Source organism: Helianthus annuus, chromosome 14 (assembly GCF_002127325.2).
Source record: "Helianthus annuus cultivar XRQ/B chromosome 14, HanXRQr2.0-SUNRISE, whole genome shotgun sequence".
NCBI classification, from domain to species: Eukaryota; Viridiplantae; Streptophyta; class Magnoliopsida; order Asterales; family Asteraceae; genus Helianthus; species Helianthus annuus.
Genome location: NC_035446.2, coordinates 53,693,752 through 53,765,840, shown reverse-complemented (window position 1 = coordinate 53,765,840; position 72,089 = coordinate 53,693,752). Strand labels below are relative to the sequence as shown.

Below are 72,089 nucleotides of genomic sequence, written 5' to 3'. Positions count from 1 at the left end.
ATTGTTGCAAAGTTATTCAACTTCTGATTATTTGATTGATAGAATTTATCCAACTGTTGCAGGTTTTGAAGCATTTCAAGATGAGAAGCCAAAAGAGAAGGATATTGGTAAGAAACAAAGTGTTAGTTATAACAAATGTCCGCCTCCGATCTGGGAAGGTTATTCTCCCAGAAAACCAAATGAGGAACAAGTAAAAAAGGCAGTCAATATAAAGTTAAAGTCTGAAACAACTGATGATTTACCAGACAATATTGACGTCACATTCACATCGTCTGACACTGATCATGAGTCTGAGTTAATAAAGAAAGTGGTCGATCAGGTGTTGGATAAAGATGAGGAGTCAGAGTCAAAATCCGAATCCGAGAGTTCCAGTTCATCAGTTGACAGTCCAAAGTCGTCGGTCATACGGGTTTACAATAAAGAATTTCTGTTATCAAAATCTAATTTGAGTGATGAATCAATCAAAATGGTATATACTTTGAATGATTCAGACAAATTATATTCTGATGATGAATTTCCAATAAGAAGTGTTCAAGTTGAAAAGATTAAAAAGGTTTTCAAATTAACAGAAATTAATATTTCTGAAATAAAAGATGTAAATCTTACTGAAAAACCTAAAAAATACACTTCAAGAGTTCAACAAAGATTGAACAAGAAAAAAGGTTACAGTTCTGATTCTGGTTTTCAAAAGAAATCAAACCATAACAGTAATTTCAAAAAGAAAGGTTTAGGTTTTACTTCACCCGAAAATCATAAAAATGAGAAAATTTCTAAAACAAAAACAATATTTGTTTCAGGGTCAAGTTCTGAAGAAGAGAAGAAAAGCTCATTCTGGAAGCAGTCGAACAAAGCATTTCATGCAAAAAAACAGAAGTTTGAAAGGAATGGAGCTAATTACAAAAAGGAAACAAGAACCTGTTACCGATGTCAAGAAGTTGGTCACATCGCCTGGAATTGTCCAAAGGCAACCAACACAAAACAGGAAGTTGTTTCTAAACTCAAAGAAAAAATCGTTGACAAAACTGAACCACCAACTGAAAAATTCAAAGTATTCAAAAATTCAAAATTTGAAGTTGGTGAATGTTCAAAAAGATTTTACAAAAGAAGGGTGAATCTTAACAACCAAACACGGGTTGTTAAGAAATCAGATGTGAAATCTGGTGATGAATCTGACTCGTCAAAGTCAGAGGAGCCACAAGTTGAGGTTAAAAAAGAAAATTCAGTGCCGCCAATGGATGATGTCAACTTTCCACCATTGCGGGCTGAAAATTTAAAATCGAAGGTTGGTAAAGTGGAGATCTCGAATCAATTCTATTCTGAAAAGAAAGAATTTGATGTCGAAAAGGTTTTTAATGGCAAAGTAAAAAATATTTTTGGGAAAATGGTCGAGGGTAACGCCAAAGGGGTGAAAGATTTTTATGAAGAAAAAAGGAATGCTCAAACCCCGAGTGAAACTGAGAAGGTCACACCCAAAGCTGGTTAGGCTTGGGTGTCTGTATTCTTTGCTTAAAATCCTGACTTGCCGGAGCTCCCAAGTTGGTAATCGTGTAGCAGGAATCAGCATCATTCTTGAAATATGTTTGTTTGAAAAGCCTGCAAGTGGTAAAACTTTAAATTGTCATATTTTAATCTATAAGTCGTTTGGTCGTTTGGTTGGCAAGAGTTCCTACAAGTGGTTAATCAAGGTCATTAAGTTGAACTTGATTTAACTTTCATGCAAGTGGTTGAAAAAGGGGTTTCATTCATTGTAATGAGAAACGAAACAAAGTGATGAACATATCCCCGACCCCTAACCTACAAGTGGTTTGTGAAAATCAACAAAACTTATTTTTCCGGAAAAACCATTTTGATTAAAACAAACTTAAGTGTTTTGAAATCATAATGGGGAAATAGTTTGTTGTCAGGGGGAGTTCTGATTGTTTATGCCAAGAGGATGGCGAATTGAAGCAATTCACAACAGTTGTCATTTTATTTGTACAGTTTGTTTTCAAATTTTCCTTGAAAGTCAAAAACTGAAACATATTTTTGATTTTAGGGGGAGTAAAATTTTTTAGAAATTTCGAAAATTTGAAAAATCCAAAAACATGATAAAACCAGAAAAAGCCAAAAACATAGAAAAAGTGCAGAAATGAGTTTTGGTGTGAAGAAGAGGAAATGATAGTACATCAGTGGACTATCACAGCACGCTAAAGAATTGGAAAGTCGATAGAAATAAACGATCTAACTGCGGATATGACAGTAGGTTTTTACTCATTCAGTAGATTGTTTTCGAGATATAAACCTAAATATCATAACTTACTTATTTCGTGGGGAACATCTCTCGGATATATGGGTAACCCCCGAAATCTTGTTTGAAAGACTTTCTATTTCTGACATACTATGTCACACCCCCAAAATCCACCTGCGGAGTATCACCGCTTGGGAGCGTGACTGACCAGGATCAAGCCACCAATCATATAGAACATTGTATAAAGTAAAAGTAATTGCAATATAATCCAAACCAAATCCATATGAAAGGTGTTTCCAAAACATAAGTAAGTTATCATTGTTTAGCGGAAGCGTATAATCCAAAACCCAACATAATTAAGTACGAAATGTCAATAGTGTTTAATAAGATAATCACGATCCAAGCCCACAACGACCCGCTCCTCCATGTGCAAGCTCCATAAACCTAACGACCTGCAAGGCATGTAACAAAGGATCAACAACTAGTTGAGCGAGTTCACAGAAAGTAGATGCGTAATAGTAAGTTCGTTTGTAACAGGTGGCTCTACTGGGCCGTTAGTACGTTCTATTGGTGGGGGCTTCCCATGTTGTATAACCACTAGACTACTCGTAAACATAAGTATCCTTCACATCCGAGGATAGTAATAAGCATAAGTATCCTTCACATCCGAGGATAGTAATAAGTATAGGTATCCTTCACAACCGAGGATAGTAATAAGTATAGGTATCCTTCACAACCGAGGATAGTAATAAGTATAGGTATCCTTCACAACCGAGGATAGTAATAAGTATAAATCTACGTAGAGGGTAAGTATGTGTCCTGCACAACCGAGGACAGTGAATAGCATAAGTATGTGTCCTGCACAACCGAGGAGAGTGGTATGGTAGTCTAGTAATAGTATAAGTACAGTTCTAATCAATCTCAATCCTTCAATCCCAATTCCCGTGCCCTGGGAATCCCATGCCTTAGTAAGGGTGTGAACTCACCTTGGTTTGCTCGGTATGCTATGCTCTAGGGTTTAACAATTGTCTAAGTCCGTTACACACGACCTAGGATACATTGTACATATTTGACGTAAGTATATAAACTCAATTAGGGTTGACAACTCTTCGTTGATCAGACAATCATATACAATATTGTATCACACAGTACAAGCAGTATCTTAACATGTAGAACCAAGTACAAGTATCAGTCAACACGTTCTTCATCCAGAGTTTTGATTTAGTATTAACAGAAGGCTTAGATCATGTATCACCTTAAACTCAGGAGTATATGTAAGCATCCAACATATCACGTACCAAACTCAGACAAGGACCTCCTTAGCATTTAAAGTTGGATATATATGTTACTACCTAAAGTCGGACTAGCATCCCCCTCTACTTAATAATCAGACAAGCACATCACAAGCAAAACTCGGTCCAGATAAGGTGGGCATGAAGCTCGGGCCATTAAAGGTCGGGCAAGAGAGTGGGGGGGGCTGCCCTTGTCAAACTCGGACCAAAGGGGATCTTGTCTAAACTCGGACATTACACAATTATGTTAATAATTCGGACATATATCATACAATAAACTCGGCCCATCATGTTACACACACAAACTCGGACCCTTGTGTCTAAACTCGGTCCATCATGCTTGACACACACAAACTCAGACTTACAATTAACAATAAACTCGGACAAGCATTTAAAGATTAAACTCGGACAAGCATTTAAAGTCGGACCATGTGAGTTTTCTTAAACTCGGTCCATGCATGTGTGGGGTTAAACTCGGGTAGTATTCAGAACCAAAAACTCGGTCCATATTTATTTCAATAAACTCGGACCATGGAGACTTAGAAAGTCGGACAACACAACATCATTAAACTCGGTCCTCAAGTGCTCCATTAAACTCGGTCCAAAGTGATCCATTAAACTCGGACATGTAATAAGCATTCAAACTCATACCATCTTATATGTATATAAAGTCGGGCTAGGTGTCTTATAAAATAAACTCGGACATATGTAGATCATTAAACTCAGACATATGTTAATCGTTAAACTCAGACTATCTCATGACTAACATATATTATCAAAAACTCAGACAATCAAATGGCGATTGAAACAGTTACACGTGAACATTCAACAGTTACGCATACGAACAAACCCTAGTTCTATTCATATTGACGGCATCATCATAATAATCCACCTGTGATCATCAATTAATCATTACAAGAACAATATAATCAAGCATACAACTATTCATATTCGTTTCTCAACAATCGGAAATCCTTAAACGCAGAAACATCACATGTGAAACTAGGGTTTTTCATGCATACATAATCAAGAATCAAGAATTGATATCAATCCAATAACCAACGAACAATCATTAACAATTACCTTGTGTTGATTCTAGAGAAAGAGAGTAATCAAACTTGTGATGCCTTGCAAATGATTTGGTGATGATTGCTAGGAGGATTAGAGAGTTACAAGTACGTGTTTTGATTTTTGAGAGAGTGATTAGTGAAAAGGGGATTAGGGTTAAGTATAATTAAGTTTTCACTAATAACTCTTCACACCCTCAATTATTCTATTTTACAAAGGTACACCATCTCAATCAATTTCACAGTTTCACCACCAAGTTTATGCATTTGACAAGTTTATCACAATTAACACATAATCATGCATAATCACATAATCACACAACACACTTCATTGTATCAAAACATATACCAATTCCATAACAACTAATTGTGATATCAATCGACTAAATAATACAAGAACGTGCATTAAATGCGAAATAGAAATCTTGAAATTTCGAGTTGTCACATTATCCCCAACTTAAAAGAAATTTCGTCCCGAAATTTGGTACGCACTCACTGAGGAAGCTAGGTAAGCTGTATTGTTCACTGGTTTTCCTGGGGTGTCACATCATCCCCCCGTTGATTTGGAATTTCGTCCCGAAATTCCGCAGTAGTAGCTTCAGTCTCAGTAGTGGATGCATTGGTTTCGAATAACTGGGGGTACTTTTCTTTCATTTGGTCTTCGCGTTCCCAGGTGTACTCTGGGCCACGTCGGGAGTTCCAACGAACTCGAACAAGAGGGATTCTCTTGTGTTTGAGGACCTTAACATCCCGGTCCGTGATTTCAACTGGCTCCTCGACGAACTGCAACCGCTCGTCGATAGTGAGTTCCTTAAAAGGAACTATGAGGGTCTCATCTGATAGGCATTTCTTCAGATTCGACACGTGAAATACATTGTGAACTGCACCGAGTTCAGCTGGTAGGTTCAGTCTGTAGGCCACTTTGCCAATTTTCTCAATGATCTCGAACGGTCCGACATACCGCGGATTTAATTTGCCCCGTTTGCCAAAACGAACCACACCCTTCCAGGGTGAGACTTTTAGTAAAACCCGGTCCCCGACCTGAAATTCCAATGGTCTCTTACGCTTATCCGCGTAGGCTTTCTGACGGTCGCGTGCTGCCGCCATGCGTTGTCGTATCTGTGCAATCTTTTCTGTGGCGTCCACTACAATCTCTGGACCCGTAATCTGACTATCCCCCACCTCTGCCCAACAGAGAGGTGACCGGCATTTACGTCCGTACAATGCCTCGAATGGAGCGGCTTGTATGCTGGTGTGGTAACTGTTATTATACGAAAACTCCACTAACGGGAGATGCTTTTCCCAGCCGTTGCCGAAATCGATAACACATGCCCGAAGCATGTCTTCAAGCGTTTGGATCGTTCACTCAGACTGCCCATCCGTCTGAGGATGATACGCTGTGCTCATGTCTAATCGTGAGCCAAAGGATTTGTGCATCGCTTGCCATAATTCTGACGTGAATCGTGCATCCCGATCCGAAATGATGGATGTGGGCACCCCGTGCCTCGAAACAACTTCTTTAAGATAAATGTCTGCGAGAGTGGAGAACTTATCCGTTTCCTTTATAGCTAGGAAGTGTGCAGACTTGGTGAGTCGATCCACGATTACCCATATTGTATCGTTCCCACGCTGAGATCTCGGTAGGCCTGTAACGAAATCCATGGAAATTTCTTCCCATTTCCATTGAGGTATCTTAGGCTGTTGAAGTAGGCCTGCGGGTTTCTGATATTCAACCTTGACTCTCGCACAGGTCAAGCACTTGCCAACATAGGTGGCGATGTGGGCTTTCATACTTGGCCACCAGTATGTTGTTTTGATGTCGTGATACATTTTATCTGCCCCTGGGTGTACCGAGTAGCGAGACTTGTGCGCTTCGTCCATCACAAGCTCTCGTAAACCGCCATAAAGTGGGACCCAAATACGCCCCGTTACATAGTAGGCGCCGTCTTCCTTTTGTTCCATTTGTTGCCTTGAACCGCGTAAGGCTTCAGCTATGACGTTTTCGGGCTTTAAAGCTTCCATCTGAGCAGCTCGTATCTGTGCAGGAAGACTGGACTGAATAGTAAGCTGTAGCGCTCGCACGCGCTTAGGTAGGGTGTCTTTCCGACTGAGGGCGTCAGCCACAACATTGGCCTTGCCTGGATGATACTTGATGGCGCATTCGTAATCATTAAGCAGTTCAACCCATCGTCGTTGACGCATATTCAATTCCTTCTGCTTGAAGATATGCTCGAGACTCCTGTGATCGGTGTAAATTGTGCACTTGGTACCGTACAGGTAGTGTTGCCATATCTTAAGCGCAAAAACAACAGCTCCCAGCTCTAAATCGTGCGTCGTGTAGTTCCGTTCATGAACCTTGAGTTGACGAGAGGCGTAGGCAATAACTTTATCCCGCTGCATCAATACACAACCAAGCCCCTGTATCGATGCGTCACAATAAACCACGAAGTCATCCGTGCCCTCGGGCAGTGAGAGGATAGGTGCGCTGCATAGTCTATCCTTCAGGTACTAAAAAGCAGTTTCCTGCGTATTACCCCATCTGTAAACGACACCTTTCTGTGTCAGCATAGTGAGCGGCTGCGCGATCTTGGAGAAGTCTTTGATAAACCGTCTGTAATACCCCGCCAAACCCAAGAATTGGCGTATTTCTGTCGGTGTACGCGGTGCTGGCCAGTTCCTGATCGAATCTACCTTGGATGGATCGACATGAATCCCATCCTTGTTCACCACATGGCCTAAGAAGTGGACTTCACGAAGCCAGAAGTCACATTTAGAAAACTTGGCGTACAATTGTTCCTTTCGAAGAAGTTCCAAGATAAGACGTAAGTGCTGCTCATGTTCCTCCTGACTCTTGGAGTAGATCAGAATGTCGTCGATGAAGACAATGACGAACTTGTCAAGATAAGGTTTGCACACCCTGTTCATAAGATCCATGAAGACTGCAGGCGCGTTCGTAAGTCCGAATGGCATGACCAGAAACTCGTAATGGCCGTAGCGAGTTCTGAATGCTGTCTTGGAGACGTCCTCATCCCGGACTCTCAGCTGATGGTAACCTGACCTTAGATCAATCTTAGAGTAGTAACTCGACCCTTGCAACTGGTCGAATAAGTCGTCAATACGAGGAAGAGGATAGCGGTTCTTCACTGTGACCTTGTTCAGCTCGCGATAATCAATGCACATTCTGAAAGTGCCATCCTTCTTCTTCACGAATAGTACTGGAGCTCCCCAAGGCGAAGAGCTTGGACGAATGAAGCCTTTATCCAAGAGCTCTTGTAGTTGCTTTGACAGTTCTTCCAATTCCGTTGGAGCTAAACGATACGGTGCACGAGCTATAGGTGCTGCTCCTGGAGCTAGCTCGACTTGAAATTCGACCTGACGATGAGGCGGTAGGCCAGGTAAATCTTCGGGAAACACCTGAGGAAATTCGCGTACAACAGGAATATCCTCAATTCTTTTCTCTTTCGAAGCTGCATCAGTAACCAGTGCCAAGATAGCAGTATGACCCTTTCGTAAACATTTCTGAGCCTTTAGGAAAGAGATGATGCCAACCACAGCACCACTCTTGTCGCCTTGAACTTCGAGAGGTTCCTTTCCCGAGCGAGGAATACGAATGATCTTCTCCTTACATAGAATCTCTGCCTGCTGCTTAGATAACCAATCCATGCCGATGACGATGTCGAAACTACCCAGAACTATAGGAATGAGGTCGATGGAGAAGGTCTGACCAGCTAAAACAATGTTACAACCCTTAACTATCTGTGTGGCTTCTACACTTTTACCGTTTGCTAGTTCTACGACATGCTTGGTGTTTAGGGGTGTTGGTGCACGTTTTAACAATTTACTCATTTTCAAAGACATATAACTCGTATCCGCACCCGAATCAAATAAAACAGTAACATAAATGTCGTCGAGAAGAAACTTACCCATAACGACGTTGGGATCATTTCTGGCATCACCCTGCCCCAACACAAACACACGGCCCCTTGCATCATTTCCATTGTTGTTCCCACCGTTGTTGTTGTTGTTGTTCCCGTTGCCCTGGTTGTTATTATGGTTGTTGTTGTTGTTCTGGTTCCTGTTCAGCTGAGGGCAGTGCCGTTTGAAGTGACCCTCTGCACCGCAATGAAAACACCCTTTGTTACCCTGCTGCTGATTCTGCTGTGCTTGAGGCTGCTGCTGATTCTGGTTCGCAGGTCGAGGGCTTCTACAATCTTTGGCCTCGTGACCCTTCTTGAGGCATCTTTGACAGCGACCCTTATTACACTGGCCACTGTGGTGCTTGTTGCAGGTGTTACACTTCGGGAGGTTTCCTCGATATCCCCCCTGTCTGTGGCTGCCTGAGGAGTGCTGACTGGGACTCTGGTAACTGTCTGTCTTTCGTTGTTGAGCTTGTGACTGCACTGAAGCCGATCCCTTGCTAGAATCCCCTTCCCATTTTTGCTTGCTTTCACTGGGAGTAGCAAGGGTAGTAGAAGCAGTAGCGGTAGCAGTAGCGCTGATACGCTTTGGCAGTCTGTTCTGATCCACTGCCTGATCTGTGATGCGGTGAGCGAGGCGCTGAATGGCCTGAATGTTGTCAAGATTAGCCGATGTTACGTGGCTCTGGATTTCTGGCACCAAACCCTTGAGATACAATTCAATACGCTTGTATGGAGGGTCTACCATGGTTGGACACAACACAGCCAACTCGTTCGATCTCTTGGTATAAGCCTCGATCTCTGACCCAGTCATCTTCAAATGATAAAACTCATCCTCCAGCTTGTGGATGTCTTCCCGAGTGCAGTATTCACGCTTAATCAATTCCTTGAAGTCATTCCAAGGGGTGGCGTTAGCAGCTGCCAACCCTAGGATCTGCACCTGCGCGTTCCACCAAGTCAACGCGATCCCTTCCAAAGTACCAGTGGCAAACTTAACCCTGCGTGCCTCAGGGCATTCACACATCTCGAACACAGACTCGAGCTTTTCAAACCAGTGGAGGAGTCCAACCGCTCCTTCAGTGCCACTGAACGTGCTAGGGCGACAATCCATGAAATTCTTGAAAGTGCACACTGGCTGCTGCGCGTGTTGACCTATTGTGTACGAATAGGACAAAGTTAAATACGAGAATTTATGTAGGATCTAAAGATCCTAGTGTGTGTCTATACTGCAGGGTATACTACCTGCTTGAGCAGCTGCAAGTGCCGCAGCAACTTGAGCCTGAACAAGAGCCTCTAGCTGGGCTTGAGTCATGTTGATTCTTCCGGCCATTGATCTTCACATCAAAGGCAACATAAGTGAGAAAGGTTCACGAATAGTGCGATGACAGAAGAGTGTAAGCACATAGATGTTCTTAAGCAATAACAAGTTGTGAGCAAAGTAATGTAAGCATACTACGAGCAAAGTTCTATGCAGTTCTAGCAAACGGGTAATAAACATAAACCTTATTACCTAGGATGTCGAGTCTTGCACGTGGAGCGAAGCGTCGTTGTGGATCGTTGAGAGCACTGTTCTGGTTATAGTCTGGTTTTAATAAAAAAAATGTTTTCCCATATTAAAACCAAGTTCTCTATAACCAATGGCTCTGATACCAATCTGTCACACCCCCAAAATCCACCTGCGGAGTATCACCGCTTGGGAGCGTGACTGACCAGGATCAAGCCACCAATCATATAGAACATTGTATAAAGTAAAAGTAATTGCAATATAATCCAAACCAAATCCATATGAAAGGTGTTTCCAAAACATAAGTAAGTTATCATTGTTTAGCGGAAGCGTACAATCCAAAACCCAACATAATTAAGTACGAAATGTCAATAGTGTTTAATAAGATAATCACGATCCAAGCCCACAGCGACCCGCTCCTCCATGTGCAAGCTCCATAAACCTAACGACCTGCAAGGCATGTAACAAAGGATCAACAACTAGTTGAGCGAGTTCACAGAAAGTAGATGCGTAATAGTAAGTTCGTTTGTAACAGGTGGCTCTACTGGGCCGTTAGTACGTTCTATTGGTGGGGGCTTCCCATGTTGTATAACCACTAGACTACTCGTAAACATAAGTATCCTTCACATCCGAGGATAGTAATAAGCATAAGTATCCTTCACATCCGAGGATAGTAATAAGTATAGGTATCCTTCACAACCGAGGATAGTAATAAGTATAGGTATCCTTCACAACCGAGGATAGTAATAAGTATAGGTATCCTTCACAACCGAGGATAGTAATAAGTATAAGTCTACGTAGAGGGTAAGTATGTGTCCTGCACAACCGAGGATAGTGAATAGCATAAGTATGTGTCCTGCACAACCGAGGACAGTGGTATGGTAGTCTAGTAATAGTATAAGTACAGTTCTAATCAATCTCAATCCTTCAATCCCAATTCCCGTGCCCTGGGAATCCCATGCCTTAGTAAGGGTGTGAACTCACCTTGGTTTGCTCGGTATGCTATGCTCTAGGGTTTAACAATTGTCTAAGTCCGTTACACACGACCTAGGATACATTGTACATATTTGACGTAAGTATATAAACTCAATTAGGGTTGACAACTCTTCGTTGATCAGACAATCATATACAATATTGTATCACACAGTACAAGCAGTATCTTAACATGTAGAACCAAGTACAAGTATCAGTCAACACGTTCTTCATCCAGAGTTTTGATTTAGTATTAACAGAAGGCTTAGATCATGTATCACCTTAAACTCAGGAGTATATGTAAGCATCCAACATATCACGTATCAAACTCAGACAAGGACCTCCTTAGCATTTAAAGTTGGATATATATGTTACTACCTAAAGTCGGACTAGCATCCCCCTCTACTTAATAATCAGACAAGCACATCACAAGCAAAACTCGGTCCAGATAAGGTGGGCATGAAGCTCGGGCCATTAAAGGTCGGGCAAGAGAGTGGGGGGGGCTGCCCTTGTCAAACTCGGACCAAAGGGGATCTTGTCTAAACTCGGACATTACACAATTATGTTAATAATTCGGACATATATCATACAATAAACTCGGCCCATCATGTTACACACACAAACTCGGACCCTTGTGTCTAAACTCGGTCCATCATGCTTGACACACACAAACTCAGACTTACAATTAACAATAAACTCGGACAAGCATTTAAAGATTAAACTCGGACAAGCATTTAAAGTCGGACCATGTGAGTTTTCTTAAACTCGGTCCATGCATGTGTGGGGTTAAACTCGGGTAGTATTCAGAACCAAAAACTCGGTCCATATTTATTTCAATAAACTCGGACCATGGAGACTTAGAAAGTCGGACAACACAACATCATTAAACTCGGTCCTCAAGTGCTCCATTAAACTCGGTCCAAAGTGATCCATTAAACTCGGACATGTAATAAGCATTCAAACTCGGACCATCTTATATGTATATAAAGTTGGGCTAGGTGTCTTATAAAATAAACTCGGACATATGTAGATCATTAAACTCAGACATATGTTAATCGTTAAACTCAGACTATCTCATGACTAACATATATTATCAAAAACTCAGACAATCAAATGGCGATTGAAACAGTTACACGTGAACATTCAACAGTTACGCATACGAACAAACCCTAGTTCTATTCATATTGACGGCATCATCATAATAATCCACCTATGATCATCAATTAATCATTACAAGAACAATATAATCAAGCATACAACTATTCATATTCGTTTCTCAACAATCGGAAATCCTTAAACGCAGAAACATCACATGTGAAACTAGGGTTTTTCATGCATACATAATCAAGAATCAAGAATTGATATCAATCCAATAACCAACGAACAATCATTAACAATTACCTTGTGTTGATTCTAGAGAAAGAGAGTAATCAAACTTGTGATGCCTTGCAAATGATTTGGTGATGATTGCTAGGAGGATTAGAGAGTTACAAGTACGTGTTTTGATTTTTGAGAGAGTGATTAGTGAAAAGGGGATTAGGGTTAAGTATAATTAAGTTTTCACTAATAACTCTTCACACCCTCAATTATTCTATTTTACAAAGGTACACCATCTCAATCAATTTCACAGTTTCACCACCAAGTTTATGCATTTGACAAGTTTATCACAATTAACACATAATCATGCATAATCACATAATCACACAACACACTTCATTGTATCAAAACATATACCAATTCCATAACAACTAATTGTGATATCAATCGACTAAATAATACAAGAACGTGCATTAAATGCGAAATAGAAATCTTGAAATTTCGAGTTGTCACATTATCCCCAACTTAAAAGAAATTTCGTCCCGAAATTTGGTACGCACTCACTGAGGAAGCTAGGTATGCTGTATTGTTCACTGGTTTTCCTGGGGTGTCACATACTAGGTCTTTGTGCGTGATGATATCTGGGGTATTATACTTGGACTTCTGATTTTGCGGAAGCAATAGCCTAGTCCTCGTATAATGCTCTGCACTGCTTTATTCTTAAAGCCCACCCTCAGCATAAAAATGATGAAACATTGAAAAATGCTAATCATGTGCTGTTGAAGAAAAGATCCCCAAACGAGACACACCGAAAGACGAGCCATCATCTCTTTGTCTGAACGGAAGTTCTAACCTGAGCTCTCATGGTCTCGCATTACCCATTTACAGATATCATTAGTGTACATTCACCTGTAAGACTGAATATAGAAGTCTGGATACAGGAGTATATTCTGAGGTGGGACATGCGAATAAGTTTAAGTCCATTAAATCACTAATTTCGTATCTCGAAACAGTTGAACTTTGTATGAAAATTTAAGTGGATCATTATACTGACAATCTAAGTGAATCGTTTAGAACTTAAAATGTTTAAAGCTTAACGGTGTTAGTGATTTGTCTCGTAAACTGATATGATCCTCTTACACAAACTCACAAATGTTTGTAAATATTTCTTTACTGCTTTTCAAAATCCAAAAAGATTTTAAGTGTATTTTAGCATAAAATTTTGAAAAATCAAAAAGATTTTATTTCATTTTATTTTCGACAACTGATGTTGAAAAGCTGATTTTCAAAATTCCAAGTGCTAATCATGATGAACAACAACAGGTTGGGTGAGTTTGTTTAAAGAAATAAGAAAAATGATGTTTTTACAATAGGTCATCAAAATTTATAAATGTTAAATCATTTGGATCGATATCTACAAGTTGGTTTCTAAATTTGTTAAATCCTAAATATTGTGAATCTTATTGCTGGGTTGAGATTTATGTAGGTCCCCATATCTAAATCTGAGCAGAGTTTGAGCCAGGTTTCGATCTTAGAACGAGAGCTAAGACAGATTGCGATCCCGAAACAACTTAAGGGGAGTCTGCTAGCAAAGGGGAGTTTGAATAGTAATAAGCCAGGTTCTGATCCCGGAACTGCGAGTTACGCAAACTGCTAATGCTGATGAACTTAAGGAATCAAGAGATCTGATCAAGAGAAGATAAAGTCAGGTTGAGATTCAGGAAGAAAGAGAGAAAGAGAAAGAGATTGAGGATGCTTACAATGGAGAATACTTTCGAAAGAGCAAGAAGACTGATAAAGACTGAAGATTGTGAAGACTCGACACTGAAGACTTCGTCAACATCCAAGGGGGAGTCTGTTGGTGCATATGTCTGTCGACTTCGTCTTGTATCGAGTCTTGTAATAGATTAGATAGTTCAGGGCACGTTTTACGAGAAAAACGAAATACATATAGGAAGAAGCCATTTCGCACGAAATGGAAAGTATCCATTTCGTACGAAATGGAGTTGGTCATCTCGCATGAGCCATTCCGCACGAAATGCCATTTCGTGTGAAGCCTGTTCCGTGCGAAATGGTCTGCCTATAAATACGTGCCTTGTTCATTTCATTTGTAACTTTCTGATTCCGGTGCCGAGGTGCTGTCGAAGTGTCTCCAGGCTGTAAAACGTTGTTATATCAATAAACAAGACAGTTAAAGTGTATATTAAGCTGATTCAGCTCTGATATGTCTGTTTCCGCCTTTCGTATTGGACAAAAACTCTTCTGAACGACTCATTTGGTCGTGCAAACGATCCTACACATACGACGAAACAACGAAAGCAAATTTTCGATACAAAAAATTCAACAGAAACATGGAAACTGTTCTGAAAAATGCCCGTTTCAAAGGAGATCAGAAAGATAAAAAATCAAAGATTATGAACTGGTCTTCGTGCCAATAATATGGGCAAGACATTTCTATGTTGTCTGCTTCAACATAAAACACGAAAGAGTTGATGTATTGGATAACAGCGGTGCAGGGGATGACCTCAGCATTAAAGACAAGTATGATGGATGGGTGGGAAAGTTGGTAAGTATCTTAAAAACTTTGTATATAGGAACTATGTTGACAAAATGCCAAACTAATATATGCAAAAAAAAAAAAAAAGTGAAACTGAAGCACGGTGCTTTTGCAAACTACTCGCGTCTTAAAAAACACCCAAAGCATAAGATCATGAAGAAGGCGGAGATTGTCAGACAAAAGATGGATTGGAGGACAACGTCTAACGTGGTCGACTATGGGGTTTTTGCAATGAGGCATATGGAAACATACATGGGGGATATAGCTGGTTGGATAATATTTATGCAAATCAATGAAAACGTCATGATTAGAATAATTAACAAATAGCAACCATTTAAACATAAACAACATTAAAAAAGGGTTAAAAAACTAAATTAAAACATGGAAAAAACACAAAAACGCCATATCTGTTGGATATCAATAGAACACCATTCAAACATAAACGCCATTCGGAAAAAAAAATACTTTAAAAAAATGCCATGTAAAACTAGCATAACGATGAAAACGCCATTTCTATTTAGATTTTTTTTTGGAACGGAATCATAACACCATTATTTAGCGGGACGTGGATGATGACAATCGTACCCCTGCACATAATTTAGAGCGCTATACCACGTGGCCGGCTAGGATGCGTTCTCACACTTTTCACCGTTTTCTCCTGATCCCGTACCTATATATATATATATATATATATATATATAGGGCAGGGTTCCAGCGTGAACAACCTCCCAAGAGTGAACTGCGTGAACATATATGGACCCTTGATTTCCTTTTTAGTTGTTAAGGATAGGATTGTAATTATATAAAAAAAATTAGATTTAAATCATTATTTTAATAACTGAATTAAGTTACATCTTTCCTAATTTAAATTCATTATCCACATTATGTTTATTTATTAATAAGATAATTATCAGAACAAACAACAAATCACCAGATTTTAAATTTAATTTTTATTTCAGATTTCATCACCAGAATTCAAATTTTGATTTTTAAGATCCACGTAACCTTCATATTTCAATGGTATACACATGTGTACTTGGATATAAATAGAACAGTACACATGTGTACTCAGCATCATACATATGTGTACAGTAATTCACAGGTGTACATCAACATTCAATACAAAAAAAATTCTGAGATATCACAAAAACAAACGATATACACATGTGTACATCGCATTAAAAAGAGGGCAAAATCAGAATACACATGTGTACATCGCATTTAAACAAATAATTATTTTAATAATTGAATTAAGTTACATCTTTCCTAATCCTTGATTTGATTTGTGAGAGATTTATGCAATCAATTTAAGAGGATAATTGATTACTTAATTTGTGAGAGATTTATGCAATCAATTTAAGATTGAAATTACACATATACCCTTTTTGTATTTAATTAAATGAAAAAACTTAACCAAATAATTACCATCATGCCACTCACTTTAATCTCAAGATCATAAAAATCAAGGGCCCAGATCAGTTCACGCAGTTCACTCTTGGGATTGTGTTCACGTTTGAACCTAATCCTATATATATATATATATATATATATATATATATAGGATAATGCTAGATAAAAAACCCTAAAATTCTTAGAAAACTCTGGAAACCCAAATGGGAAGCCATTTTTACCCAACCTCCCGACATTTTTTTTTTTTTGAAAAAAAATTACACATGTAATATACATGTTTTAGAGTGTTTTGGGCCAAAAAAAACAAAAAAGCTCCGAAGGGATTTTTTTAAAAAAAATAAACAAATTTCAGCTCCTAACACGTGTTAAGCAAAAAATCCATAATTTCGCTGAAAATTGCTGAAACTTGTTTTTTTTTTTTAAATATCCCTTCGGCGCTTTTTTGATTTTTTTGGCCCAAAAGTCTTAAAAACATGTATATTACATGTGTTATTTTTTTCAAAAAAAAAATGTCGGGAGCTTGGGTTTTCTCGGGTTTTTTATATATATAGGGTTTTCTATCTAGCCCTACCCTATATATATATATATATATATATATAGGCTAATTATAATGAGAAAACTCACCCCAGTTAAGAAAACTTAGGAAACTCCTTTGTGTGGATTAGACGAAGCCCTTTCTGTTGTGGAAGATATGAATCAAGGGTAGTGTGGGAATTTCATAGTGAGCATGTAAAAGTCTTTTGCACAGAGATTTTGTGTTGTTCAGAGAGTACAATAATCCACCTATCACTATTACCTCTGATCCCATATTTTCCCTATTTTCCCTTTTCATCAAATGTCTATATAAATCATTCAAAGGGTTTACACTATCATTCACCCATTTCCTTCCACGTTAACTTACTTTAGAAAAAAGAATCATATTACAATTTTTTTCACAATAGTAAATTACAAAACAAGTAATATCATTTTATAACAAAATATATAAATTTTAAAAACAAAATAACAACTCACTCAATAAATCTGGTATCCATTTTAGTTTGCACGTGCAACTTTTTATGGAAAGATTTTTTTTTGTTTAAAATCATATTTTATGTTTTTTGATGCAACAAATTTGTAGGTTTTTTTGAAAAAAAAAAATATACCATCTTTTTCCGTATGTTTTAATGTAACATAGTTGCATTTTTTTTTACTTAGTATTTTCGATGTAACATTTTCCCATTGTAACTTCCAACATCAATTTACACATGATGCAAATCCAATTTTTTTTAATAAAAGACAGTTAAATCATAACATAGTCAAAATAAAACCCCACTTGAGTTAAGAAAACTATGTTTCAACCATTGATTAATTTAGATCTGTGGCTCTCCTTTTATCATGACCAAATGTCTCATTTTTACATGATCAATTTTACATATCACATATGTAACAACTATTTTGGCTTTGTAACACAAAAAATATAACAACGCACTTTGTTTCCGTAACAACCACTTTATTTTTAAAATAATTTGAAGAAAATTAATATAAGAACGCACTTTATTTTTACAATAATCTGAAAAAGTGTAACAATGCACTTTATTTTACGTCACATATGTAACAACCACTTTGTTTTTATAACACAAAAAAGTAACGCATTTTGTTTCCGTAACAGACACTTTATTTTTACAATAATTTGAAGAAAATTAATGTAACAACGCACTTTATTTTTACAATAATCTAAAAAAGTGTAACAATGCACTTTATCTTCTGTAACACAAAAAAAATGCAACCCACATTTTTGCTTTGATTGTTACATTTCTAACACCCTGTTACGTAGTGTTACAATAAAAAAAGACCAGATCTTGGAGATTCATAACTTCAAATAATCAAAATCAAGTATGTTTCTAACTATTAACACCCAACTAATCTAAAAGGATAAACACCAAAATAAACAATAACCAGATATACTTTACATTTCTTTTTGTGCCATTTGAATCCACTATAAACACCAAAATAAGTCAACCAAGAAAATGATACAAAATTAAATTTTAAACATACATTCGACATAAAATGTTACATAAAATTGTTAACATACATTTTTACAATAATCTGAAAAAGTGTAACAATGCACTTTATTTTTTATAACACAAAAAATGTAACCGGTATTTTGCTTCGATTATTACATTTCAACACCTTGTTACGTAGTGTTACAATAAAAAAAAAGACCAGATCTTAGAGATTCATAACTTCAAATAATCAAAATCAAGTATGTTTCTATCTATTAACACAGCTAATCTAAAAGGATAAACACCAAAATAAATACCAAAATAAACAATAACAAAATCTAGTTTGCTTTTCTTTTTGTGCCATTTGAATCCACCATAAACACCAAAATAAATCAACCAACAAAATGATACAAAATTAAAATTTTAAACAAATACATATAAGAAAACCGGATCTTCTAAACAATATTTTCTTAAACCTAAAAACATACTTGATCTTGATGGTGGTTGTCCGATTTCGAATCTTGGTCCTTGAACCGCACCAACACTTTTTTCCAGATCTTCTTGGAGGTTCGGTTCAAATATTGGTTGTTGTTTCAGATCTTGGTGACTGGTTTATACCTTCTTGAACCAAATATCGCATCATCGAAACCCTCAAACACATATGCAAAAACCCCACAACTTCATCTCCTTAAAGCCTAATCACACCGGGAAAACCACCTCCGATTTTATTTTGTTCAGATCTGAAACCCAGATGTTAAAACTTGTTTCGGGTTTTATTTTGTAAAAAGCAGGTGTTTATTTGACATACCTGAATATTTGTAGTCGGTAGAAAATTCCAGGAAGATTGTTACCAAATCTTTGAGTTTTCCATAGTTTTGCAGGAGGATATTTGGATTTTTTTTGCTGTGTTTATCCGAAGATTTGAATGAAGAATTTGGAACTAGAGAAAGAGAGAAGTGGTTTTTCAATTTCCCCTGGGTAAACAATTGAACGGATGAAACTTCTTTGTGGATGAATTATTTTTAATTTTGGTTGAAAGATGTAAGTAGGTTTATAGTGTCTATGATGGATATTACTGTAGATGAATAGAGCATGTTATATTACCCAGAAGAAGTACATATGCAGTTTCAATTTTTCTCAACAAACAATTTATACTGATTATACCCGTAGATGTACTATCACCTATTATTATATTGAGAGAAAGGAAGAAAAAGCAACAGATATCCAAAAACTCATCTTAGCCATCCATCCATTCTAACCAACGGCTATTATTGGGTTTCTAGAGTTTCTTTAACTCAAGGAGATTTTCATTTTATCTTTTCCCTATATATATATATATATATATATTAGTTTTCATGCCCCGCTTGCGGTGTGCACATATAATGTATGTATGTGTGTGTGGGCGCTCGGGGGCAAAAGTGAAATGGTACTAAGTTAAACATTATTTTACTAATTTCATGAAGATAATGTTAAAAGCGGTGAATGGTTAATCATGCATCATGCGGTGACGTTGATAGTTGAAAGATACGGGGGTACATGCACCAATCAGTCTCTGTCCTGATTGTTTGAGTGTTATGTGTCTTAGGTCCAAGGCTTGATACAAAACTACAATCGAGCCGGGGGTCTCACTGGAAGCAGCCACTCTATTCTTATGGGGTAGAGGTAAGGCTGTCTACTTCTATCCTCCTCAGACCTTACCTTAGCTTTGCTATTGGTGAGATTTACTGAGTAGGATGATGATGATATATTAGTTTTCAAATTTAAAATTTGGAAAGTTGTAATATTTTGAGAATTAATGAAAAATAAGATTTCTTTATTATTTAATTGACAAGGTATTCCAATTGGGTGGGTATGGTACAGAAAACCAAATAGTTACTAATATTTTATAGCTCCATTACATTGTTATCATTACAATATGAAGTTACCAACATTGCAGTCTTTAGTCTTTGGTGTGATATAAAAAATTGGTTTTGTTGGATGGGGATGATGGGTGTTTAGTGTTTGGATCTTTTGCCGTCCGAATCCTATTATTATAATAAAAGAATTAGGTAATGAGTAATTTAATTGTGACACATTTTGTCAAGTTTGTTTATGTGATTCACGTATAATTGTCATTGTGTGAGATGGGCAGATTGGAGTTTGAGTGAAGTGATGAAGAGGGAGAGAAAGGGAGAAATATGGGATTTCGAGCACGAACTACCAGCCGGTGGTGGTGGTGGTGGTGGTGGTGAAAAACTTATACTCGGGTTGGACGGTGGGACTAGTAACACGATATGCGTATGCATGCCTATTATCCCTTTCACCCCAAACCATTCTCCGCCTGTCTATGCCCGTGCTGTTGCTGGCTGCTCCAATCACAATAGTGTTGGCGGTATTAATCTATCTTTTTAGTCACTCCATTATTACTACTACTATTACTATTACTATTAGTGTATGTGTCTGCTAGAGGGTCAAATATATGATTGGAAACACACAGGGTACCACTTTTTGACAAGATCTGATATGCATGCCTTTCCCTCCGTTAAAGGTTCTTTTTGCATGATCAAAGCGTTTGGACGGGTTCTTTTTGCTCTGTGGTTCTTAAACGTTGGTATTTATATCAAACAAAATATTTTCCTCAATCAAATAGCATGGAGCTATTTAAAACAATATCCTAAATGTGCAAATATAAGAGCATCAATTGTGGTTCTTGGGTGTTTTTATGGAGAGGTGAGAGGTGGGAAGGATGCCCTCAAACGGGCTACTATGAGTGCAGGGAGGAGATTGAGCAGCTTCCACGTAGACTGTTTTACACCTTCCCTGCTTGTGGATGCTCGAATGGGTTTCGACCTGGCAGACAATCTTTTTTTATGTATATTGTCCTTTTTATCTTATCTGCAGTTAATGGGTCAAATAATACAATAGTAATTAGTGTACTTTTGTTCGGTACACAGAAACTGCTGCAAGGGAGACACTAGAACAAGTTATGGCAGAAGCTCTTTTAAAATCAGGTTGTAGTAGGTCTGCTGTTCGTGCAGTTTGCTTAGCTGTGTCGGGAGTCAACCATCCAACCGACCAGCAACGGATTTTGGATTGGCTGAGGTCAGATTTCTACGGGTTAACTTGCTTGATACACCTTCCCCTTTGAACTAACTTTATATTGCTTTGACCATAATACACGCTCCAATAAATAAGTCAATGAGTCGAAATTACCACCTGAAGGTGGTTCTGGCAATAGATGCTTTTTTGTGTTGATATCATTTTTGCCACTTGATCCCTACATGTGATCCATAATCTTAAAGTGAATACGTAGACACTGTCTTATGTTTTTTTTCTTTTTTTGTTTCCATAATCAGTGATATATTCGCGAGCGATGTTGAATTTTTTGTTGAGAATGATGCGGTGGCAGCGTTGGCTAGTGGAACCATGGGAAAACTTCACGGGTGTGTCTTAATTGCTGGTACGGGGACCATTGCATATGGATATACTGAAGATGGGAGAGAAGCCCGGGCCTCTGGTGCAGGCCCGGTCTTAGGTGACTGGGGAAGGTATGAATTTAACTTCTTACTTGGTGCTGCGAAATCTGGATTTGTTTAGTAACTTTTGATAAGCAATTTGCTCCTATCCTGAAAATGCATACCGGTTTGAATTTAGTATTGTCATGTTTAATATGAATCTTTAAGTAAATGGGTTGATATTGTCATGTTAATTACCTGTAGTGGCTATGGTATCGCTGCAAAAGCTTTGACATCAGTAATAAGGTCATATGACGGGCGTGGTCCAGAAACAATGCTTACTTGTAGCATCCTGCACCAACTCCAACTTTCTTCTCCCGATGAACTAATTGGGTATTAGTTGTTCAAATTATACTATTTCCTTTTGCTTGTGATGATGGGTCAAACGGGTGAAATCATTGAAACTGGTTCAATGGGTCAAATTATTTGTAAGGAACAAAACCTTTTTAAGAATTATCTTATTATTGAACCCGTATTGACCTGTAAAAATGTAACCTGATTTGATTTAAACTCGGTTTGACCTGTTGCTTGAAATAAACCGAAATCAGATTTGAAACAAACTGAAATCTGATGTGAAATGAACAACTCCAGGAGAATACTTGTGATTTCTCAAAGAAAAAAGGTTACAAAATACATCCTATTTTTAGGAGAAGAAACTAAGATTCTAATAGACAAGTTGTAGAATTATTGAGGTTCTAGAAACTTTATCTCCTTAAACTAGCAAGTAGCTACAAGTGTATACATATTTTTATTTATTTTATTTAACACTCCCCCTCAAGCTGGAGCATATATGTTGATCATGCCCAGTAAATAGATGTTCCACCGTTTCCTAGTAATTATCGCAAAAAAGACACATAAATAATAGAAGTGATGTCAACATTCCTTCTTTTTAGATTTACCCTCGTAGCTGATCTATCTGAAATCACTAATCATATACATCCTCAAGTACAAGGGTTATTGTGTATATAGTTAATAGTTATTTAGATGGCGGTTACATGGCGGTTATAAAGTACGAGGACCAAAGTTGACAACATGGAAGATGGAAACTACCTTAATAACCGAATGGGTGTGTCTCTACACACACACCATTTCGAATCGACACCAAGGAAAGGAACAAGGGACGCGACTGTTGATCATATGGACGAGAATCAACACACCTCTTCAAGATTCAATCACAACCACACATCCAAGAGACACGACTTTTCACGAAGAGACGTGTCTATTCACTCGTACCCGTAGGAAACTATAAATAGGGATAGTTAGATTCATTTGTACGTTGTTCATTACATCCGAAATCAATTGTATATACTCTCAATTCGATATTGTATACATTCGGTTATTATTCAAGTTATTCAAGTTTGTTATCACGTTCTAGAGATCAAAGATCCATTTTGGGGCCAACAATTGGTATCAGAGCGTCAGGCTCTAGGCGTGGGAATCGCAAGGCATCGCAGGGAATTCGCGATCAGGTTTCATTTTCGTTTTCAATTCGCAAGTTCAATTCATTTTTTAGTTCGGTTCTAGGGTGATCGGTTGAACCGAAGGGTTGGTTAGGAATCTAGGGTTTGTTTGATTCCGGGGTTTAGTGCGAATTAGATTGTTGATTACTACGCGTTGTGGTTATTCGCGGGTTAAGATTTGAAAGTTTATTGAATTCAAGGGAATTGAATTTTACCGGTACGGGTGGTTCGTATTGGTGGACAAGAAGTTTTTAGAAACAAAAAGTGAAGGGTTGTTTTGATTACAAGTTTGTCAAAGTGAAAATCATTCGGTCAGAAACCATGTCGGGAGCAACCGGACCGAATCAACAAATTGTAATTCAAAAGGAAGGAAGTTCTCTTTCCCAGTTTCAGTGTCCGATTCTGAAACCAACAAACTATACGGTTTGGGCTATTCGTATCAAGACAATTCTTGAAGCAAATGGTTTGTGGGAAACGATTGAACCGGCAGAAAATGCAACGGTAGACACCAAGAAAGATAAGTCTGCCATTGCATATCTGTTCCAAGCAATACCAGAAGACGTCGTATTGCAAATTGCAAGTTGTAAAACTGCAAAAGAGATTTGGGATAATCTAAAGGTTAGACACGTTGGTGTTGATCGGGTACAAAAGGCGCGTATGCACACGCTATTGTCAGAATTTGAGTTATTGCAAATGAAGGAAGATGACACAATAGACGAGTTCACTGCAAAGATTAATAGTATTGTTACACGGGCAAGCGAATACGGAAGGACGTTGAATCAATCCACTCTGGTACGAAAACTTCTAAACGCCGTGCCAGATAGATTTATTCAAATAGTTGCATCAATCGAGCAATACTCCGATCTAGACACAATGACGCTAGACGAAGCTATTGGTAGATTAAAAACGTATGAAGAAAGGTTAAAGTTGAAGAAAAAGGAAAGCCCTGTGAACAATCTAGAAGAACTCCTATATACGGGTCATGGACAACATGTTGGAAATCATGGACGAGGGAGATTCCGTCCGTCACGAGGCCGAGGGAGAGGCAATTATCAACATAGGGGTGAAGGAAACATCTCTTACGAGTCGGAAGGAACCGACAAACCACAAAGGGATGATAGCAAGCAAGAGACACCGACTATGAGAGATAAGTCGAAAATCACTTGCTACAGATGTGAGAAACTTGGGCACTATGCCTATGAATGCCCAACCAAGAAAACCAAAGAAAGTGAGACACTCTTGGTCGAAATAGAAGATGATGATGAACCGGCACTTCTGATGTGCCTAAACGCTGAAGTGAAATAGAAACGTGAAACTTGGTCGTGTGATACGATCAAGGGGAAGAACCGTGTGATGCGGAGATAACCTGTGAAAGGTATAACAAAACAGTCCAGTGAATGGATCGGATCAAAGCAAAGAATCCGTGAGGGAAGCAATTAATGATGAAAAAGCCGTTGTGAGAGACAACCGTGAAGAAGATAAATCAAGGAGAAGACGCGCGTATCCTGTGACTGGGTCAAAAGAAGGATTGTTGTGTGATACAACCGCAAGAGAAATCTAAGTGAGTTAGATTATCCAAAATCTATGCGAGATGGATGCAAGTCATGTGATATGATGGTGGGCAAGTTAATCAAGACCGGGTGAAGTTCGTGTTGAGACAACTACACAAGAAAAGAGGTTCGTGTGATACAAATCAAGTGCGGTCAAGACAAGTGTGAAGCAAAGTATTCGTGTGAAGCAAGGTTCGTGAAGAACATGGTTAGTGAGAAGTAAGTTCGTGAGAAGCAAAGTTCGAGAATAAAGATCCATGTGAAATGTTAGATACCGAGGAGACTCGAGATGATAAAGCTACTCGGAGTTCAAGATCTACAACTTAAGGATGTTCATGATTAGGGGGGTGAATGAAATCACTAATCATATACATCCTCAAGTACAAGGGTTATTGTGTATATAGTTAATAGTTATTTAGATGGCGGTTACATGGCGGTTATAAAGTACGAGGACCAAAGTTGACAACATGGAAGATGGAAACTACCTTAATAACCGAATGGGTGTGTCTCTACACACACACCATTTCGAATCGACACCAAGGAAAGGAACAAGGGACGCGACTGTTGATCATATGGACGAGAATCAAAACACCTCTTCAAGATTCAATCACAACCACACATCCAAGAGACACGACTTTTCACGAAGAGACGTGTCTATTCACTCGTACCCGTAGGAAACTATAAATAGGGATAGTTAGATTCATTTGTACGTTGTTCATTACATCCGAAATCAATTGTATATACTCTCAATTCGATATTGTATACATTCGGTTATTATTCAAGTTATTCAAGTTTGTTATCACGTTCTAGAGATCAAAGATCCATTTTGGGGCCAACACTATCCAAATTACCTCTCTAGCCCAAGTGGCTACTAGTGGATACATATTTTTATTTATTTTATTTAACATTGCTCAACCACCCATTTTGTCAAAATAGCGAGAGCTCAATGATTCCTTACAGGTGGACGTATGCTGATCCATCGTGGGCGCGGATTGCAAATTTAGTTCCTGTAGTGATATCTTGTGCGGAAGCAGGTGATCAAGTTGCAAATGACATATTACTTCATGCGGTTCAAGAGTTGGCTTCAAGTGTTAAAGCTGTTGTTCACAGACTTGGATTGTGTGGTAAAGGTACATATCTTAACTAAGTGTTAAAACTTGTTGTTCATAGAGCTAGGTGGAAAAACTAGAAGGGTTGAACATGGTGAAATTGGTGGGGTTCAACAAAAACACCTCTTTGTCTAAATTGTTTTGTCCAAAAGGTATTACAAAACTTGTATTATGTCAATAATTATGAAATCTTTTGAATAAAATGATGGTTGACCCAATGGAGAGTACACGTAATTACCAAACACATTGATAAGTAAATGGACTTGTGTCCGTCTTTCTTTCTTTCTGTACAATTTACATTAGCCTTTTACTTGTTTGGCAGATGGGAAGGCGAGTTTTCCTCTTGTTATGGTTGGTAATGTTCTTGAAGCCAATCGGAGATGGGATATTGGAAAGGAAGTAATTGATTGCATTTCCAAGGATTTTCCTGGGACGCACCCAGTTCGGCCAAAGGTACTACTATTTTTAATGCATACAACCTCTAAATCGATAAAATCAAAAGTATGTCAATCCATGCCTGTTTCAACCATAACCTGTTATGACCTGTTAACCAACAACGTATATTGGTTCCTTCAGGTGGAGCCTGCTGTTGGAGCAGCATTACTTGCTTGGAACTATCTAATAGAACAATACCAGCAGGAGCATTCAGAGGTAGACTACGATTAGATTTGGTACCAAGCCGCCATAGAAGTTGAGCATGATTGATGTCTAGTAGTTATCAAACTGTATAGCAGCAGCGGAAGATCACAAAAAAAAAAAAAAAACTGTAGACGAACCAGACGGCATGACCTTAAAAAGACAATATTCTATTGTGTGATTGTTGTGATTTTATCTTTAGTCTTTGTGTTTACAAATTTATATATATTGATGAAGATATTCATGTTGTCTTTCATTTTTTATTTATTACCCTTCTTTTCATCATCGTCCAAGTGGTGCAATTAGTGGCTGTTAACATCGGGCATTGAAGAGAAAATGTGCCGGCTTCTTTGGTGGTAGCAGACAAGGGCGTAGCTTTGTGAGGGCGGGAGGGGGCGGCCGACCCCCCCGAACTTTTCACTCAATAGTGGAGAGTAGGTAGTTTTCGTATAGAAATTTTTGGGTATATACGTTTTTGACCCCCCCCCCCCCCCCCCGGTTTTATAGAAACTTTTGGTATATACGTTTTCGACCCCCCGGTCGGAAATCTCAAGCTTCGCCGCTGGTAGCAGAGATAGTTGCTACTAGTGACATTATGTTGAACCGAGGATACTTTGGCATACACGAACCTTGATTGCTTTGATACCAAAACAAAACAAGTATATGGGACAAGTTTCTTTTTTTACTGCTTATTATTTCTCAAGATCATATATGTAGAAGATTAATGCAGATTCATGATTCTTCAACAACTAAATAAAATGGAACTTACTAATAAAAACTTGAATGCAGTCATCAAAACATAAACGAAACTGTTATCATGCAACCCGTGATTACCTTAGTCTTTATTCCACCTTTACTCACCATTAACTGTAAATGATTTTTGCCCACCTTGGAATTAACGCTAAAAGCGAAAATTAAGATCTTGGATTGAGCACAGAAATAGTGGGTTTGATTTGTAGGTCTTTGACTAAAATATTATTAATACATATACCTAGGCTTGTAAACTGATCAGTATGTCTAATGCAGTGAGGATTTTAGAGCTTCCTGAGAAGATAAAGAACAGATCGGTTGGGACGATGTTTTCCTGAAAGAAGGCCTCTGGTTGAGATGTTTCAGTGTTCTCTTTGCGTATAGTTTGCGAAATATAGGTGTAGCTCTTTCTTTAAACTTTAGTATGCCGAAGAATAGCAATCTGTAGGCGATGAGAATGGCGACAACAACTGCTAAATCCCACCACTTAGAGTGTTCAACTGAAATCCCAAGCATGGTGGTTAGGATGAATTCACCAGATAGTTTTGCATCCCCTTCAAATGGACCATCAAATTCTATTCCAATCATGTCATTCTTCAATGCTCCCTGCCAGATTTACCGAAATTGTATGTAGAGTTACCTCATGCCTATGAGTGGGAATATATTTTTTCTAAAATCATCATAGTGAATGTTCTAATGACTTTGTTGGCATGCATTGCTCTGCTCAAAGTCAAATATAAGTCAACTAGAAGTTCAAAGTTGGTGCTAACAAGCAGTGGCAGATGCAGGATTTTATTCTTATGGGTTCCTTTTGCTAAATTCACTTTAATTCTCACTAATTTTTTCTAAATTCTACAAACTTCTCACTAAATTTTTCCGTTTTTTTTTTTTCCCAAATGCACTGGGGTTCCTAAATGTGGGCTGGATCAGCCCCTGCTAACAAGTATGTGTGACAATGATGTATCGGCAGTAGTAGTTGGTCAGTCGCAACTACGGTGGTTGGTAGGAACTCTATAGTGTCAGTAGTAAGTAACTATAGTGGTCGGTGTGGACAAGACTTAGTGCTGATGGTAGTTGGCCCGACATGATCTGTTACCCTATGATGTTTTAGGGACTAAAAGTATACGTTCCCTTTTCTTTGAATTTTTGTTAGAAACCGTTAAGGTTAGATATAGAGAGTTTAGAAGATAATGTTTGAAGGGGACTTTTACAGTTTCTCATTTTCGTATTGTATATCGTTGATTTTGATAAAGAAATCATAGTTTCTTTAGGAATTTAAAGTGAATCAGTTGAGATTTATTTTCAACGGAGTTTATGTAATTGTTCAATTAAAGCCAACATGTATAGGGTTACCTGTAGCGCCCATGACATAGAATTGATGTAGGAAACCGGATACCGCCAAAACAGCTTGGGAAGATCAGGCGGTAGACGGAAGAATCCTGCAGTCATCATCATAATACCCTGCACGAAAAAGATGTTACGAAAATGCATATCTTTAGTTGAACATTCAATATTAATTTGAATTTATTCTTACAATAAAACCAGAACCAGTAATGATTCCCATCATGAAGTTGGGAACAAGTGAAGCAATAACCATCATGCAACTTTCTACCACAGCAATGGAGAAGAGAAGATCAAGGCAGGCGTACGTGATATGGGAGAAACCCGATTGAAATTTGACCATGTTATATGTTACAATAGCAGTAACAAACGCCATCATTGTCAAGAATGGGATAGAAGAGATGAAGTTTGAGAGCATAAACACGCCTACTCCATAGTGTCCATTAAGCCTCTCTCTGTGGAAGATCTGTTAATGGCACAACATTTTTTCAAGTTTTATAAATAATTAATTCAGAAGCTGGTATGGCAACATTTACACTAGTTCGGTAACGAGTTAAAACGGGTTGGCTTGAAATTGTCACGAGTTGTGATACATACTTTCATTTCTTCGATGAATGAAGGGAAGCCTCCAATGGACATGAAAATCATAAAACCCGAGATGAATCCTGCACAAGCTCCACGTGCCAATGTCGCATGGTAGCTCGTGCCCACGTTGAAAAATACTGTGCCTACACAGAGTGAAACAGCTAGATAGACCACTATCCTCAACCAGTAGTATCCAATATCTCTAGACATGTTAACGAAAGATCTTTTGGTTAATGTTGTAAGTTGCTTCCACCAACTTGCTTGGCTCCCACTTTGTGCTTCAAATGTAAGCCCTTCCTACAAATCAAACCCACTCTTTCGTTACGCATTTCAATCTTGTGATTTTTTTTTAATTGTTAAAAAATTATAATTAAGTGACCAAAATGGAATATATTAATTACCTATATAAATCCTAGTTATTGTTTAGTGGTTTTTATTAATTTAACTTGAAGTAGGAGGTAGTAGTGACAAGAAAAATTCGCTATATAATAACCCAAGTTTCATAATTGTTCAAATTCCGCCATATTTATAAGAATGATGATTAAGTTAAAACGATAACAAAGCATATACAGTTGTATAAAAAGCTAATGTTTCTGAAAAAGTTGGATCCGAATCATGAAAATTTTTTAACTTACTATGGATGAGATTTCTTGAATTCTTGTTCTTGCAGCTGTTGCATACTCTGAGCACTTGTATTTATGAACAAGCATTGCTTTGGTCTCGGATGTCAATGCATGAGTGGTGGAGATGGTTTTCCTGTCCTGCAATATAACATAGAAACTTGGGTTGTAAGGAATTTCCTGTATTAGAAACCTCTTAACTATGGCGAGCAGAAGTTGGTACCCGAAGCCTTTGAGAACCTTGCAAAGTTGCATTCACCCTATCGAAGTCTGAATTTATACAACGAAGAAAGTGATCTGAAGGATTTCTTCTACTCGGACATGGTATTCCGGCGTCAGAAAAGAACTAAGATCATCATGACAGAGTAGTGGTAAGATAACAATGCAAAATATATAATAAATTTGTAAAAAAATATATTGCAAATTGCAATTGGTCAAATGGTTGATCCGGGCATAGACATAGTCCACAAAAATATGACGGATTTTTGTAAATTTACAAAAAGGTTTGATCCGGGCGTATATAGTTGTTGTATATAAGTCCAGCATATTCTTTAATTTCCCCATGATACATAATAATTTTTCTTCACATTTGAACTTACAAAGTGAAAAGATATTTTAACATGTTTGTATTACACTAGCTTAAACACATGTAAGAAAGAGTATTTAAATTTATATGGTTGAAAATTGTAAAAATGAATGTTCACTTTTGGTACCTTCAATGCCATTTTGGCTTCACCAAAGAAGACTGTTTCACCACCTGATAACAAAAACAGGTCATCAAAGAGTGCAAAGACTTCACTGCTCGGTTGATGGATCGAGGACACAATGGTCAGGTTGGCCTCTCGAGCCATGTTTCTAAGCGTCTGAATGACGAAGAAAGCCGCTGCGCTATCAAGGCCGCTGGTGGGTTCATCTAGAAACAAGAGGGTTGGTCGAGTCAGGATTTCAAGTGCAATGCTGAGTCTCTTCTTCTCACCACCGCTTATTCCTCTGGAATGCCAGTTGCCAATGAGATTATGAGCACAGTCTTGAAGGCCCATCTCCATAATTGTTCGATCAACAATCTCATTAACTTGATGTTTGTTTAGGCTTCCAGGTAGCCGTAGTTTTGCCGAGTAGATGAGTGTTTCTTTAACCGTGAGGGTTCCGAGTAGTATGTCCTCTTGGGTCACATAAGCCTATAGTCATTCATAGTGTATTAATTAGCAAAAGATGTATACCATTTGTCACTAGTCTCTTATATGGTATGTGTGACTAAATCCAGTGACTAGTTTTTTTTTTTTTTTTTCTCTAACGACAAACACACACCCTTATGTAGTATGTCAAAATTACTTGATGATACAGTGTAAGGTATCAATAATAATAAGAGTATGTCGAAATTTCATTTTTTTCACCTGAACTTCAAGAAATTAGGGATATTGTGGCCGAAGATGCAGCCGAAGACAGTGACTGGAGACATGGGCTACAAGGTGAACGGAGGTGGGGGGTGTGTTTTATATTTAATTTCTAACAATAGGTAATTTTGACGGAACTAACATAAAAAAAAAAAAAAAAAAAAACAAATGTTTATCCAAAATAGCGACAGTTAGGACCATATGCGTAAATAGTATAAAGATAAAAACGAAAAGTGAAATTTCAGCAGGACGATAATTTGTTAAGTTGATTAGATGGATACTCACAACAGCACCATAGTCGAGTCTCTTTTTCCTTCCGTTGAAAAGAATATTCCCCGTCATGATAACATTTCTGGCTAGTCTTCCTGCGCGTATTCATTATTCATTCAAATACAAATTGCAACAAAAAATAAATAGACAAAGAAAAAAGTGACCACTTTAAAATGTAGAATTCACAGATAGCAATCACGAAGTTAATTTTATAAATATACTTTAAAAATAATATATCTTTAAAAACTTTGTTTATTATATGGACTGAATACATATAATTTTATATACTAAAAAATAAGAAGTTATATCTTTAAAAACCTCTTGTATTGTTGTACAGGTTGAATAAATATAATTTTATACATCAAATAATGAAAAAAATACTAAATAATAAATTATTTATATATTTAAAAAACCCCGTGTATTGTACGGGTTGAATAAATCTAATTTTATATATCAAATAATAAAAAAGTTATATTTTTAAAAACTCATGTATTACACAGGTTGTATAAATGTAATTTTGTATAGTAATTTATAAAAAAAGTTATATCTTTAAAAAAGCCCCGTGTATTACACGGGTTGAATTTATATATCAAATAATAAAAAATTATATTTTTAAATACCTCATGTATTACACGGGTTGGATAAATGTAATTTTGTATAGTAAATGATAAAAAAAAATTGTATCTTAAAAAACCCCGTGTGTTAAACGGGTTGAATAAATGTAATTTTATATAGTAAATAATAAAAACTTATATCTTTAAAAAACCTCGTGTAATACACGAGTTGAGTTCTGATTAATTTCATATTTTGATTTCCTGCATTTTCTCTCCTATTAAATAATAATAATTTTTCTCTCCTTAAAATTACATCTTAAGTCATATTCTTATTTTTATAAAACATATTTAAAAAATATATAATATTTTATTTAAAATAAATATATTTAAAACATTTACTGATTATAAAAAGTTAAATATATTTAAAACATATTACTGATTATAAAGAGTCATAGACAATTTTAAATATGTTACCTAAATTTGGATGTAAAAGTATAAACGTAAATATTAAAATAAAATCTCTCTACGATATAATAAAACTATAATGTAACCTATTCCTATATCTAAGGAAATATATTATAAAAATAATAATTTAATATTAATAGTATATTTTCTAAATAAGTTTTTAATCTATACTATATCTCTACGTATATCTCATAATTATATATATTAAATAGTATATCTCTACGTATATCTTATAAATAATTATTTAATTTTAACTAATTAGTTAATTTTAATATGCTAAAAAATAGATGGCTCCAATAAGTGACATGTGTCTTCAAAGTGGTTTCTTTTATTATATAGTATAGATAACCAGTTCCAACACAATTCCAACACGACTAGTTTTATTTTAATTTAACAATACTATATTAAATTAAAGATTAAAAAAGACTAGATTTTATGGTGTAATTTTGAAAAGTAATAATAATAACATATAAAAAGTTTTATTAATTTGCCGAAAAATTGAAAAGAAAAAAAAACTTAATAAAAGTCAACAATAGTTGCTCTTTCTATTTTACCTATAACTAGTAATAAGGCCACGCGCGTTGCGGCGTGGGTACGTCGCAAACATCAAATAGATTAGCGCAAGCGTTATGTAATGTGTCAACCATATAAAAACGTGTGTTTTGACGTATCCGATATAAATCAACGTATCTTATATAAGCATTTAAATCAAATAACAAAATCCAAACCGAGTTAGTTCATTTAGTGGGGTTCCACCTAATTACTACACAATCCTTACATTTTCATTAAGACTTGGTGGCATCAATACGCACAGTGACTCGTATGTCAAATCATAAACCAACTAAAAATGTACATAAAAATAAGCACGAAAACGTATTGCATTCGACCATGTTCATTAACATGAATTTATATTGACATGTACATATAAAAATGAGCATATGAGAAAATAAAGTGTTTACATCAAAACGTATAACAACCTAAAACATACATAAAAATAGGCATGAAAACGTATTATATTAGACTCGACTCATTTTTAGTAAAACTTTAGGTCGAAACGTAAATGTGTACTGTTTACGTCCAATGCCGATACATGAATATGTACCGAAATGTCCATAAAAATAAGCACGTGAGGAAATAATTTTTTTTTAAGCTAAAGAATGAAAATAAGGTGCTCGCGCGTTGTGGCGTGACATTTAAGGGCACATTATCGTTCGTTAAGCGTGTTGGCACGATGAGATTAACGTGTTTAAGCACACGAAAGAAACGTATATAGATACTGTACGATTTTTAAGTTGTGACGAACCAACTACCCGTTTCGAATTTATAGCAATATGTAAACATGATATAAACTAAAAACACAAAGGGAAAAAAAAAAAGAAAACAAAATTAAAAGCCAAGGAAGTAAAAGTGAAAAGTTAGAAATTTAGATGATAGATTTATTATTATGTAAGTTGTAGGAGGAAAACAAATTAGTTCAAAAAATGATGGAGCCAAAATGAAAAATTTTAAAAGGGCCAAAATAAAAATTATTACATTAAAGGATAAAGTTGTAATTTTGAGTTGGTTGTCGATGGCAAAGGCCACCGACTTTCTACTTTAAGTAATAGTAGAATAGAATTTGTTTGGTTATATATATACACCATTTAAGAAAACAAGAAACACATTATAGCAGTTAAGCTAACACATTGACATTTTATAATTAAGTTAAAACAAGACATGTTAAAATTTGATTCACCCAGATATAGTGTATTCATTGTTAATTACATTTATTCATAGATGAATACACTGTGTGTATGTATAGTTTATCCATTAGTTAATGCCGAATAGTTTCTAATAGCGTATTCATTGCTAATTATACGTATAGTTTATTCACATATATGTATTCACCGGTGGATAAATGCTATTGTATTCATGTTTATGCAATATTATATGTTGTATTCATGTTTAATCCTATTGTGAGGGTACTAAAGTTGGTATGTCATATCATTTTAAACTATCATCATTTTAAATCTTATTTATTTCTATAATTTTAAACCATTTCAAACCACAGCCACGTTATTCACCCTATCATCTACTTTTCATTTTATTTAAACTATTTTTAATTTATTTACTTAATTATATAATTTATTCATTATTTATTTTATATTTTTTTATTTCATTATCTAGTATTTTATTTAATATATAATAAATTTAAATAAAATAGTATAAAGAATATTTAATTCTTACAACGCTTCTTTTTCAAACGTATTTCAAACAACTACTTTTGCAACGGCTAGTTTTTCAAACAACTACTTTTGCAGCGGCTAGTTTTTCAAACGGCTACTTTTACAACGACTAGTTTTACTGGTTATAAATTCAAGTTGTATTTTAAGCAACATGTCAACTAATAATTCACTACAAAGATCTATAAAAAATGGCAAAAAAACCCTTGAACCGAAGAAGAAGAGATTGCTCTTGTCAACTCTTGGATGGGCTTATACGATAACAGACGAGTAGCCGGATCAATTAGAGAACCCTTATTTGAAGGATTTCGTCAATGTGTAGGAGAAACCAATCGCTCTTTGTACGTCACTTTGTCAAGGTTTCATATTTTATTTGGGGAGGTTCGCACATATCATGCATTCTTCAACCGCATGATGGCTCAATATGACAGCATAACGAAGCCACAAGAGATTGCCCGGGCCCGTCGGCAATACGAAAACATACACAATAAAATATTTTTTTCACATGGCAGTCTGGCAATTAATAAGAAACCATCCGCGTGTGCAACATGCTCCTCTTCCGGATGCCAACTCCGACGATTCAGGGTTTATGATTAGGTTTAATTATCTGTTTTTTTATCTGATTTGTTTGGGTTTATTTATCTCGTCTTGTTTAGGTTTAATTATCTGGTGTGTTTAGGTTTAATTATGTGGTTATATAATATTTTTAATTTTAATAAATTTGTTTTTTTAGTTTGTATTATTTTTATTTTATATATTTGCTTTCTTAATTTATGTTAATTTAGGTTTTATTTTATTAAAATCAAATAACTCTAAATTTTTTTTATTTAAATGGGGGTGTTCCATGTTAGTCTAATCTTGTGTAAGTTCGGGTAAAAAGTGACCGACTTACAAAGCTCGGGTAAAAAGTGACCGAGTCATAAACTTAGGGGTTTTTTGAGTTAGTTTTTTAATCCTAATTTGAGTCAAAATAGGTTTCTTGTTTAGATTATATATAATGGAATTTATGTAACCAGTTGTAACCAATTATCAATAAAGGAGTTTTGATTCAATACGTTCTTTGGTATCCAATTCTAACAAATTGGTATCAGAGCTCTAAGGAGTTCGATCCACGATCAAGACTGTTGATCTTGGAGTCCGGCAAGAAGAGGTCAATCAGCGAAGGTCAGCGATTGAAGTATCTTGCGACGGGTTCCGACGATCACAGAAGGCGGCGGCAGACGAGACTTGGTGCACAAGTTAGTAATCGAAACAGAAGAAGGAAGAACACGTTGTTTCGATCAAGTTTGCGAAGAAGTCGATCAGGTTAAAGATTCGCGTCTTTATTTTGGTTCGTTTGAGTGTGCAAACCAACTATCATAAAAGGAATTTTTATCCTTTGTAACTTACGATAAAGGCTAGAGTAATTTATTTTGGTCAACAAAAAAAACAAGGGCTAGTCAACGAGATTGTTGAATTGACTCAGACGAGTGGAATTAATTAAAAGCTATTAATTAATTCAAGGAGTTTTGAGTTAGTTTTTGTTTTAGCAGCAATTTTATTTTACTCGGTCAACATTTATAAGAAAAAAAAGCAACAATTGTTTTCTAACGGCAGCAACGTAAGGTTTGTTTTCGTTATAGTAGCAATAAAAAAACGGAAGGACTTGTTTTTACCTGTGATTAAGGACGAGCAGGAGTTGTTTCTCAAGATCAGAAGTAGAAGAAACCGAAGGATGGGTGATAACGCGAACCGGGTACCTCCAACGAAGGAACCGATGCCTAGTCTTCCATGTCCAATGCTTACGGATACAAACTACACCGTTTGGGCTATGAAGATGAAGGTAATCTTCAAGGTTTACAAGGTATGGGATGTGATTGACCCAGGAACGACCATCGATATTCACAAAGATTCTATAGCAATCGCTTTGCTATTCCAAGGGTTACCCGAAGAGCTAGTGTTGCAGATTGGGAACAATGATTCAGCAAAAGAGATGTGGGAAGCGGTGAAATCTCGCAATCAAGGTGCTGAACGTGTGAAAGAAGCAAGACTTCAAACCTTAATGTCGGAATTTGAGGGTTTGAAGATGAAGGAACCAAGTACGATCGCTGAGTTCGCAGGAAAGATTTCAGGGATTGCTTCTAGATCTGCTTCTCTTGGAGCAGTGATTAAAGAAGAGAAACTGGTTAAAAGGTTTCTACATGGTTTGCCGAAAAGGTTTATTCATATGGTTGCTTCTCTCGAGCAATCTCTTAACCTTAAGACAGTTGGATTTGATGATGTCGTAGGTCGTCTTATAGCCTATGAGGAACGCGTCAACCTTGAAGATAAGGAGCAACCGGTTAGAAGTGATCAGTTACTGTTGACTTATGAGGAGTGGGAAGCTAGAAAAAAGGAAGGGTACGATCGAGGCAAAGGAACGACCGAGTCTAGTCAAAGAGGTCGGGGTCGCGGTCGAGGAAAAATCGGGGGTCAAGACAAAGACAAGGAACCGAATCAAAAACCAAAGAAGGACCGTTCTAAGATAAGGTGTTTTCGATGTGATGAATTAGGGCATTTTTCTTCGGATTGTCCTACACGTAAAAAGGATGAGGACGAGGACGAGGAAAACAATCTTATTCAAAGGGTTGAACCGGTTCTTTACTTACAAACACACGTTGAAGAGACTAGTGATGTGTTTCTAGACGAGGAAAGGCTTATTCCAAGGATGTATGCTTCGAGCCCAAGTGAACTCAATACATGGTTTCTTGACAACGGGGCGAGTAACCACATGACGGGTAAAAAAGAGTGGTTCACTAATCTCGATCACAACATCAAGGGAAAAGTGAAGTTTGGAGACGGGTCATGCGTAGAGATTAAAGGACAAGGGATGGTCATCTTGGAAGGAAAATCTGGGGAACAAAGGGTGTTGCGCGATGTTTATTATATACCTGCACTTGAAAGTAATATAATAAGCATTGGTCAGTTGGACGAGAGAGGGTACAAGATCGCAATCCAAGACGGTATACTTTGGATGTTTGAGCAAGACGGCACTTTGCTAATGAAGGTACCTCGTTCACCTAATCGCATTTACAAGATTAATCTTGAGGTTGTATCTCCAGTTTGCATACAGACTAAAGATGACAAGGCTGCAAATAGCGACCAACCAGTCTCTATTGTGACAGAAGTTAGCGACCAAACAGATCAGTCAGCAACAGGAATTAGCGACCAATCTGGGCAGTCAGCGACACAGCAGACATATAGCGACCAGACTGACCAGTTAGCAACGGAATCTGACCAGTCAGCGACAGAATCTGATCAGCCAGTGACAGCTTTTAGCGACGAGTCTGCGACAGATCAGTTTTTCAGCAATTCAATAGGTAAATGGATGCTCGGTTTATCAAATGAAGAGACAAGTTTGAAAGTCGAGAACTTATTGCGGGACAAAATTAAAGTGGAACACGTGAGCGGAGATTTACAACGGGCCGACATCCTTACTAAAGCCTTGGCACGGTTGAAGTTCATCGAGATGAGAGGGCTCATTGGTGTCACAAGATTAGGGGGGTGATTGTTAGTCTAATCTTGTGTAAGTTCGGGTAAAAAGTGACCGACTTACAAAGCTCGGGTAAAAAGTGACCGAGTCATAAACTTAGGGGTTTTTTGAGTTAGTTTTTTAATCCTAATTTGAGTCAAAATAGGTTTCTTGTTTAGATTATATATAATGGAATTTATGTAACCAGTTGTAACCAATTATCAATAAAGGAGTTTTGATTCAATACGTTCTTTGGTATCCAATTCTAACATTCCACACCTCCACCCACCGGATCACCACCCAAGCGGACCAACCTAGTCACTCACCTCCAACACCACTCTTGTCCGTTCTCGTCCGGAGAACAAACCACGTCACCGGACTTGGTGATGTGGGCGCTCTTAAGACAATAGAAAAGAAAGAGAAATCTTTTTCAATATTCAACAAATCATGTGTATTTATCGGCAAGTTAAACAAATAATTTAAATAATAACTCATGGAAGACATGAACAATAAATAAGTTACAATCATCCTTCAAAGGTGCAATACATTCCGTCGATGCTTATACAATGTTCACATCCAAAGCATGTAACAAATATTGAGTGAAACTGTTCTACTTACCCAACAAATAGGGAGTCATATAAAAAAATAGAATGTGTATATAGGTTTAAAATTACGTGTTTAGTAAGGACATATGTGAAAGGTTTGAGTTTATTAAATAGAGTATTTATATTTAAAATCTAGTTAAAAGTATTTATTTTTATAATCTAGTTAAGAGGATATGTTTTTTTAATAATCTAGTTTAGAGTATATGTGAAAGGTTTGAGTTTATTAAATATATATTTTATTTTTAAAATGTAGTTAAGAGTATATGTTTCTTTCATGCTTAATGCTACACAGTTATTATACATATACCAGATAACTCTTTAGTTATTATTAAAAGAAACGATATATTTTGCCATTTTGGTTCTTAAAAGTATTATTTCCATTTATATCAAAACAGTCAAAGTTTGCTTAAGATATAAAAACTGAAAAAAAAATATATAAGAAGAAAATGCAAATTCACACATGGCTTCTTGAAGGGATAGGAACATTCAATAGACCTACTTTCACAATTTTTTGAGGGTTCAACTTACCATCTCACACCAAAACAATGCAGAGCTATTTAATATTAAATAAAAAATAATCTGGTGCTAGTCTTTGATTTTTCTGAAATTAGTGAAGAACTTGTATTTCAATATAAACACACACATTATCTATGGTAATTATCATTTCTTCATGTAAGAAATTTGAAATTCGTATATAATTCTAGATAGAATAGTGTATTATTATTTGCTAACTATCCAACATATGTGAAAAACTAACAAATATGATCAATTGTAATCAATTTAACTAAATTCACAACATTGATGAAGAGACCCAGCAATAAAAATATTATAATTATAATTATAATTATAAATTCATTAAAAAAATAAAGACATGTAATGTAATGCGAACTATTTACTAGTGCATTTAATTTCTAAAAGAGTGTGCGAACTATTTCTTTCTCATGCATCCATGTATGTTTGACTCGTTTTTATATAGTTCATACTTGACAGGAAAGAAGCAAATGATGTTGGATACAGATTTTTAAATAAATATATTTAAAAGGGCTTTTTAGAATTTTGAAGGACAAAAGATGAGTGGAGTTAATATGGCGTAATCAACAAATAATAATGTAAATACAAGCACATAATTTGGCCAACCATAGAAATAGTGGAAGAAGACTTGTAGTTTTATGTTTCTCTACTGAATTAAAATTAAAAGATTATATATTAGAGTATACACCCTCACATACAATGATATATTGATTGTTCATGAGACTGAATGGAAACACACATATAACAAATACATGCTAAAACACATATTTGTTGCCTATATGGAACAGAAACTAACGTATTGAGTAATGACTTATTATTACCATTTGTGAAGGAGACTTGCCTGCTAAAGAATCAAGAAGGGTGGATTTTCCAGAACCAGAAGGACCCAGGATTGCCAAGATCCTTGAAGGCTGAGCAAAACCAGTGACGTCATTTAGTATCCGCCGTGTGTGTTTCTTTGAATCATGGTTCGGAAGCACGACTGCCAAATCTTCCCACATCAAGTAAACATCAGCAATGCATCCATCCCCATCATCTTCCATTGATTTCTCTTCTCCTTTAACATCAACCATTGTCACCTCATCTATCTCCATCCCTTCTTGCACTATGTATCTTCTATCTTTCATTTGTAATAAATAAATGCTTCAATTCTTACACATCTACATAATATGTAAATGATTGAGGGTAAAATGGTCAAAAACACTTAATTTGTACTTTAGACGAAAAGATATAAATATAAATAAATTATTAGATAATAGTCTCCTACTAAGAAAACGGATCCATACGTCTTTATATGAATTTAGCGTCGTTTAGCTAACATATTTGTTTTCTGTTGACTGGTGTCTTCTTTTGTTATACACAAATATGGTTAAAATGAAATATAGAGTAAACTACCATTTTCGTCCCTCTACTTTGTCGAAATTTGCCAGTTTCATCCAAAAAAAATTTTCTTGCCATTTCCGTCCCTAACGTTTCTTAAACATGCCAGATTCATCCAACTTGTTAACCCCCGCTAAATCTGTCCATTAAAAGAAGGGTAAATTGGTCATTCCAAAAATTTATTCAACCTTTTTCTACCAACCAAACTTTGAACAATACAATATCGGTTGGATTTACAGTTGCCAGCCAAAACCTTGGATTTACAGGTTTACACTTTGATCATATGCATTACCTGTTGACTTGTGAATCCCATTTGAAGAAGTAAGGCTGTTGTTCTTTATTTTTAGTGAACAAAACCCAAGACCTTGATTCACATTACATATTCAGCCAAAACCTTGAACACCATTCTTTCAGATCGAGCAAAGCACCATTGTTTCTTCACTGTGTCGACGACTGTGATTTTTCTTCACAATGTCAATCGGCTGTTGGTGCAACGAATTCTGTGTCAATCAATGTGATGAAACTGTCGATCAATCGGCTGTGATGAAACTATGTCGATCAATTGGCTCGATGAAACTATGTCGACTGGCTATGAATTTTGAATTAGAATGGGCAGATAGAAGGGGGGAGGGGGTAATATAAAAGAGGTGAAAAATGAAAAAAGAAATTAACAAGGGTTAGCAAGTTGGATGAATCTGGCATGTTTAAGAACGTCGGGGACGAAAATGGCAAGAAATTTTTTTTGGATGGAACTGGCAAATTTCGACAAACCACAGGACGAAAATGATAGCTTACTCTATAATTTTTATGAAACTACTAGATGCAAGATGTAGGATAAATTTAGCCTATCCTAATGAGGGTATACTGAACTGCAACACAACAAGGAGGTTAACCCAGCCAGAGAACGAGTTATTTTTCGCTAGAACGCTAGAACTTGACTGATACACCATATTAATAAACGAGTTTAAAGAGCTATAAACAATTTGACAAGTCGACTTCAGGAAATAAGTATATTTTAAATTTTATTTTAGTTTCAAATGGTGACAGTTTGATTTATTAAACGATGCAAACATGTTAACCCAAACACGACATATTTTCAACTAGCTTATTTTCTTTACAAGTATAAAACCTAAATAAACAAAAAGCAAAAGAAATTAAACAATAACGTTAGGGTGAAGAAGTAAACAGCTGCACCACATCCCCACTCAAACAGCCCATTACAGACGAGTTCCATATCTGTGTGCACTTGACATCCGAGATCTGGTTCTTTGGAGTTTTAAGGCGCTGAACTACAGCCATCTTGGATAAGTCATGCAACACCAAGTCAGAGGTTACCTCATTTGCAGCAACAAACATGGGACTATGGTTAGGTTTGTTGATAATGCTGCATTTTGGAAGTCGTATGCTATCGACTTCGGCCACTAACGAGCCTGTTTTCTGATAACTGCGGGCCCCACCCCTCTTGTAAACTACATGACAACCCTCAACTCCACAAGATATGGAAGGAGATTGAGAAACGGTGATCTGAGTCGACGTCTCAATCTTTGGACGGAATGAAGCAACAATGTCATCACCCCCCGAGTGTGCAAGAGATATACAAACTTGTCCTTCATTCTTCGATTCAGGAATCAAATATGGCCTTCAATGAGCATAAGAAAGTCGTTATGTATACAGGTAGGAAGGTGAATTCCGACACAACACGATATTCACACTTTTTATTTAGAGGGTGTTTAGGGTTGAGTTTTGAAAGAGATTTTTAGATTAATGAGTTTTGAAATCGTAAATAACAGTTTTGAGTGTTTGGGTAACAAAAATTTAAAAAATTGATTATTTGCATTTAGAAAGTTACAAAACGCAGTTTTCCAAAAGCAGCTCCCCCCCCCCCCCCTGCAACAAAACGCAGTTTCCAAAATTTGATTTGCGTTTAGAAAAGGATTTTCACTTGTTTATTTTTTTAAATATATATTTGCCAAACACTCAAATAGTTGATTATCTGATTATTGTGATATCAAGCAACATAATCAAATCCAAACACTATCTTTCAACATCACGTTTTGTTACAGTTAATTGATTCTCATTATTCAAAACGCATAATCTATTTTCAAAACTCAACCCCAAACACCCTCTTAATGCAAGCGGGTTCAGGTCAAACCCGAGAACACATTTAGCTAAACCGGTCATGTTCGGGTTGACCGTTTATTTTTTAATTCTTATCTCAAAAATATATCTTTTCTCATAACTTTCAAGTATTTTATGGGAAAAGCCAAAAAATTTAGGGGCATTTTCATATATACCCCTACAAACTTGCAAAATATCATATATACCCCTGTAAAATTATAAATATCATATATACCCCTGCAAAATTATAAATATCATATATACCCTTACAAAGTAGTTGAAATATCATATATACCCAATTCACTAAAAACAATTTAATAAAAGACAATTTTACCTTTATTTTTCTACAACTTTGAAATATCATATATGACCTTTAACTTCAAATATTAAATATACTCTTTTATAGCTTAACTTATTTAGCTTAAATATTGTATATATGGAGTATACTATTGTTTATGAAAAAAAATAAAAACAAAAAAGGGTAAAAATAAATTTAAGCTTAAAATGTGTTATATAAAACTATGAAGTTAAAAGATGAGCATATATGAAAAATTAGAAGTTAAAATAAATGTGTATAATGATTCTTTATTACATTGTTTTTAATAAATTGGGTATATTTGATATTTTAACTATTTTGTAAGGGTATGATATTTTTTATTTTTATAAGGGCATATATGATATTTTTCGTTTTTGTTGGGTATATATGAAATTTTTGAAGTTTGTAAGGGTATACATGAAATTAATCCAAAAATTTAACAAAAAAAAAACAGAGAAATGAGCATTAGGTTTTACACGTGTATTTTTGGTTGTACCTTTGTAATTTTAGAATATTAACATGTTAAAAAAACAGGGTTAAACTGACGGTTTTCATGACCCGAGAATAAGCATGTCGTGTTCATGTCAAAATTCCGGTTCCATGTCGGGTTCGGCTCACCAACCCACAAACACAAATTAACACCCCAGGCAAGATGGGTATATGGGTTCCAATTGTTTTCTAATATATATGGAATTTTAAAAAGCAAACAATATTATGAATACCTTTCTTCACTGCTACCGATGTTCCACTCACAGATACCAATTTGAGAGGCAGAGAGAAGGGTTGTTGTACCAGATGATGAATCAGGCGCAACAGAGATCAAAGTGTGAACGGGATTGCAGGACAGCCCAATCCTGGTTTCCAAGGGTTCCTTCGTTTGACGTGTGTCAAAAGACATAACCATGCCATTCTGCATTGCATATGCAAAAACAAACCACTATTAGAAATTATAAGGCAATGCAATAATCAAGGCTTGAATACCTAGTCAAAACATATGTATAGAATGTATATTTCAGTTAATATCTTTTAGCCTAATTTAGCTCCTGTACTATCTCTCTTTCCATGATGTAATCTGCCTATATAAGGCTCCTTTGTACAGCAATACAACACACAACAGAATTATCATTCTCATACCTGTTATATGGTATCAGAGCTCTAACAAAGCTCCTCCGAGTTACTCCGATCCAAATCCTCTGTTTCTGATCAGCCATGGCAGCCACCACAATCATCAATCTCTCCACCCACACTCACTTCCCCATTCAACTAACCTCCGATAACTTCACTAGTTGGCGGAAACAGGTTCTGGCAACCCTCACTGGCCTAGAACTTGAACAGTTCGTTGATGGCCGTACAACCCCACCACCAAAAATTATCGATAACAAACCCAACCCTAACTATCGCCTATGGTTCCGTCAGGACCAAAATCTCCTCGGTGCTCTGCTCGGAAGCTGCTCAGCCAACATCCTGCCCATTGTCTCGTCCGCTGAAACCTCCCTTGAATTATTCAAACGTCTCACCGAGACCTATGCTGGAGTCTCCAGATCTCGAATCATCTCTCTTCGCTCAAAATTGGCAACCACCACCAAAGGCAACAAACCGGTGGCTGAATACCTTCGGGAAATGAAATCCATCGCCGACGAATTGGCCCTTGCCCAAAAACCAGTCGATGATGATGACCTAATTGTTCACATCATCACTCATCTAGGTGATGATTACAAACAGGTTGTAGCAGCTGTGAAAATGAGAGATACTTCCATTAGTTTCTCTGACTTGTTTGAGAAGCTTGTTGACCATGAGAGGACATTATTGGAAACCACACCATCTCAAATAATTCCCACTGTTAATACCACTCAAAGGCAGCGCCCTTATTCACGTGCATCTGATGGAAGAAGTGGGCTCCATGAGGGGCGAAATTCATACAGGCCCAATAACGTTGGGCCCAGGTCCAATCGTCCTCAACCGAACACCACTTATCGGACTAATCGAAATAATTTGTTTTGCCACTTTTGCAATATCACAGGTCATGACACTAAGGAGTGCAGGAAGCTTACACAGTTTTTAAAAGATCATAATATCTCCAAATCTGCAAATCCGATAGTCAACACTTCAATGGCAAGCTCATCTCACGCACCACCTTCAATGTTTGATAGCGGAGCCTCAAACCATGCTGCCCATGACCAGTCATTTTTACACTCTCTTTCGGAATACGGGGGACCCGATGAAATTGTGTTAGGAAACGGTAAAACTCTTCCCATCTCTCACATTGGTCACTCGTCCATTCCCACTAATACTCGTTCCTTATCATTAAAAGATGTCTTGCTTGTCCCTCACTTACGTCATAATCTTGTCTCTGTTGCCAAACTTTGCAAAACTAACAAAGTTTCTGTTGATTTTTTTCCTTTTCATTTCTTGGTGAAGGATCTTCGCACGGGGGCGCCTCTAATGCGGGGAGTGAACATCCATGACGTTTACTATGCTCCTAGTTTCACTCGACACCATCACAAGCAAATCAATTCTAGTACCAAAACATCCGGGTCGCTACTTTTATGGCATCACAAGCTTGGTCATCCGTCAATTAAAGTTCTAAAACCCTTACTTAATAAATTAGGGCTTAATTGTAATAAAAATGTCCCTTTTCATTGTGATGCTTGTTCTATCAATAAAAGCCATAAATTACCTTTTGGTCCAAACTCATTCACAGTCTCCAAACCATTGGAACTTGTCTACTCTGATGTGTGGGGACCTGTCCAAACCTCAAATGATGGTTACACTTACTACGTCATATTTGTTGATTATTTTTCAAAATACACATGGTTATATCCAATGAAACAAAAATCGGATGTTTCCATCCTCTTTCCTCAATTCAAAACCTTAGTTGAAAAATTTTTTGGCACACCCCTCGTCTCTCTGTTTTCGGATAATGGAGGTGAGTACATAGGCATCATCCCCTACCTTCAAACAAATGGGATTTCTCACTTCACCACTCCCCCACATACCCCTGAACAAAATGGCGTTGCCGAACGACGCCATCGTCACATCGTTGAAACCGGTTTGTCCCTTCTCTATCATGCAAACTTACCCCTCCATTTCTGGACACATGCCTTTCAAACCGTTGTATACCTTATAAATCGCCTTCCCACACCGGTCCTTGATCATCTATCACCTTTTACTCGATTATACAAAACAAATCCCAAATACACCAAACTAAAACCTTTTGGTTGTTTATGCTTTCCCTGGCTACGACCCTACGCTTCATCCAAACTTCATCCAAGATCTACCAAATGTATTTTCCTTGGATATTCCTCCTCTAAATCCGCCTTTAAATGCTATGACCCCGTATCTCATCGTCTTTATCACTCTCGACATGTTGAGTTTGTTGAACATGTCTTCCCCTTTCACTCCACACCCGCCATTACGCTTCCTTCGGTTACCGAACTCACCATTCACCCTCCCTCATCTCCTTTACCCTCTCACACTCCTACACCTACTCATATCCTACCCCCTAACCCCCCTACTTCGCCCACCACAACTCACACCCCTATTCCTCCTAACCACACCTCCTCCTTGCCACCCTCACCCACTACCTCCACTGCTCCAACTGAACCCACTACACCATCCATATCCTCTTCTGACACCGAATCTTCATCCGCCACCCCCTCCACCGACTCCCCTTCATCAAACACCTCTCATTCTTCCATCCCATCCCCTCCACCTGTTAACTCTCGTCCACAACGCACCCGCAAACCAAACTCCAAGTACTTTAACCCCAACGTGGTTAACACCACCACAACTCATCCCATCCCACCAACCCTTGAACCAACCTCCCACACCCAAGCTCTTAAGGACCAGAAGTGGCGAGCCGCCATGGATTGTGAGTTTAATGCTCTTCTTCAAAATGCCACATGGGAACTTGTTCCACATACCTCTACCACCCCCATTGGGTGTAAATGGGTGTACCGTATCAAACGCAATCCCGACGGCTCTATCGACAAATACAAAGCTCGCTTTGTTGCCAAAGGTTTCCATCAACAGTACGGGAAGGATTACTTTGAAACTTTTAGTCCCGTCACAAAGCCGGTCACCATCCGTACCATTCTTTCAATTGCTTTATCAAAGAATTGGCCCCTTCGTCAACTAGACGTTAATAACGCCTTTTTGCATGGCATACTCCATGAGGATGTCTTTATGGTTCAGCCACCCGGATATGTTCATCCTCAGTTTCCCAACCATGTTTGTAAGCTCAAGAAATCTCTTTATGGTCTAAAGCAAGCTCCTCGAGCTTGGTACAATGAGCTCACAAACTTTCTCCTCCAATTTGGATTTCACAAATCCCTATCGGATGCCTCCCTTTTTATCTACAATCGCCATAACACTACTTGCTATTTCATGGTTTATGTAGATGATATCGTTCTCACAGGAAATCAACCCAAGTTTCTTGATCACTTCATTCAATCCTTAAGCAACAAATTTTCTGTCAAGGACCTTGGAATGCTCCACCACTTCCTTGGTGTCGAGGTTATTCCCACATCTACCGGGCTCTTTCTATCTCAACACAGACACATCCAAGACATCTTACACCAATTCAAAATGGATGGAGCAAAAATTGTCACCACACCTCTTAGCACATCCGACCCGTTATGTGCTACCGACCCCTCTCCCTCGGTTGATGCTACTCCGTACCGCAAGCTTGTTGGCTCCCTTCAATATCTAGCCTTTACCCGTCCTGACATCTCCTTTCCTGTCAACAAGCTTTCTCAATTTATGCATAACCCACGCCAAGCCCATTGGCAAGCTCTCAAACGTGTCCTTCGCTATCTCAAAGGAACCATCCATCATGGTCTCTTTCTTAACCGTAATTCTCCTTTAACACTCTCGGCCTTTTCGGATTCTGATTGGGGGGGTACAAATGACGCTGGTCGGTCCACTACAGCTTACATACTTTACCTTGGCACCAATATTATCTCCTGGAAATCTGCCCGGCAAAAGTCGGTTTCTAGATCATCCACCGAAGCTGAGTACAAAGCGCTAGCCAATGCATCAGCCGAACTAACATGGCTCAAACACCTCTTGCAAGAACTCGGCATTACTACAACTCAGCCGCCGACCCTCTTCTGTGACAACACCGGAGCAACGTATCTTTGTGCAAACCCTATCTATCACTCCCGCATGAAGCATGTGGCACTTGACTACCACTTTGTTCGAGAACAGGTTACGAGTGGGCTTCTTCGTGTGCTCCACATCAACTCAAAAGATCAACTTGCTGATATGTTAACTAAGCCACTGTCACGGACACCGTTTCTGCAAAATCGCTCCAAGATTGGCGTTTCCGACGGATCCTCCATCTTGCGGGGGCGTATAAGGCAATGCAATAATCAAGGCTTGAATACCTAGTCAAAACATATGTATAGAATGTATATTTCAGTTAATATCTTTTAGCCTAATTTAGCTCCTGTACTATCTCTCTTTCCATGATGTAATCTGCCTATATAAGGCTCCTTTGTACAGCAATACAACACACAACAGAATTATCATTCTCATACCTGTTATAGAAATTTGGAATACAATACAGATAAACCACGCCCAAATAGGGTTACAACATATAGAAATAAACCAGGCCCGTGGGCTCAATACAAAAACCCTAAATATAATATTCCAATAACACCATAATATGTAATCCAACTAAAGAAGTGGCAGGCAATTTCAACTCATCATCATACTCAGTAAATCCCACCAATAGCAAAGCTAAGGTAGGGTCTGAGGAGGGTAGATGTAGACAGCCTTACCTCTACCCCATAGGAATAGAGAGGCTGCTTCCAGTGAGACCCCCGGCTCGATTTCAACTCAATTTCTTATATTTGACAAACAATTCAGTTATGTTTTATCTCAAACGAGTAAAACATGAAAAAAAAGCAAAAGAAATTTGATAGCCAGGTGATTAGTAACCAAATGTGCTTCTCCAAATTCCAACCATTAACCTTCCTAACTAGGGATGTTCAAAAACCGTTGAGACCGCCCGAACACCCAAACCAATCTAAATTGACCAATTAGGAAGGGTTAAAACATAAAAGTGAACTGGTCCGGTTTATGGTTTAGACTTTGGAAAACCAGGTTTCACAACTCGGTTTACGGTTTGGAACCAGCAAAGATTTTTAAAAAATAATAATAAAACCAACTTTTTTTACGCTATTCAACTGCTATAAAAATAAATTTGTTTTTTTTTTTCACATATAGGAATCTGGCCATTATAATATGTATACGTATTTTAAGTTATAACACGTTTTGAACTGTTATATTATTAATAATTTAACCAATTTTGTGCTCTATATTTTTCACTTTTGTGGATAAACCCGTTCTACTTAAAAAGCTAAAACATTCTTTAAGCCTCTACTGTGTTACTCAACTTTCAAAGATCTATTGGTACGATTCTGTGTTAAAAGAAAAACATAAAACAGCAAACCACCAAAATTGAACCATTTTCGTCGGTCAGGTCGACCCAACCAACTCCACCAATTCGGTTTAGTTTTCCTAGAAACCTTAGTTACCAGTTCGACCAAGAAATTTCGTCAAAACCATCCAAACTGGAACGTGTACATCTTTATTCCTAACTTCATTTATGAAAGATTATTACTTAAAACATTTGTAATTATATTTAAGTTTTAACACACTAGGATTTATGACAAAGATTGAAAAAAGGTATGAACAAAAAATACTTCAAGTCAACTTTTCCGGGATCGTACAAAAACTTGTCACTACCCAGACCAATAGCCCATACCATTTTTACACATCCAAACTGAATAAGAAAAACTTGGTAAAACTTATAGAAAATACCTGTAATCCTGTATAAACATGATATGGACTGTCAACGTCCCAGGAACATGACCAAGCAGAAGCCTAAGAAAATGACAACAGCCATGAATTATATGCTAGTCAACAGAAGAATACAAACATCATCATCATCATCATCATACTCAGTAAATCCCACCAACAGCAAAGCTAAGGTAGGGTCTGAGGAGGATAAGATTACCTTTACCCCGTAGGAATAGAGAGGCTGCTTCCAGTGAGACCCACGGCTCGACATTAGTTTTGCATCAAGCCTTAGACATAAGGCACAGGCACATAACACTCAACAATTGGGACAAAGGCCGATTAGTGCATGTACCCTTTTGTCTTTAGGCTATCAACGCCACCACATGATACATGATTAGGGTAAAGTTCTTGTACAAATAATCTTAACATACTAAACATACAAATTGAAGGAAAACTCAAAAAGACAAGGTGGCATTTTTGTAATTATCAATAACTATCAAAGTTACTCTACAAATATACCTAAAAAAACCTAACCACTCCCCCCACCCCCAAAAAAAAACCTAAACCCCCCACCCCCCAAAAACCTAAAAAAAACCTACCCCACCCCCCAAAAACCTAAAAAAACCTAACCCCCCCCCCCACCCCCCAAAAACCTAACCCACCCCCCCCACCCCACCCCCAAAAACCTAAAAAAACCTAACCCCCCCCCCCCAACCCAAGCTAAAATGCTAAAAACTAAACCCCCAAAAAACCTAAAAAAATTCTAAAAAAATAAAAAAAAACACACAAATTATTTTATTTTATTTTTTTAACATTTTTTATTAAAAAATCGCTACTTTTAGTAGCAGCCAAAAAAAAAATTTTTTTTTTTTTTGCTAACGAAATGTAGCGATTTTTTAATAAAAAATGTTAAAAAAAAAAATTTGTGTTTTTTTAGGTATTTTTGGTTGTAACTTTGATAGTTGGTGGTAATTACAAAAATGTCACCTTGTCTTTTTGGGTTTTCCTTCAATTTGTATGTTTAGTATGTTAAGATTATTTGTATTTGATCTTTTGCCTACATGATTAACCGTCCACCACTTTTAACGTTATTTTCACGAAATTAGTAAAATAACGTTAAAATTAGTGCAATTTCACTTTAAAAACCATAGATGAAATTTTCATAAGTAGATCAAGATATTTAAATGTATGAACAAGCCATAACACCAATAACGGAACATTATAACCCATCATCCACAGCTCCTAACTTCTTGGCAATAAATGGCAGCTAGTTCACATGTATTTTTAATTGAAAAGGGAACTTACCGGCAAATCATACGTAACAACAGTGTTGTTGCTTTCTGTACTGAGGCCAACATAAACAAAGAAACATGATATATGTTCAGGAGGAGGAACAATGGTATTTCGATTAAGACAAAGAAAAAAAACCATTATCACCTGACAATTGATAACTTTTTCCCCAAGGAAGCAACCAGTGCAAGCCTGGTACAAGGTCTAACACAAAGGGCCCTTACAGCCTTTGTATACGCAGGGAGATGAATATCTTCTCTTTCATTTGGAGCTAACAAACTTATCTGCGAGTAAAAGGTAGGTTTGTGTTGACGTTCAGGTAACTAACCACAAATGCATGTGTGACTTAAAACTTACTTTTGACAGTATACTCGTTCCTCCCGTTCCGTTTTGTCTTCGAGCTACTATCATAAGTTGACCAGAAGCATCAATGTCAAAATATCGACCTCCGTCTACCTGGAACTCTCTCTAGAATATAATAACTAGATTAAAAGGCTGGTGAGCAATCTATGTCTTTAACTCAATTTTTATTCGATAAATATTAGTGTTGTATTATTATTAACTTTTTCCTACGTGAAAGCACATGATGATGACATACTTGTAGTGTGAATGCTCCTGGACAGAATACATTTCCAGACCCGTTGCCTATACAGTCATGTAGAAACTCCAGTAAGATCATATACGAGCAACAACAAAAATAAAAAATAGTTATATATTACAATGTTACCATTTATCACTCTTCTTTGATAGCCTGGATTACTGGCGAATGGCTCTCTTTGTCTATCTTTTAACAGCCTCTCAAGGTATTTTGTTTTCTGCATAAGTTCACGTTTAAACATGTATGAGAAACCTATAAAGCAGCTTAAGACAGGACCATCCTTGTATTTCTGTACTGTTGAAGTGCATATGCAAAGAAAGACCAACTATTTCTCATGTAATCAACAAAAAACAAATATAAAAACATGCCTCTGTTAGTTTCGCCACTTTAAGATGCAAATCAGCTTCTCTTTTCTGGGCTTCAACTTCTTTCTTGCAGCAGACTGCATTCTGCTAGAAAATAAATACAAAAATGATACCTTCCTTCTGAATATACATGTGTATATTTAACAATTAAGATTAGAAAAGGTATCCTGAGAAGGTGATATTATCAGTGAACCCCGTCCTCCAATAATAGATAGAAAAATGCAACGCAACCTTTTACAAGTAAGCAACATTAAAACAGATTTAGAACGCTGCCAAAAGAGGAATGACTTTTCAAGATTGTTATAATTATTCAGTCAGATCGAGTAATATAAAATATAAACCGTAATGTACTACTACCAGGCGAGCATGAATTCAGATTTGTCTTTATTGTTATATACTTTATCTATATCGGGTCTGGAATTGTTTGGTAAAAAAAAAAAATTGACCTAGTACTTCACAAGGGGTAAGCCGTAAGTGTCTAAGAAATGTGAAATGAAAGGTAACGTGGAGAGAGATTCTGAAATAGTGGATAAAATGGACACAACACACAAAAGTATATTTCTAATGGCCTTACGGCAGCTAGCCTTATATTGGTTTACACCAAAATCTACACATAACGAAACCCTTATGAAAGTATTGTTCATTAAAATAATGTATGCATAGTCGCATAGATGTTCCTAATTACATAATGTGGAAAAGTAAAAAAGAAATATCCAATCACATATTAAGCATGCTTTGGGTAAGTAGTTATAGTGCTGTACCACCTTTTGTTCAAGAGAAGCACATTTAGCTTCGAGTGACTGCACTTGCTGCAAGGAAAAAAAAGGGGTTGTTGATAAGAAGATGCAATGATAATCATGTTATATCCTACTCTTACCCAGCAAAAGATTACCTTTTGTACTTCTGCATCAACAACGTGAAGCTGCTCTGCATAAAGTACTCTAACATCTTTCCTTGTACACTTTTTGTTGCATTGAGGACACTGGTGACAGTTTCAGATATAAAGACTTTTAAATGAGATAGTAGTGGTAGCAAAATAAGCAAGACGTGTCATAAATCAAAACTGGGTGGGCGGACTTTTCTCTAATATGATTTATGAGATTTAAAACACTTTAATATCTGCCCCTTTTAAAATAGCATGCACCACCTATAAATAAAATGTATACAACTGATGACAGACAGTGGCGCAGCTATGAAGGGGCCGGAGGGGGCGCCCGACCCCCCAAACTTTTCGCTTAGTAGTGTTGGCAAAAGATCAAATACAAATAATCTTAACATACTAAACATACAAATTGAAGGAAAACCCAAAAAGACAAGGTGGCATTTTTGTAATTACCACCAACTATCAAAGTTACAACCAAAAATACCTAAAAAAACACAATTTTTTTTTAACATTTTTTATTAAAAAATCGCTACATTTCGTTAGCAAAAAAAAAAAAAATTTCTTTTTTTTTTTGCTGCTACTAAAAGTAGCGATTTTTTAATAAAAAATGTTAAAAAAATAAAATAAAATAATTTGTGTGTTTTTTTTATTTTTTTAGATTTTTTAGGTTTTTTGGGGGTTTAGTTTTTAGCATTTTAGCTTGGGTGGGGGGGGGGGGGGGGTTAGGTTTTTTGGGGGGTTTAGTTTTTAGCATTTTAGCTTGGGTGGGGGGTGGGGGAGGGGGTTAGGTTTTTTTTTTAGGTTTTTGGGGGGTGGGGGGTTTAGGTTTTTTTTGTGGGTGGGGGGAGTGGTTAGGTTTTTTTAGAGGTATTTGTAGAGTAACTTTGATAGTTATTGATAATTACAAAAATGCCACCTTGTCTTTTTGAGTTTTCCTTCAATTTGTATGTTTAGTATGTTAAGATTATTTGTACAAGAACTTTACCCTAGTAGTGTTATGTATGTACGTTTCGTATAGAATTTTTTAGGTATATACATTTTCGACCCCCCGGTTTTATAAAAAAAAATATTTTTTTTAGGTATATACTTTTACGTCCGGTGACTTTGGACCCCCTCGGTAGAGGTGTACAAAAAAACTGGTTTTAGAACCGAAACCGGAAAAAAAAACCGAAACTGGTTTTTTTTTTTAACCGGTTTTTTTATAACCGGTTTTTTTTAACCGGTTTTTTTAACCGCCGGTTTTTATACCGGTTACTATTCTTGACTTCAAAAACCGGTTATTAACCGAACCGGTTATTAAAAAAACCGGTAAAAACCGGTTTTTTTGGGAAAAACCGGTTAAAAACCGGTCCCAACCAGTTATACCGGTTATTGTTTTGGACCTCAAAAACCGGTTAGTAACCGGAACCGGTTATAAAAAAAAAACCGGTTTTTATTTTGGGTGAAAAAACCGGTTTTTTTTTAAACCGGTTTTTTAATAACCGATTAACCGATTTGTACACCTCCACCCCCGGTGGAAATTTTCAAGCTTCGCCACTGATGACAGACAAACCTTGGCAGATCTTGAACGTTGTTGAATCCACTTCTTTATACATGACAAGCCATATATGTGCCCACAAGGAAGACAACTGCAGAGAAGTTAATGGAAGTCTTTAGCTCGTCCAAAACACACAACTTAACTTGTGGTTTCCCCATTAATGATTGAGGTGAGCAAAATCAAGTGTAAACCTATGATGATTATGCAAGTGGGAAACCTAAAACCAAAAAAAAAAGCAACAAGAAATGCATTATTCATACGAAATTTGATGCAGCCCACCGGTTGTCCATGGTTCAGTACAAATTGGACAGCACAAGCCTTCGATGTCAAGATTGAAGTCATCATCACCACATACAACCACCTCTTTAGACGACTTCTTATCATTCCCTGAAACCCTAGATGACGACGGAATCCACTCCGCCTCTTCACTTTCTTCCTCTTCCTCTTCCTCTTCCTCTTCCTCTTCATGTTCTTCTTCGTCCTGCTGGTCTTCAATCGCGATCATATCCACATACTCCATCTTCCACTGGATGGATCTACTTTCTTTCTTTCTCTGTGAAATCGCCAAAGAACAACTACGCGGACCAAAATCTTCTTTTTGGGGGCAATCTGGAACCCTAGCCCATTATTTGGCGGGAATGCTTGGTTTTCTAATTTTTATACCTAGGGGTGTTTGGCGTTGGCCTAGCTTTAACAAAGTTTATAGTTTTTTTAACCTTTTTTTTATAAAATAAGTTTAAATTGGTGTTTGTTTGTTATGCTTATTAGCTTATATTAGCGGTAAGACCCTTGTCTAAACATGGGTCGTTTTAGAAAACCATGCATAACATATATTGACAGAACATATAGATATGTATATAGATATTGTACCAAAACGTGTTATCTATTAGAGCTAAAAGACAACTATATAAGTAAATATAAAAGATATTTAACAAAGTTAACAAAGTTAATAAAAGATGTATAACAAACTTAATAAAATTCATCAGTTACATATGATTATTTCCATTCTTTTATTTATAAAAGAGAGTATCCACCCATTGACAATATAAATTGTTATAAACATAAGTACATATGAAAGATGTCTAACAAACTTAATAAAATTCGAATACAACTTAACTTTAACAAACATTAACTAAGAACATACGAGCACCTGCCTAAACAACACACATCAAATCTCACTCAAGAATTTGTTACGCAGCAACATGTCCTTCGCTGCATGTTGTGATCTGGTTAAATATGCTACTGCAAACAATGTAACAGCTGCTGATCCAACAATCTCCCTATACAACAGATGATACGAAAACCATTCTTTATTACTGATTTTTATTTCTCATCAACATCTCCCTGATTTGTCCTTTGAATTGTAGTTCAAAGTCCAGGGAGAACATGTCTTCTTCATCATCCCTCTCAAGTTGAAGGTCCAACAAATCTTGGAGATCGTATGCATTCAGATTATATGCACTATCCATTTTAATCCCTTCAACACTGCCATCTGATCTGATCAAAGTCAATACTTGGGTTTTTGAGCATGACTTCCACTTTACTATTTTTGGATCAATTGGTTTTCTTGGGCAAAGAATTATTGAAGATGAGTTTGGTGATTGTGGTCTGCTAACTAAATTTGTAATTGATTCGGACAAATCAGATGATGAGAGAAGGTTTTTCGGAGTACCGATTTTTGGAGACAGAGCAGCAGTTGTAGGATAGACTGAGTTTAGAAGAACATTTGAATGTTCAGCTCTAACTTCTTCCAGCTTTTTGTAGGTCTCAACTATCTTCAGTTTAGACCATCTGGCAATGGATCTAACTAAACCATAATCAGCAGCCACAAGCTCTGCTCTCATTCTTTTAAACTTCAATACCTCATCTGAATCCATTGTTTTGACTTTCTTCCAATTAGGTTGAGTTGGCTTTACTAGAGGATTATTGTTCATTTTTGTGATTCTAGCGATATGAGTTTTTCTCTTACGTGTGGAGATGATTTCTGGTGAAGGAGAATGTTTTGGTAGTGAAGATGAATGTATGGGAAATCTTTGTGATGTTGGAGATGGTTAGATTGTGGTTGGTGTAGTGAAAATGATCATGGCAGATGTTTGAGAAACTTTTGCTGAGACAACTGGTGTCTCAGCAGCTGTTTGGTAAACATCTGCTGATACTTTTGTGTTCCCAGCATCTATTGACAAAATGGGTGATGATGGTGTGGAAGGTATTTTCTCCTTCTTTTGTGGTGGTTTTTTTGGAGAAGGTTGGGATTTAGGTTGAGCAGCGGATACAATTTCTGTAGGATTAGCTTTTGAATCTGGTGGCAACTTTCTCAATAAATCTTTCTCCCCCTTTTTGGCATCATTATCATCATCGTCATCTTTCTCAAAGATTGATGTAGACGTGGAGCCAGTAAGTTCCAACAGATGTTCCTTAGTGTTCATAATGTCTGCTTGTGTGTCTTTATAGCATCAACCAAATTTCTGATAAACTCCAAACTGAAATTGCGGTTACTTTCAGCCAAATTCCTCTGAGCTTAAAGGATGGGTTGCATAGAATTCCAAAGCTCATTGGCAATTTCATGTCTGGTAGGTTGAATTTTAAAAAGCTCTATCATTTGCTTAATCAATTCTTTCATTTCAGCAACATCTGTTTCAATGGTAGACAATCTAACCATCAAATCCTTATAAGTTAATTCATCACCTACTTTAATAGGATCATCTGAATTCCCACCTGTAGTGGTTGTATTTGTTTTGATAATAGGAGAACTCTCCATATCATTAGAAACAGATGCCCCTTTTTCTTCGTTCTAGGGACTTCCCACTGAAACAGAGATTACAGTTGTAACCTTATCAGTAGTTGCCTTCAAGGGAGTCTTAATGATGTAACCACCGTCCAACTGATCACCAATGGGTTCAACAGTTGTAGTGGTTGCTCCACTTGAACTACCACCAAGAGTTTCGTAATACTCAACGGGGACAACCTCCTCAACTATTTGTAGGATAGGAGATTGAATTGGTTCGGACACAGTTATTTGTTGCGATCTACTCTCAGTAATGTGTGCATTAGAGGAACTGTTTTCTTTCTGAAATTCAATTGCTTCAAACAGAGGTAATATTTGTCACACCCCCAAAATCCACCCGCGGAGTACCACCGCTTGGAGGCGTGACATGACCAGGATCAAGCCACTAATCATATTGAACATGTAGTTAAATAGTAAAAGTTATCCTTCAATACGAAAGGTGTTTGTTAAAACCAACATAAGTAAATGTAGCGGAAGCATAAAGTATAAACCCAAACATAATGTTAATGTATGAAAAGTAATAAGTGTTTGTTCACGATCCAATTCCCACAACGACCTGCTCCTCCTTGTGCAAGCTCCTTTAGTACCTAAGGTCCTGCAAGGCATGCAGCAGAGAGTCAACAACTAGTTGAGCGAGTTCACAGAAAGTAAATGCGTAAAAGGTAAGTTCATGAGTATCAGGTGGCTCTACTGGGCCGATATAGGTTTCTATTGGTGGGGGCTTCCCATGTTATTAATCCACTAGACTATGCGTTACCATAAGTGTTCTACATATTCCGAGAACAATAATACGTACAATTTACGTAGGATTTACGTAAGTATCCTTCACAACCGAGGATAGGGGTACGTGGGGGTTTACGTAGGTTTTACGTACGTGCCTGACACAACCGAGGCAGTAGTGAGTATCCGTTCACGTAGGTTTTATGTGAGTGTCCTTCGCAACCTAAGGACAGTGAGTAGCTTAGGTATACGTAGGTTTTACGTATGTATCCTGCACAACTGAGGACGATGGTATGGTAGTCTAGTAATGGTATCCGTATGAATCTATTCAACCTTATCCTTTCAATCCCATTCCCAACACCCCGGGAATCCCATGCCTTGGTAAGAGTGTGAACTCACCTTGGGTTGCTCGGCAGATACACAGACAAGTTAAATCAAGCTATTTGGTGGTCAACCACGTCCTACCATGGTTACCATATAAAGTTAGGTTCGTATTCAAGTAGTGCACGTACGTTTTCTACACATATTCCATCTAGTTGCATACAAGTATTGATCATGGCATACACGAAAAATCATGGCAGTCCATCAATAGCAAAGTCACGTAAATGAGTCCATGTGTCCGGCCCAAATCAGTTGGGCTTGCAACAGTGAAAGTCCAATAAGATGTGCAAGTGTTGTCGGTCTCGAGTCGAGACTATCGATCTCGAGTCGAGACTAGTCGGTCTCGAGGTGTTTCAGTTTTGAGGTCTCGAGTCGCAACTGGGATGGTCTCGAGTTGTTATTGTCTGGTCGAGACTACACGGTCTCGAGTCGCAACCGGACCCGCAACCGTGGTCTCGGCTTGTGCTGTTGTGTGTCGATAATGTGGTCTCGAGTCGAGACTGAGGGTTCTCGACTCGCAACCGTGTCGAGACTAGCAAATTGTAACAGATTTCCATATTTTGCAGCTCAATCAATTCCTAAATATCAGCAAACATCTTGGCAGTTTCGAAAACAGATCAATCAACAGGAAATCAGTTTCTCAACATGTTAATTCTCGATCAACAAGCAATTATATCACTAATTCATATGAACCCTAATCCGATTCAACATGAACAATGTTCAAAACGTTTAAATATATAGTCTAAATTCGTGTTCTTGATTCCTAATCATCAAACATGTGAACAATATCCATCCGAAAAACATCATACAACAGCCGATTATACTCATCCGATTCACATATATAATAGCCGATTATCATCCTAAACGATTTACAAGAACCTCATTCAATACAAACATGTGGGTCGATTCCTAGTATACAAATCATTTATCAACATAATAAATCAATCAATCATGCAACAATCATCGTCAATCATGATCACATAAATATAATACTAACCGAGATAGCAAAAAGAATGACCCGAATCCAAACAGTTTCGATGAGAAGGCTGCCTTGTTTCCGAGTAGGTCGAGAGGCAGAGACTTCGGTGTTTGTGTGTGTGTTCTTGGTTGCGAAAAGTGGGAAGTAGAAACCCTAAAGATGGGTGTAACCGTAAACATATAACCGGCCAAGAGGGATTGGGCCGAGCCCAAGCATAGTGAGCCGAAACCCTTAATGGGCCGTCCTTGAGGTCTCGAGTTGTGTAGGGCCGATTGAATTAGTGAAGTCAAGTGGGTTCGGTTTCTTTGCAACACATACATTCACATATTTTCTTATTTAATCAATAACGAAATTCACGTAAACACATAATGTTCATACAGTTACACGTAATCTAAGAGACAGTTAACTACGAGTTGTTACATTATCCCAACTTAAAAGAAATTTCGTCCCGAAATTTGGTACGCACTCACTGAGGAAGCTAGGTAAGTTACATTGTTCACTGGTTTCCCTGGGGTGTCACATCCTTCCCCCGTTGATCTGGAATTTCGTCCCGAAATTCCGCAGTAGTAGCTTCAGCCTCAGTAGTGGTTGCATTGGTTCCGAATAACTGGGGGTACTTTTCTGTCATCTGGTCTTCGCGTTCCCAGGTGTACTCTGGGCCACGTTTGGAGTTCCAACGAACTCGAACAAGAGGGATTATCTTGTGTTTGAGGACCTTAACATCCCGGTCCGTGATTTCAACTGGTTCCTCGACGAACTGCAACCGCTCGTCGATAGTAAGTTCCTTAAAAGGAATTATGAGGTTCTCATCTGACAGGCACTTCTTCAGATTCGACACGTGAAATACATTGTGAACTGCACCGAGTTCAGCTGGTAGGTTTAGCTTGTAGGCCACCTTGCCTATTTTCTCAGTGATCTCGAACGGTCCGACATACCGCGGATTTAGTTTGCCCCGTTTGCCAAAACGGACCACACCCTTCCAGGGTGAGACTTTAAGTAAAACCCGGTCCCCGACCTGAAATTCCAATGGCTTCCTACGCTTATCCGCGTAGGCTTTCTGGCGGTCGCGTGCTGCCGCCATGCGTTGTCGTATTTGTGCAATCTTTTCCGTGGCATCCACTACAATCTCCGGACCCGTGATCTGACTATCCCCCACCTCTGCCCAACAGAGAGGTGACCGGCATTTACGTCCGTACAATGCCTCGAATGGAGCGGCTTGTATGCTGGTGTGATAACTATTATTGTACGAGAACTCCACCAAAGGGAGATGCTTTTCCCAGCCGTTGCCGAAATCAATAACGCATGCCCTAAGCATGTCTTCAAGTGTTTGAATCGTTCGCTCAGACTGCCCATCCGTCTGAGGATGATATGCTATGCTCATGTCTAACCGTGAGCCGAAAGATTTGTGCATCGCTTGCCATAGTTCTGACGTGAATCGTGCATCCCGATCCGAAATGATAGAGGTGGGCACCCCGTGCCTCGAAACAACTTCTTTGAGATAGATGTCTGCGAGAGTGGAGAACTTATCCGTTTCCTTTATAGCTAGGAAGTGTGCAGACTTGGTGAGTCGATCCACGATTACCCATATGGTATCATTCCCACGCTGGGATCTGGGTAGGCCTGTAACAAAATCCATGGAAATTTCTTCCCATTTCCATTGCGGTATCTTGGGTTGCTGAAGTAGGCCCGCTGGTTTCTGGTATTCAACCTTGACTCTCGCACAGGTCAAGCACTTGCCAACGTAAGTAGCGATGTGGGCCTTCATGCTAGGCCACCAATAAGTAGTTCTGATGTCGTGGTACATTTTGTCCGATCCTGGATGTACCGAATAGCGAGACTTGTGAGCTTCATCCATTACAAGTTCGCGTAGACCGCCATAAAGTGGGACCCAAATACGCCCCGTTACATAGTAGGCGCCGTCTGCCTTCTGTTCTAATCGTTGCCTTGAGCCGCGTAGGGCTTCAGCCCTGACGTTTTCTGGTGTCAATGCTTCTGCCTGAGCACCTCGTATTTGTGCAGGAAGACTAGACTGAATCGTAAGCTGTAGCGCTCGCACGCGCCGTGGTAGAGTGTCTTTCCGACTGAGGGCATCACCCACAACATTGGCTTTGCCTGGATGGTACTTGATGGCGCATTCGTAATCGTTCAGTAGTTCAACCCATCGACGTTGACGCATGTTCAATTCCTTCTGCTTGAAGATATGCTCGAGACTCCTGTGATCGGTGTAAATTGTGCACTTGGTACCGTACAGGTAGTGTCGCCATATCTTGAGCGCGAAAACAACAGCTCCCAGCTCTAAATCGTGCGTCGTGTAATTTCGTTCATGTATCTTAAGTTGGCGTGAAGCGTAAGCAATGACCTTGTCGCGCTGCATTAACACACATCCAAGACCCTGGATGGATGCATCACAATAGACCACAAAATCGTCCGTGCCCTCAGGCAATGAGAGGGTCGGTGCACTGCAAAGTCTATCCTTTAGGTGCTGAAAAGCAGTTTCTTGCGTGTTGCCCCAACGGTAGGTGACACCCTTCTGTGTCAGTAGTGTAAGCGGTTGAGCAATCTTCGAGAAATCCTTGATAAACCGTCTGTAGTACCCCGCCAAACCCAAAAATTGGCGTATTTCCGTTGGTGTACGTGGTGCAGGCCAGTTCCTGATCGAATCTACCTTGGATGGATCAACATGAATCCCATCCCTGTTCACTACATGGCCTAAGAAGTGGACTTCACGAAGCCAGAAGTCGCATTTCGAAAATTTAGCGTACAGTTGTTCCTTCCGAAGGAGTTCCAAAATAAGTCGTAGATGCTGCTCGTGTTCCTCCTGACTCTTGGAGTAGATCAGAATGTCGTCGATGAAGACAATGACGAACTTGTCAAGATAGGGTTTGCACACCCTGTTCATAAGATCCATAAATACGGCCGGCGCGTTTGTTAACCCGAATGGCATGACAAGAAACTCGTAGTGGCCGTAGCGAGTTCTGAATGCGGTTTTGGAGACGTCCTTATCCCGGACTCTCAGCTGATGATAACCAGACCTCAAGTCTATCTTGGAGTAGTAACACGACCCTTGCAACTGGTCGAATAGGTCATCTATGCGTGGAAGAGGATAACGGTTCTTCACCGTTACCTTGTTCAGTTCACGGTAGTCGATGCACATACTGAACGTACCGTCTTTCTTTCTCACGAATAACGCTGGAGCTCCCCAAGGCGAAGAGCTTGGACGAATGAAGCCCTTTTCCAAGAGCTCTTGTAGCTGCTTTGACAGTTCCTCCAATTCTGATGGGGCTAGACGATATGGTGCGTGAGCTATGGGTGCTGCTCCTGGAGCGAGCTCGATTTGAAATTCGACCTGACGATGAGGCGTTAATCCAGGTAAATCTTCAGGAAACACCTGAGGGTAGTCGCGTACAACTGGAATATCCTCCAGTTTCTTTTCCTTCACTGATGCATCTGAAACGAGTGCCAAGATTGCGGTGTGACCCTTCCGCAGACACTTCTGAGCCTTCAAGAAAGAGATGATGCCGACCACTGCACCACTCTTGTCACCTTGAACTTCGAGAGGTTCTTGACCAGAACGGGGAATGCGAATAATCTTCTCACTGCATAAGATCTCTGCCTGATGTTGGGATAACCAATCCATCCCTATGACGATATCGAAACTTCCCAAGACTATGGGAATAAGGTCGATGGAGAAAACTTGACCGGCTAAGACGATACTACAACCCCTGACTATCTGCGTGGCTTCTAAACTCTTACCATTAGCTAGTTCTACGACGTGTTTGGTGTTTAGGGGTGTTGATGTACGTTTTAACAATTTACTCATTTTCAAAGACATGTAACTTGTATCCGCACCCGAATCAAACAAAGCAGTAACATAAATGTTGTCGAGAAGAAACTTACCCATAACGACGTTGGGATCATTCCTGGCATCACCCTGCCCCAACACAAACGCACGACCCCTTACCTCGTTGCCGTTGTTGTTTCCCCCGTTGTTGTTGCCATTGCCCAGATTGTTGTGATTGTTGTTGTTCTGGTTCCTGTTTAGCTGAGGGCAGTGCCTTTTGAAGTGACCTTCTGCACCACAATGAAAACATCCCTTGTTGCCCTGCTGCTGATTCTGCTGTGCTTGTGGCTGCTGCTAATTCTGATTCGCAGGCCGAGGGCTTCTACAATCCTTGGCCTCATGACCCATCTTGAGGCATCTTTGGCAGCGACCCTTGTTACACTCGCCACTGTGGTGTCTGTTGCAATTGTTACACTTTGGGAGGTTCCCTCGATATCCGCCCTGCCTGTGGCTACCTGAAGAGTGCTGGCTGGGACTCTGATAACTGTCAGTCTTTCGCTGTTGGGCCTGAGACTGAACTGAAGCTGATCCCTTGCTGGAATCCCCATCCCATTTTCTCTTGCTGTCACTGGGAGTAGTAGGAGTAGCTGAAGTAGTAACGGTAGCAGTAGCGCTGATACGTTTAGGCAGTCTGTTCTGATCCACTGCCTGGTCTGTGATGCGGTGAGCGAGGCGTTGAATAGCCTGGATGTTATCAAGATTAGCCGAAGTAACATGGCTCTGGATCTCTGGCGCCAACCCTTTGAGATACAACTCAATGCGCTTAACTGGAGGGTCCACCATAGTCGGACACAGCACGGCCAGTTCGTTTGACCTTTTGGTATAAGCTTCGATCTCTGACCCAGTCATCTTCAAGTGATAAAGCTCGTCCTCCAACTTATGGATGTCTTCCCGAGTGCAGTACTCTCTCTTGATCAGTTCCTTGAAATCATTCCAGGGTGTGGCGTTAGCAGCTGCCAACCCTAAAATCTGAACTTGGGCGTTCCACCAAGTTAGTGCTATTCCTTCTAGCGTGCCAGTGGCGTATTTCACCCTGCGAGCCTCAGGGCATTCACACATCTCGAACACAGACTCGAGCTTTTCAAACCAGTGGAGGAGTCCAACCGCCCCTTCCGTGCCACTAAATGTACTTGGACGACAGTCCATGAAGTTCTTGAAAGTGCAGACTGGTTGCTGTGCTGGTTGACCTATTATGTACGAATAGGACAAAGTTTAATTACAAGGGCTAGTTTAGGAGTGTAGGATCTAAAGATCCTAGTGTGTGCTATAACCACAGGATTAACCTCTGGGATCTCATCTTCCAGAGGAACTTTTTGATTTTGTTTAGTTTTGATGGGCTTTTTGGATGTGACAGCTTTCTTTTTGCATTTTCCTGGTATGTGTTTCACAACACCGGTTGTGGTGTCATGATCACCAGGAGCAGTTCGCTCAACAACAGAAGTTTAAGCAACTGATGCGGACGCATCTAAAACAGGCTCATCCCCCTTTGTTTCAGTTGTTGAAACTTTTGACTCTTTATCCATAAGTTTAGTAAAAGTTTTACTTGTAAGACTATTTATTTGAAAACCTACACCTTGTTCAAAATCTGTTTGTGACACTTGTTTTCGTAGGTAGTAGCTTAGAAGTCTTGGATACAACAGAAAAACATTACTACGAACACCTTTTTTCAGTTTTTTCACATTTTTCACATTATTCAACAAATCAGAAAACAGTGCTTGTGATGAATTGTAATCAGATTTTGTTAAAATAGCATAACCCAAATACTGAATGTTCAAATGTATCTCATTAAATGCGGTGGTCTTGGCTGAGAGACAAGTTAAAAGAGTATGAAACAAAAATTTCATTGGCGGAGGGAAGTTTGGTTTGTAGATAGTAACTTCCTTTAATTGTGCATCATACCCTCTTTCAATGAACTCTGTATGAAGTTCAAGTTTTTCAAAGTTGTTCTTACCTCCCAAGTCGTCCAATGCAAATGTAGTGGAAATTGTAAAGGGAGAAATTCGTACCACACTTTCCCCGACCTTAGATGTGATGGCAACTGGATTATTATCTTCAGCCTCTATTTCAGCATTAAACCAAAATTGTCGGAGTGTTTATGTATGTACCGGAGCATCAGCAGTAAGAATTGATTTGTATTTCAATGACGTTAAAAGGTTAATTATTGAGTAATAGCTGGTATTTTTGCTGGTTTTCTCGAATATGGGGAGGTAGTTGTGAGGGTTTTTAATGTTCAGAGACATGATCGGAAAAGGAAGGTGGTTTGGGGATGAAACAAGGTTTAAGTTGGAGGGTTTTTAATATATTAGAAATTGTTTCTGAGAGTTTTGAATTCGAGACTGCAGTGGTAGAACCTCGATTTAGGGATGAAACAACTTTTATATAAAGAGAAGAAGTGAATGCTGACGTGGCAGTAGTTACAAATATTTGATGGCTAAGATCTGTCCACGTCAGAACCTCTCTTGCGACAACCGATGACAGTTGTTTGGAAACCTTTGTTCGTCGTTGGGAATAGTGTGAGTCAAACAGTCGTTAGATAAACAGAAGTTATGAGAACAGATGATAACTTTCAGTATTTGTTTTATTTTTAGCTAACATCTGTCCACGTCAGAACCTCTGTTGTAATAATGGATGACAGTCAGCAGTTTAGTAAATCAACAGTCATTAGGATAAACATAAATTATGACAACAGACGGTAACCTTTAATAGTGGATGTATTTTTAGGCAAGCAGAAGTTTCAAAAACAGTTTTTTTCAATTGGTGTAACTCAACAGTCATAAGTCTAACATTTGTTATTAGCCCAACCACTGTTAGTATCAAATCCTCTGTTAAGCATTTTAAGATTGAATATCATATGTATTTCGTTAACATCTGTTGACCCATAGCAGACCTTTGCATCTTCAGACATTTATTCATCAGCAGATGCTCTCTTTTGTCAGACTTTAACTACAACACACCTTTTATAACACAAAAAATATACCGTAAATTCTTCCAAAAAAACTGTTGTTGATAAACAAAATTATATAATAATACTTATAGCAGACGTTATATAATAATACTTATTCATCATTAGCCCAACCACTGTTACTATCAGATCCTCTATTAAGCATTTTAAGATTGAATATCATCTGTTGTTCGTTAACATCTGTTGACCCATAGCAGACCTTTGCATCTTCAGACATTTATTCATCAGCAGATGCTCTTTTTTGTCAGACTTTAGCTACAACACACCTTTTATGTAAGGACCTTCAAAAAATGTCGCTAAAAATGCGAACTCGGACCCCTGAAACCCTACTATGCATGAAAAATCAAGAAAATCAAGAAAACTGGGTTTCAGGTGGGCCACGTAAAGGTTAAGCATGTCTTTACGCGGGCCGCGTCAACTCCATGTTTGACCGGATAAGCGTCCGGATCCACGTGGCATCCACCTGGCACACCTACTCGTGACCCAGCAAGCCTACACGTAGATTAGGCGGCCACGCAGGCCGCGTAAGGTTTAGCTTATGGCTCACGCGGGCCGCGAGAGCCCCATATTTCAACTATAAATAGAGCGGGTCATGAGCAGTTCACTGATGTCGAAAACTTTTCACAAAAACGAATTCTCAGTGCTCAAAATCGAAATTTACTTTCATAATAGCGAGGTACTGCTACGATACCAGGTATTAACTCGATCGCTGCTACGATTCAATGTCCGATCGATTAAAACTATCCGATGAATGTTTAAGTGCTGCTCAAATTGGGTTTATACTTTGTCATTCGTCGTTAATTCGATGGATGTTTAAGTATTGCACTTTGTCATTCGTCGTGAGGGTTTAATCTCGTGAGTTATTGTAAATGCTGTATTAGTTACTGACCTAGTTCGTGTGCATTGTTATTTAAATTAGGTTATCAGGCTAATCAGTAGGCTAAACGCTGCCCATCTAAACTTGCAATGTGAGTCATTCTCTTTTTATCAACTGTTTTACAATACCTCAAATTATTTTCAAAGTTTATAATTACAGGGATTAAGTCGTGGTTATCTTAATCACTGGCTAGTGGGGTATTGTGCACATTACTAATTTCTCATGGGTTAGGCTAATAAATCCTCACTGTGATAAACGTCACTACTTGGGGAAGGACCCAATAGTGGTATGACCATCGTCAGCAAGTGACAAAGTGCCAGATAAAAATAAGATAGAAGCCATTGTAATCGCTCTTATGCTGTAATTTATAACTATGTGTCATTTTATCAAAAAAAAAATGAATGATTCACTCAGTATTTCCCCGCTGACAAAATATTTTTAAAACATGTTTCAGGCGACCTGCTGTAAACCGAGGAAACCGTGCTACGGAGCACTAACAAGCTTGAAGAGGTGGCTCAGTTAAAATAAATAAACATGTTTTAATAAATCAAGGGAATTTCCTAGTAAAATTCCTCTATTGTAAATTATGGGGTTTATCTCGAATTTATGAAATAAAATAGTCGGGCATTTCAAAGTTTTCAAAAGATCCTGTTAAAATCTCCGCTGTCGCATCAATTAAATACCACGGGATCCTGTCCCGCGGCTCCTGACTGGGTCAGACCGTGGCTGGGGCCGTGACAGGAAAAGGTGGTATCAGAGCCACTGATTTAAGCCAATTAAGTATTTAAGAAAATACTTCATTTTACTGATTATTATTTTGTGATTATATGTTTTATTATTTGAATATTTGTTTACAGTATGGGCAAGTAAAAACTTTCAGAAATCTATCGTCATAATCATAACGAGCGTGTGGCATTTTTGGAAACTGTTCTTAGAAAGCTCGGTCAAATTCATCTAAAAAAATTGAATAAGACGGGAGCTCTAAAATCAGTAGTTGGTATTCCTTCCTTAGACTACCAATCTTTCCCAGTCTTGTCTATAATGGGCTGTGTTTAGTGCTGGGGATTCAACAGAAAAAGTTGATCAGAGTTCAACCAAAAGCAGTAGTTTTTCTTCTTATCCAAGTGTTAATCCAAAAGATTCAACTACAAGCTTTCATTCTCAGGGCATTCCTCAAAACAATCCGTAGATACTGAGGAAGGAATATTTGTCCGTAAGGCACAGTTTGAGAAGCCACTTTCTCCTAATAAAAGAAGTTTGATTATTAGGAAAAGTCAGGAGAAAGGAAAGAAATCACAACCAAAAGAAATGAAGGTTAATCAGGAAACCCAGGAAATAGGCAAAAATCCACCATGGGAAGACAAATTAGATGAAAAATGGGCAGATTTCTATATGTTAGCCACTGTAGCAGTAAATACTAACCTTTAAACTGCCAATACCCTGACCCAGTATTAGCACCCATATCACCTACAATCCAGAAACTCAAAAGAAAATTTTACCCAATAAATAAATAAGTAAACCCTAGTATATTTTAATTTTCAGTATCCTTTGTATTAAATTAGTCACGCGGTATGCAATAAAACTTGAATGTTTATCTGTGAAATTTTATTATAAAACTTTAACTTAGCATTTTGTGTGCATTTTTGCATATACGCTAAACAACATGAATGAGCTATCTGAAGCCCTTCAGAATCTCAATCTCTATCCCGTACCAATAGAAGTTTCCAAAGACTTTACTGGTTACATTGCCGATGTGGAGGAAACTATGGAATTTCAAGCTCCACCTCCGGAGAAACCAAAGCCTAGGAAAAGGAGAAGGTTTGTAGGCTGGAGGAAAGTACGTAGGAGGAAACCAGCAACTAGAAAAATTCCCAAAATAGAGAATCCCATGGATAAAGGAAAAGGAATCGAGATTAAGGAAAATGCTAGGCAAGTAGAAATGGAAATTGGGGAAAGTTCTAGGCAAGTCGAGGAATTGCCACTACAGGAGGAATTAGATCGCGTACTGGAAAGCTGCGATATTCTCAGGCCTATCAATAATAACCTCTTTCCTTATCCTGCTGAAACCCAACTTCCAATAAATTTGGAACTAGCTATTCCAGACCCTCTGATCCACACCCAACCTTTAGGAGAAATGGACGAGTGGTGGACTAACGACTGGCATTTTCGAAACCTCCTTAATAACCCTTATACCTTTTTCCCACAGTTTGACCCAGAACCTATACCAAACCCAACGATGAGTAATGAAAACTTAGCTGAACTCCGCCATTTTGCCGAGGAGCTGGTGACTGCAGGGAATAGGATCCGGGAGGTGGGAGAACAAATCTCCTGGAAGTACGATGAGAGGGAACGTCGCTTCTAAAAAGGCCAGCTGACAAGGAATAGTGTGGTTAGGAGGCTGTGTTTGTATAATAACAATCTATACTATCTATAATAAGAGATTATGAGCTGATGTAAAACTGCCTATGTGTCAATTTCTAAGGTATGCCACATGTAATCGCTAATGTCATAATTCCTTTTTCAATATTTAGATATGTATAAATCTTTCTAAAATATATAATCAGATTTTATTATTAGTAAATAAGAGATTTCTTTAGGAGGGAAGTTTGAAATTGCTTGGGGAGAAGAAATCAACAATTAATGCACTGTAAGAAGTAATCATATCTATTAATTAATAATCTATCTAAAATATATAATCAGTATCTAAATGGGCAAAAGGGTAAACACTGATGATCATCCAAACCACTGGCCAACTCCAAAAGTCACGAACTGATGATTCAAAATCAACCACTGATGATTCAAAATCAAAATTATGGCTCCAAATTCAAAATTCAAAATTATGGCTCCAGATATATAACCTATCATCTTCTTCAATCAATTACCCTCTCTAATCAATTTCTCTCTCAACTCTCTCTCTCTCTCCCTAAAATTCACAGTCTTTTGAAAGATAAATCATTCGGTTCACAGTAGCAGGCCCCTCTTTTGAAAGATAAATCTTTCTTCTTTGGCAAGAATCTGGAATTATTTCAATTTCTTCTTCATATCGAAATCTTCTGCCCTAATTCTGTCTGCCGTCCTTCAGCCTTACGAAATCTTCATCACAAAGGTACAATTCCATCTCTTTGGTAACATTCAATCTTGGTTTTCTTGCCTTTTCTTTTGATTTCTTACTTTTTATTTACTGGAACCATATTAGGGTTTTTAGAGTCATCAGGGCACAGGTAGTTGAATATTACACCGAATCTTGACCCTCATGTACTGTTTATTCATCATCTTTACCATCGATTTGAATATTTTTGTATTTGTATGACCTGTTGTTAATCGTTACCTAACCCTCGATGTGTAGATTATGAGCCCATGAACAAACATATATCATTAATAATCTAGGGGATAAAAAGCATTTATGTTTGGCAGAGTATTATGAGCTAATTTCACTAGGTTAAAAAGCATTTATGTTTGGCAGAGTTTTATGAGCTAATTTCACTAGGTTAAAAAGAATTTATGTTTGGCAGAGTTTTATGAGCTGATATTTGTGCAGTATAATCTTATACAGAGTTAAAAAATATGAATACCCCGATCTTACAAATGGTGATGAACGAGTTTTTTATTGAAATTACTAATTACTATGGTTGTGAGTAACAAGTTGATTGTTAATTTAGGTAATGGGGATTTCCGTGTCATTAGTATGTATCTGTGGTAGAAGAAGAAAGAGTTTCAGGTAGGAGAACCAACTTAAGAGTTATTAGTTATTATAAAGGAAGATATGTTCTTGCTTATAAAGGTGAAGTTAGAATTGATGACAACGTTATCGGAGAAAGGTCTGGTGGCAAGAAGAAAGACTTTCAGGTATGAGTTTCAGTTTTATATATAGATATATAGATCATTATAGTGTCGGTGTATAACGTTTCAATATGCTAAGCGTAATGGTTATTAACGTTTTGGTTGAATTTTATAGGCGTAGAGCAGAAACTGCTGGAGAGGTGGAGGCTTGCAAGCGATGTAACTGTAAGAAATCCAAGTTTTTGAGGCTGTATGTAACTTTGTTGAAGAAGCAACCAGTGAGAGTGTTTTGGTGGAAAACTTGGAGGGGTCGGTGACGTTGTCGAGGTTGTCAGGAAATGCAAAGTGATAGCATTTCCTGACAACCCTCGACAATGTCACCGACCTCCTAATCTGAGCGTGACCCTCTGAAAATATAAATGTTTTGCAACTTCACCATGAATAGAGAAGAAAGAGACAGTTGGGTTTCTAGCTCCAGTTGTGTTGCAGCCGAATCAACGGCAAATTCAGCAGCAGTAGTTGTTGATGTATGAATATGAAGATTGAATTTGTGAGGTTCAGTTAATAATCGACTGATTGAAATTATATTATTTATTGTATTCACCATTGTTAAACCAAAATGATTGAATTTGTGAGGTTCAGGAATATGAAGATTTAATTTGTGAGGTTCAGCAGCAGCAGTTGTTGATTCCACAGCAGTAGCAGTAGTTGTTGATGTAGGTGAGTTTTGCAAAGGTTTGCAGGTTGAAATAAAATTATTTATTGTATTCACAATTGTTAAGCCGATTGTACTTTATGTTTATGATTTGAACTTGTGATAATTTGTGCCTAATAATCGACTGATTGAACGGATTTTGATTTTTAATTAAGTTTATTAATGTGAACCAAAAGTTTTGGTAAACCAAGGTATGTGCTCTCACATATTCTTGGTTCAAATTAATTTCATGGGATGATAACATCTTCATTTTTATTATTTAGTTTAGGGATTGAATTTTGTGTAGAGATGGGTGGATGAATTGGGCACCTATTTCATCGGACGAGTTTTGGTTTAATCGAATCGAATGGAATGTTGGATCCTTATGCTAATCTCAATGGAACTGTTAGCAGCGAAGAATCTTATTGGTGCTAATCTGAATGGAATGTTGGATC

General features: G+C 37.8%; 3 protein-coding genes and 1 non-coding gene across 5 annotated transcripts; 2 read left to right on the top strand and 2 right to left on the bottom strand.

The window, feature by feature from the left end:
- Positions 1 to 20,346: 20,346 nt before the first annotated feature.
- On the top strand, positions 20,347 to 26,761 carry LOC110908388 (N-acetyl-D-glucosamine kinase). Its single transcript, XM_022153323.2, has 7 exons — positions 20,347 to 20,616; positions 21,179 to 21,326; positions 21,581 to 21,772; positions 21,944 to 22,072; positions 25,710 to 25,879; positions 26,181 to 26,311; positions 26,435 to 26,761. Exons 1-7 carry the CDS (start codon positions 20,397 to 20,399, stop codon positions 26,522 to 26,524), a joined length of 1,080 nt encoding a protein of 359 aa, XP_022009015.1. The 5' UTR covers positions 20,347 to 20,396; the 3' UTR covers positions 26,525 to 26,761.
- Positions 26,762 to 27,244: 483 nt separating this feature from the next.
- Positions 27,245 to 40,538, bottom strand: LOC110908385 (ABC transporter G family member 12). The gene is made up of 9 exons (XM_022153318.2): positions 40,163 to 40,538; positions 31,470 to 31,549; positions 30,504 to 30,968; positions 30,014 to 30,136; positions 29,806 to 29,931; positions 29,183 to 29,467; positions 28,779 to 29,051; positions 28,598 to 28,705; positions 27,245 to 27,850 (listed from the first exon to the last, which is right to left on the bottom strand). Exons 1-9 carry the CDS (start codon positions 40,446 to 40,448, stop codon positions 27,512 to 27,514), a joined length of 2,085 nt encoding a protein of 694 aa, XP_022009010.1. The 5' UTR covers positions 40,449 to 40,538; the 3' UTR covers positions 27,245 to 27,511.
- A 1,237-nt stretch (positions 40,539 to 41,775) lies between these two features.
- On the bottom strand, positions 41,776 to 55,275 carry LOC110908386 (E3 ubiquitin-protein ligase RFWD3). Of its 2 annotated transcripts, none has more exons than XM_022153319.2 (13): positions 54,876 to 55,275; positions 54,631 to 54,706; positions 53,088 to 53,177; positions 52,960 to 53,004; positions 52,199 to 52,282; positions 51,960 to 52,047; positions 51,831 to 51,877; positions 51,590 to 51,700; positions 51,380 to 51,516; positions 51,248 to 51,287; positions 49,964 to 50,026; positions 43,858 to 44,045; positions 41,776 to 42,340 (listed from the first exon to the last, which is right to left on the bottom strand). In XM_022153319.2, the coding sequence occupies exons 1-13, from the start codon at positions 55,133 to 55,135 to the stop codon at positions 41,869 to 41,871; spliced, it is 1,701 nt and encodes a 566-aa protein (XP_022009011.1). In that variant the 5' UTR covers positions 55,136 to 55,275; the 3' UTR covers positions 41,776 to 41,868. The 2 variants fall into 2 exon arrangements, with proteins under 2 accessions (XP_022009011.1, XP_022009012.1); XM_022153320.2 differs by having other exon boundaries at positions 52,199 to 52,279; positions 54,876 to 55,274.
- On the top strand, positions 44,795 to 44,927 carry LOC118487064. The gene has a single exon (XR_004880230.1). It is a non-coding gene; the product is annotated as a small nucleolar RNA Z247 (small nucleolar RNA).
- Positions 55,276 to 72,089: the final 16,814 nt, after the last annotated feature.

What these genes read in the sequence shown, in the direction of transcription:
- LOC110908385 (XM_022153318.2), bottom strand. Translation starts at nt 40,448, where the DNA reads ATGAAAGATAGAAGATACATAGTGCAAGAAGGGATGGAGATAGATGAG. An exon ending in GACTCGACTATGGTGCTGTT is followed by an intron (nt 30,969 to 31,469) that starts GTGAGTATCCAT and finishes GAATGACTATAG; the next exon opens with GCTTATGTGACCCAAGAGGA. An exon ending in AAGCCAAAATGGCATTGAAG is followed by an intron (nt 30,137 to 30,503) that starts GTACCAAAAGTG and finishes TGATGATCTTAG; the next exon opens with TTCTTTTCTGACGCCGGAAT.
- LOC110908386 (XM_022153319.2), bottom strand. Translation starts at nt 55,135, where the DNA reads ATGGAGTATGTGGATATGATCGCGATTGAAGACCAGCAGGACGAAGAA. An exon ending in GGTGGGCTGCATCAAATTTC is followed by an intron (nt 54,707 to 54,875) that starts GTATGAATAATG and finishes ACTTCTCTGCAG; the next exon opens with TTGTCTTCCTTGTGGGCACA. An exon ending in AAGTGGCGAAACTAACAGAG is followed by an intron (nt 52,048 to 52,198) that starts GCATGTTTTTAT and finishes GAACTTATGCAG; the next exon opens with AAAACAAAATACCTTGAGAG.
- LOC110908388 (XM_022153323.2), top strand. Translation starts at nt 20,397, where the DNA reads ATGAAGAGGGAGAGAAAGGGAGAAATATGGGATTTCGAGCACGAACTA. An exon ending in CGGATTTTGGATTGGCTGAG is followed by an intron (nt 21,327 to 21,580) that starts GTCAGATTTCTA and finishes TTCCATAATCAG; the next exon opens with TGATATATTCGCGAGCGATG. An exon ending in GTCTTAGGTGACTGGGGAAG is followed by an intron (nt 21,773 to 21,943) that starts GTATGAATTTAA and finishes AATTACCTGTAG; the next exon opens with TGGCTATGGTATCGCTGCAA.